General features: G+C 33.6%; 1 protein-coding gene and 2 pseudogenes across 1 annotated transcript; 1 reads left to right on the top strand and 2 right to left on the bottom strand.

The window, feature by feature from the left end:
* Nucleotides 1-23,233: 23,233 nt before the first annotated feature.
* Nucleotides 23,234-26,032, top strand: LOC126716520 (putative disease resistance protein RGA3). The gene has a single exon (XM_050417337.1). The coding sequence runs from the start codon at nucleotides 23,234-23,236 to the stop codon at nucleotides 26,030-26,032; it is 2,799 nt and encodes a 932-aa protein (XP_050273294.1).
* A 6,572-nt stretch (nucleotides 26,033-32,604) lies between these two features.
* On the bottom strand, nucleotides 32,605-40,090 carry LOC126716637 (pleiotropic drug resistance protein 3-like; annotated as a pseudogene).
* Nucleotides 40,091-40,192: 102 nt separating this feature from the next.
* On the bottom strand, nucleotides 40,193-47,526 carry LOC126716519 (pleiotropic drug resistance protein 3-like; annotated as a pseudogene).
* Nucleotides 47,527-72,089: the final 24,563 nt, after the last annotated feature.

Here is a 72,089-nt window from a genome sequence, read left to right as displayed (position 1 = left end):
CGGAAACTTAACATATGCTATAATATGAAATTGGTTAAAATCTATCTAAGCCATAACATAATAAAACCACAGCAGATAATATAAAGGCAAAGATAGGGAGGAAGGAAGATGCAAACACAAAGACAACACGCGATGTGTTATCGAAGAGGAAACCGAAGTCCTCGGCGAAAAACCTCTCCGCCGCCCTCCAAGCGGTAATCAATCCACTAGAAAATACAGTTGGGATACAAGGACAGTAATAGACCCTCCAAGCCTAATCTACCCAGTGCACCTAAGCCTTCCAAGCTTCTTGCTCCAACGAGGTTGCGCCGAACCTTTTTCTTTTCTAGCTTCCCAGATTCCGCTACTAGACCGTAGCATCAACCAATGAAGATTGGCTCCTTCCTAACTGCTTCCCAGAAATCCAAACGACTGTCTCACAGTGATGATGATGATGAGAACCAGGTTTGGTATAATGCCTCTCAAGGATTTGACAATGGAGAGGAAGAGAGTTGAGGAATTTGAAGAGACTCTAAGGTATAGATTGTGGGTGAAACAATCTGGTTTTTCTTTAGGGTTTCTCTCTCAAAATTCTCTCTGGAAGCTCTCTTTCAATCGTGGGTAAAAGGGGTATTTATACTAGAGTGGGAGAGGAATGTGAAACGTCAGGTTTTACAAAAACAGGGATGGCTCGCGGCTTGACCTCGCGGCTTGACCAAGTCGCGAGATCCAGTCGCGAGTTAACCGTATGGCCAGTTGTCCTGTAGTGCTCCAGCTAGCATGACTGTTCATCTTCCAGCATGCTTGGCACGTGTGCAGCTTCTGGCGGCTTGCAACCGCGAGTCCACCCGCGAGTCCCAACCGCGAGTCTCTGTTTTCTTGCACACTCTTGAGCAAACTTCACTCTATCTCACTCACTACCCTTACAACAAACCCACCTAAATACAGGGTTACTAAATGCTGAATTACAAGCAAATTTGGCACGGAATAAAGCCAATTAGATGGTTGAATAAATTCAACCTTACAATCTCCCCCTTTGGCTATTCCGTGACAAAACCCTAAAACAGACTCTAGATTTAACATGTGAGTTGGGAACAGTTGAACAAAACTCACTCACACCTAACTCTAGAAGCTGTGAAGCACTTGAATCATATGAACATAATACTCCTGAAACACAACAATACACCATGATCATTGTAAGCAGAAAATTATAAATGCATATGAAACAGGCAATATGTAATCAAGCAAAGATGGAGTTAATAAACAAACCATGGCTTGATCAACCAAGTGAACACCACAAGGTAGTGATCACAGTGCTCATTCACACTTGGAATGAACACAAGGACATACAAGTTAACAAGCACAAGGCAAGACACTTGTATGCTCAACACTCAACCAATGCATAACACACAAGGCATATGCATCTAGGAACAATCCTACAAGGGCACAAGAGTGACAGTACATAAACCAAAATGCAGAACATTTAAATTAAAGTACTGATTTCAACATAGCATAAAGGCTGCACTAAGCAAGGTACATACCATAAAGCCTACAAACTATGTATAAAACATTAACCCTAAAAGCTTACAAAAGCACATGGGTACAAACCAAAAACATCCTGAATAACATCATCAAAATATATTAAAGTTTAAACCAAGAGTATATGAAATGAGTTAGAAACAGCTATACACCAAAACACAGTGTATCAAAACCATAAAAATACTAAAAGTACCCAACAAACATAAACCTAAAACCATAAGTTTAGAAGATAAGACTAAAAACAAAAGTATGACAAAAGTATGTGTGTACTCCCCCTATCACTATGCACACTTCCCTTTGAACTTTTCTCCCCCTTACTGAATGCTCTCCCCCTTTTTGTCACGAATAGCTAAAGACTCTCGTCCAACTTTCGTTGAATCTCATCTAGCTGATTCTCCATAGTCTTGAGGCGCATTTGGACATGGTTGTTTGTGGAGTAGAGAAGTGCCACAAGCTCATCAACGTGTTTCTGAATATGCTCAAGTACGCTGCCGACTCTATCAGTATGAGGAGCAGTCTGTGCTTGCGGAATACTAGCCGGTGAAGCTTCAGGAACAGCACGTGATGTAGATGTGGTATGTGCAGGTGTCTCTGAGTCAGGGGCAGGAGTAACCGGAGAGATGTGAGCACTTCTTGGTGATTTAGAGGAGTGACTTCTGCTAGCTTGAAGAGTGAACAAGGAAATGGGACGTTGACGAGTCAACATTTTTCCATCTACAGGAGGAATAATGCCTGCACGAAGAATGAGCTTCATGATGAGACTACAAAATGGAATAACTCCTCGAGCTGCAGATCGACACGCGGTTTTCCTCAAGGTGTAGTAGATGTGAGCACATATATCAATGGGGGCTCCTGTAATAAGGTCGCAGAGAAATAGAGCTCTCCCAAGATTGATGAATGTAGTGTTGGACAGTGGGTAGAGATTGGTGAACATGATCAACTTCAGTGTGGTCAGCTCAAGTGCAAACTTTGCGGTGCTGATGGATGTTCCCGCACTGGATACTTCATGGTCATGTCCAAGGATTTGTAGAATTTCTCCAACTTCTGGATTTCGTTCATCATACGGAGTTATATTCACATCCTGAGGTCTGGTGATGCCAAGAAGATCTGCGATGGAGTCTGGGGTAACACTAAACTCTGTTCCTCTGACCCAAAAAATGAGTTGAGGTCCAAGATCAGTTGCATTGGAGAAGCATTCTTTGACCAGCTCATCCATTGGATCATCAAAGTTTCCGAACAAGTTTGCCCAGTCTCGTTTCTCAAAGATTCGAGGGATGAAAGTGGTCCCTAAGGTGTTGAACTCTACTACCCGTTCCACTATAGTGGTTGACTTGTCAAACACATTTGAGTAGGCGTGTGAGTTAAGCGGAAGTCTGAATCTATCCTCATTGGGATCTTGAGATGCCTGAGATGATAGACGAGTCCTTTTAGCAACTGGTGTTGCTGGTTCGTCAGCAACAATATCTTTACCCCTGGAAGATCGACGAGACATCTGCAAGAGAATAGGCCAACAGCAAAGAGCCAAACAACAATACCCCACAAGATGATTGTCAACAAGGTTCAGTGTAAACAATATTTCAATATATAAACACAAACTGAAGATAGTGCAGACCCAACCAAAACTTCCAACAATACAAAGAAGCACAAACTAACACGTGCAGCAAAATTGGTGATAGTGCACCAAGACATAAATAGACAGCACAACTGACAAAATTGTCATTGAGACAGGTTAACATGACCATGATATGCAATCAGATACAGCATTTGAACATTTAGAACAGATAACATAAATCACTCCATCAAAGACATGAACAAGGGGAAAATATTTCAACATGAAGAAACCAAACATCCACACTGGAGCACGTGGTTGAGAGACATACATTATGTTATCATAAAAACTCAGTAACCAAAACCAAACACCAACATCAATACTCAAGCAAGTGTAATGAGTAAGTCAAATAGACACCAAACCCATTTCAGAAAAGATTCTCAGATTCAATAATAGGCAAAAATCAGAACAATGAAAAACACATTGTGACTGCTCAGCATGAAAACAGGTGAGAACAATATCAAACAAGACACGCCATACCCATTACACAAAGAGATAAGTATAACGAATACAATACCAGTCCAAACAGTAACAGAAATATGCAGAAAAAGGAAAATGAGATTGAGAAAGCAAAACCCATACCTTTTCTTGATGATTTGGATAAGAAATGAAGCACCAATGAGGTTCGAAAAATGAATTCACGAAGTGTTTGGAAGGAAAACAGTTTAAAGAGAAGATGAACAGTTACAAAAGTTCGAGGGAAAACTGAAAAAGGTTTAAAAACTGCTCCTGTATCTGCCAAACACGCGATTTACGCGACTTGATTAAGTCGCCACACAGTCGCCAGCTCAAGCCGCCAAACCACTCAAGAACAAAATTTTGAAAAATTTTTCTAAGTGTTTTTCGCGACTGGAGGGTCTACCCGCGAGTGAGTCGCAAGCTGAGCCGCGAAAATCTCTGAGTGAACCTCGCGACTGGACCTTCCACTCGCGAACAAGTTGCCAAAAATGACCAGCGAAGATGTGACTGAGGCTCGCGACTTGACATACCCGCGACTGAGCCGCCAAAACAGGACAAAACTGTATTTTTGAAATTTTCAGATTTTTCAAACAAAATACTTTCCAAAAACACCTAAAACACTCAAAAATCTTTTTGTGCTTGAATTAACAAAGATTGAGCATGTGAAAACACATTTCATCAAGTACAATCACACAAATGAATATGGCATTTATTGAACATAAACTTGTGTGTTGTGTGTGGATATCAACAATGAGATAGTCCTTTGTCTAATGTGAAGCTTCAATGATCAATTCAACCAAGGTATACACAATTAGCACTAGATCATGTGACCCATCTCAATTATAGAAATATGTATATATGACCTCCCACACAACTTGATAACATATCTTGGAGCTTTTCATTTGACTCCACTTTCAATCATAACATTTGATTTTTTTGATCTTTTTGAGGCAATCACCTCTCATTGTGAGAGTGATATTTGACATTTCACCTTAATGAACAAGCCTTTGGCTTTTTGAATAAACATTCACTTTAATGAAAGGTCGCTTACTCTTTTTCCTAGTCAAATACTAGAATGTACGACAGGCTTTTGCAACTCAATATCTCTTTTCATTTGGAGATTTACATTTTGGTGAGCTCTTTTTAGCAAAACAAAAATAAAAAGTGGGAAGATATATAGACACAAGTCTATGCATGTCTCAAGATCAACATAACCATTCACTAATCATTCATGACAAGTTTGAAGATCTATTTACAACAATCACATAGATTTCAAGATTTTTCCCACAGTGATATGAGTGCATGAAAACAAGCAATGCTCGAAAATGCACAAAGCCATTAGCACAAAGGTACAAGGCAAAACAAGTTTTGAGACAAAACTCAACAAAGTCAATCAAGCTTTTTGATTTTCTAATTTTTTATGTGATTTTTGGATTTTTGACACAAGAAACAAAAAGATTGATAAAACAAAATTAAGAAATATTCACAAGAAGACAAGCAAACAACCAACAACAAAACAAAACAGCAAGCAAACCAAACAAACATCGTCGCAAAGCATAGGAAGTATTGATGCATGGACATGTTGTAATGCTTATGCATGAGTACCCTTTTTCACCCGCACGTCACTTGCGTTTGGGGTGATTTCCTTATAGGATTGGGTACGGGAGTTAGGGCTTTCAAACCTTCGTGAGAAGCTTTCCAAGCAGTTGGTGAATGCACCAATCATCTTCATCACGTTCATCATTCCTGGATCTCCATTTTGATCTCTAGATTGATCACCTGCCCAAATTCTCCTATCATTTCTGGGTCCTCCTGACCTTTGAGGAGTTGCACTGTTCTTTGCTCTCAGCTTTTGGCAATTTGGTCGAGTATGCCCTTGAAGTCCGCAATAATGGCACACATAAGTTCCTCTAGGACCTCTTTGTGGTCGTGGACGTGACTTGGCACGAGATTCAGACCTGCCTACAGACTGATTACGGGAATTCAGCATCCATTGGTTCACCACATTCTTCTTCTCCTCCACCTCGAGCTTCTCACCAGTAAGGTCAGCTACAACTGGATCTTTGGCCTTTACAAACTTCACTTCTTTAGTGACATTTCCAGATGAACTACTTCCTCCGGTATATCCCAGTCTGGATTTGTCTGAAAAGCTCTTTTGAGATGATATAACATCATCTAGCTTCTTGGTGGTGACCCTCTCTATTTTAGCATTCGCTTGCACAACCTCATTCTCAAGAAATCTCACTTTTGTGTAAGCTTCGGACAACTCACCATTCAATGTTTCTATCTCACATTTGGCCTCCCTATATCGGATTAGGAGACTTTTGTAGTCCTCCTCAGCCTTCTTCATTTTTCTCACAGCAGCCTTGGCCACCCTTGTGTACTCACCCGATTTCTCCAAGAGTGAGTTATAATTCTCTTGAAGATTTGCTGTGCTTTCTTCTTCTTTAGCTTCTGATTCTTCAACAATTCCTAGTGATTCATCATCACTATGTTCTCCAAGGTCTCGTACAAGCAGATTCAACTCATCCGAAGACTCAACATGAGCAATAGTCATAAAAGCTGAATAGTTCCCTTCTCCATCACAGCTCTCTTCAGATTCTGAGTCAGACGAATCTGAGTCACTCAAGGTCATGGCATACACCTTTCCTTTCGATTTCAAATAATTTGGACATTCCTTCTTAAAGTGTCCATGCCCGTTACATTCAAAACAAGTGACACCTTGTGTGGGTTGGGATTCTTTTCCATCTTTCTTTTTGAAATCCCTCTTCTCCCTTCCAGAACTTTGGAATTTTCTTTTATCATCAAATTTGCCATTATTTTTGAATTTCAAAAACTTTCTGAAATTTTTGACAAGGTAGGCTACATCTTTGTCAACCACATCTTCTCCCGATGAGTCTTGATCTTCCACCTTCTCATTAATGGTTTTTAGAGCAAGGGATTTACTCTTCCGTTGATTGGGCAGCGACATCTCATAAGTCTGCAGAGAACCAACCAGCTCCTGTACTTTGATGTCGTCAAGATCCTTGCTCTCTTCAATTGCTGTCACTTTAGCACGAAAACTTTCAGGCAATGATCGAAGGATCTTCCTTACAATCTTTGAGTCCTCCGTTTTCTCCCCCAAGTTGAACTTACTGACAACCACCTCATTTAGTTTTCCATAGAAAGAGTCAAAAGACTCATCCTCACTCATTTTGAGCTCCTCAAACCGAGTGGTCAGCATTTGTAACTTGGTGTCTTTCACTTTCTTCGTGCCTTCATAAGTTGTTTCCAGAATCTCCCATGCTTCTTTGGCAATGGTAATGTGAGAAATCCTGTGAAATTCATCTGGAGATACACCACAGAAAATAGCATTGAGTGCTTTACTGTTAGCATTAGATGCAGCAAGTGCTGCCTTATCCCATGTGGATTTGGCTGCCTCAGGTTTGGTCCAACCAATCTCAACAGCATCCCAAACGGATTCATCAATAGAACAGAGAAAAGCTCTCATACGAACCTTCCAAAAAGCATAATTACTACCATCAAAATATGGAGGTGCATTTAGGGATTGAGACCTATCCATCTCAAAAGGGAGTCAAGGATCACACAATGGTAATGAAACCAATAGCAGTGTACCCGCTCTGATACCAATTGAAAGTTCAAAAACGTGTATGAAAACACCTTTGAACGTTTAGACCCCCAAATTACAAATTAACCAATATAAGCAATATGTCAAACAACTAGTGTGCGGAAACTTAACATATGCTATAATATGAAATTGGTTAAAATCTATCTAAGCCATAACATAATAAAACCACAGCAGATAATATAAAGGCAAAGATAGAGAGGAAGGAAGATGCAAACACAAAGACAACACGCGATGTGTTATCGAAGAGGAAACCGAAGTCCTCAGCGAAAAACCTCTCCGCCGCCCTCCAAGCGGTAATCAATCCACTAGAAAATACAGTTGGGATACAAGGACAGCAATAGACCCTCCAAGCCTAATCTACCCAGTGCACCTAAGCCCTCCAAGCTTCTTGCTCCAACGAGGTTGCGCCGAACCTTTTTCTTTTCTAGCTTCCCGGATTCCGCTACTAGACCGTAGCATCAACCAATGAAGATTGGCTCATTCCTAACTGCTTCCCAGAAATCCAAACGACTATCTCACAGTGATGATGATGATGAGAACCAGGTTTGGTATAATGCCTCTCAAGGATTTGACAATGGAGAGGAAGAGAGTTGAGGAATTTGAAGAGACTCTAAGGTATAGATTGTGGGTGAAACAATCTGGTTTTTCTTTAGGGTTTCTCTCTCAAAATTCTCTCTGGAAGCTCTCTTTCAATCGTGGGTAAAAGGGGTATTTATACTGGAGTGGGAGAGGAATGTGAAACGCTAGGTTTTACAAAAACAGGGGTGGCTCGCGGCTTGACCTCGCGGCTTGACCAAGTCGCGAGATCCAGTCGCGAGTTAACCGTATGGCCAGTTGTCCTGTTTTGTCCTGTAGTGCTCCAGCTAGCATGACTGTTCATCTTCCAGCATGCTTGGCACGTGTGCAGCTTCTGGCGGCTTGCAGCCGCGAGTCCACCCGCGAGTCCCAGCCGCGAGTCTCTGTTTTCTTGCACACTCTTGAGCAAACTTCACTCTATCTCACTCACTACCCTTACAACAAACCCACCTAAATACAGGGTTACTAAATGCTGAATTACAAGCAAATTTGGCACGGAATAAAGCCAATTAGATGGTTGAATAAATTCAACCTTACATGAAGGTATTTAAACTAAGGGTCATGCTAACAAGTGCTCTTAGAGCAATGGTTAACAATCCATTTTAGGAAAATTTTGACACCACTATTATGGGAAATGAAAAAAATTGTTATTAAAACATTAATTTTTTTTTTTGCCATAAAAATTTTCTTTAAATGAATTATTAACCAATACCCTAAGGGTATCCGTTAGCATTTCCCTTAAACTAATAAGCAATACAATGGTGAAATCTCTCTTCCATTAATAATAGGGGAGCAAGGTTGAAATAGAGATGTATTATAGCTGCTAATATAATTATGGTGTCTTTTCCTTTTTCACTAATTGTGTTGAAATTGATATTGTATATCTTTCTCACCAAATCAAAAAAAAAAATCCTACTCATATTGTCACATAATTAACTATGCATAGATGAATATGAAGATATTTAAACTTAGGGTCATGCTAACAAGTGCCCTTAGAGCAATGATTAACAATCAATTTTAGGAAAATTTTGACACCACTATTATGGGAAAGGAAAAAAATTGTTATTAAAACATTAATTTTTTTTTTCCATAAAAACTTTCTTTAAATAGATTATTAACCAATGCCCTAAGGGCATCCGTTAGCATTTCCCTTAAACTAATAAGCAATACAATGGTGAAATCTCTCTTCCATTAATAATAGGGGAGCAAGGTTGAAATAGAGATGTATTATAGTTGCTAATATAATTATGGTGTCTTTTCCTTTTCCACTAAATACTAATTGGTGCTGATTTTGCTTTTGAGTAAGGTTCGGGATATCACTTTTTTCATATTAGTATTGGTAATTTCACACATTTTTTTAAGGTGAAGTTGAATCCAATGATTTTTTATTCAATCTACAATCCGATCCATATGACCATCTTACCAATCCTATGTAGGACTTTTGATCATAATAACCATGGTGTGAACTGATATACCACAAAAATTTTATTAATTGTAATTTGCCCATAAGCTTAAAATGTTGGATTAAAGTGGATGAACGCAGGGCTATATTTATGCTTCTTTTGCCTTTTCCACTAATTAATTGGTGTTGGTATTTCTTTTAAGTAATAATAGGAATACCAATTTTTTATCGGGTGTGGCTTGTGTCCAGTGAAAGTTATCACTAGACACGTGTCCACTGATAACTTTCACTGGACACAAGCCCTTCCCTTTTTTATCATATGATCAAAGCAACATCATGTTCATAATGTCCAGTATTGATATAACTTTTGTTATTCTCTAATTACAATAGGATACATTAATAGTTGTGAAAATATTGTAACCCTAGACTTGTTGTTTTGGTTTTAAAAGTGACATTTATGTATTGTATACAGTATACACTTTAGGTTTGGCTTGGCTTCGGGTGGTTCCGTCCATTTGGGTTGTAGTCTGACAGCTTTTAAAGGTATGTAATGACATAATTGTTTTGTATAATTAAGCATACGCTTTTGTTTTTTTCTTAGCTAGGTAGCATATATATTATGCTTCTTATTTACTAGCAAAGCATCTTCTTATTCACATAAGACCTTGCCTGGTAAACACAAATACATGGAATATAATGCCAATTGCTAAAACTCAATTAGTAGTATACTGGTTAGGTTAGGTTAGGTTAGCTGTGCTTTTCTGGATTTAGTGGCAATGCATGGACCTACCCAAAGCATCTTCTTGTTCAGATGACCTTAATTGGGGAAGACAAAAATACATGGGATATAACTTATAATGCTGAAACTTAATTAGTAGTCTACTGGTTTGGTAAGCTGAGCTTTTTTGGATTAAGCGGCAAAGCACAGTCCTGCCCAATTTATTCTAATTTTTCATAGGAACTATTCCCACATCTAAGACATAATACTTCAGTGACTCCATTAGAAACACCAAATAGTGCCAAACAATTGAGTAACAAGACTGTTGACATTCAAATCGTTTATCTTTTTTTTTTTTTTTTGATTAAAAAAGATAGAAACAACTAGCACATGTCTTCTTAGTGTTTTTATTTTATTTTGTTTTGTTTTTTTACACATCAATAGTTTTTTTTTTTTTTTTTTTTTAAAGTAATGTTAGGACACCACTTGTTATTCTATAAATTTCATAACCTTTAAGATTATAAATTATGATTAGTATAACATCATATGTTTATATGAGAGTATGATATCATAAAATGGTACAATAATCATAACCTTTCACCTAACCTAACAATTGTGAATTCTCTTGTTAAATATGTTATAATTTTAGATATATTAGTCATTTTAAAGTATATATCCATGGTTAATTAGGTGGGTTTTGCTTTTGTAATTTTGCTCAGCTACTAAAGGTTAGTGGCAAGCATCTTCCAATCAACATCAGCTACCTTCTCAAAAAAAAAAAAAAAAAAAAAAAAAAATTAACATCAGCTAACATGCATCCAATTAACTCAGCACAATTGGCAGCAAATACCCACCACAGGTTGTCCCTTAAGTAATACAACCAATCAGGAATATACCGCATGAATTTCATTGACTAGAGTAGGCCCTTAAACTTGAGGTAGTGTATTGTATTATAGTGAATAACGTGGGGCCACCTTTGAAATTTTTTATAGGTACATTGACGCTGTGAGTCGATCTGTTATTTGGTTTTGAGTTTCTCCTTTCTGAATCACACTTTCTAATCTAGCTATCTCCACTTCCTGTTTTTTGTATTGTCAATCTCAATTTTACTCTCCAAGTATGGCTGAGGAACTAGTTACGGATCTCATTAAGCGGTTGGTTTCAATCGCTGCTGAAGAGGTTAGAAACTGATTTTCTTACCTCATATTGAACGTAAGGATCCAACTAATCCCTTAATATTATAACATGCAAAAATGTAAAAATAAAAAATTGGAATCACAAGCTTCATTTGCATTAACTAATGGCTACCAGACACATCCTTTTTGGAATCAATGAACTGGATTTGGGGCAATCTTGACTCATATTTTTGGAAAACAAAGAGTTTAGAAGAAAGAATGAATGAAATTAAAATTTAAAAAAAAAAAAAAAAAAAAAAAAAAAAAACCAATAGTAATATTTCCAGCTGGCTTAGCAATCTAGCACTTAGCATAACCCATTGACTGTAGTATATGATCCTATGTTAATATCTCATAAAAAATTCATCGTATCACCAATAATCTTTCAACTGTAATGTTCTATATTTTTATTTATCTTCTTGAGCTATGACTAATTAATTAGTCCCTAAAAATGAGGGCCAAAATGGCCAAATACCACCTTTTTTGGAAATTTTTAGCAAAAAACACTGTTTCGGAAATTAATGGCAAACTACCACTTTTTCCAGAACTCGAGTTTCAGAAACTCGAGTTCCTCATCAGTTCTGCCATCGTGGCACTGCTGAGTTGGGTTTGTGCGATTAAAAAAAATTATGTGGTACTCGAGCTTGCTATACTCGAGTACCATGCAACACAATACTCGAGTATACCAAGCTCGAGTACCTTTTATAAATAAAATGCAAAAAAAAAAAAAAAAAATTCTACAGTACTCGAGTTTACCAAACTCGAGTACCATGTAAATTTTTTTTTTTTTTTTTTTTGGGATAATGAACAAATAAACATAAAGAAAAAAATAAGTAGCTTTTTTTTAATGTTTTTATTTATTTAAATAGAAGCATTGTAAAATATAGAGATTTTAATTTCGAAATATGAATTTAATTTCTACATTAATTAAAATTGTTCATTGTTTTCTCATAAAAATTGTTCATTGTTTTCTCATAAAAAGTGTTCACTGTTTTCTGTATAAACAATTTCTACGATTTTGCATAAAATTATTTTCAGTTCAGCATTATTTAAGAAATTGTTCGCTCTCTTTTTTGCATAAATTTTTTTCTAGTTCACTATTTAAAAAATTGTTTACTATTTTCTCATAAAACACCTAGTGAAATCGTGTTTTCTTTTCATGTTTGAATTTCACAATAATCGAATATATTTTTCTGCATTGATAAAATCTGTTTCTACATTAATTAAATTTTCTCTCTGCAGATCATATTTACTGTATATTCAAATCTGCTTACTGCATTCATAAAATATGTTTTTTGCATTAATTAAAACTGTTCACTGTTTTCTCATAAAAATTGTTCACTGTTTTCTGCATAAACTATTTTTAGCATTCTGCATAAAATTATTTTCTGTTCAGCATTATTTAAAAAATTGTTCACTCTCTTTTATGCGTATTTTATTTTCTGTTCACTATTTAAAAAATTGTTCGCTGTTTTCTCATAAAACACCTAGTGAAATCGTGTTTTGTAAATTTAAAAGTCAAATCTGAATGCTTTTTCATGTTTAAATTTCACAATAATCGAATTTGTTTTTCTGCATTGATAAAATCTGTTTCTACGTTAATAAAATTTGCTCTCTACACATCATGTTTACTGTATTTTCGAAGCTGCTTACCGCATTCATAAAATCTGTTTTTTGCGTTAATTAAAACTGTTCACTGTTTTCTCATAAAAATTGTTCACTCTTTTCTACATAAATTGTTTTTAGCATTGGCGTAGTTATTGCACTTACATGGTTTTTGTGTGTTTTTTTTTTTTTAAATATGTAACCATATGAATAATGGACAAACTCCATGAAAGAAAAATGAATGATTCGTATAAATCACCTAATGGTAAATGCCTCGAAAAATTTGAATTTGTAAAAAAGTTCGAATTAGTTGAGAATGTAGAACTGTTCACTAAGTAAAACTATTTTCTGCATTAAGTAAAACTGTTCACTGTTTTCTGCATAAACTATTTCTAGCATTCTGTATAAAATTATTTTATGTTCAGCATTATTTAAAAATTTGTTCACTCTCTTTTCTACGTAAATTATTCTCTGTTCACTGTTTAAAAAATTGTTCGTCGTTTTCTCATAAAACACCTAGTGAAATCGTGTTTTCTAAATTTAAAAGCCAAATCTGAATACTTTTTTATGTTTAAATTTCACAATAATCGAATTTGTTTTTCTGCATTGATAAAATATGTTTCTACGTTAATAAAATTTGCTCTCTACACATCAGGTTTACTGTATTTTCGAAGATGCTTACCGCATTCATAAAATCTGTTTTTTGCATTAATTAAAACTGTTCACTGTTTTCTCATAAAAATTGTTCACTCTTTTCTGCATAAATTGTTTTTAGCATTGGCACAATTATTGCACTTATATGGTTTTTGTGTTTTTTTTTTTTTTTTAAATATGCAACCATATGAATAATGGACAAACTCCATGAAAGAAAAATGAATGATTCGTATAAATCACCTAATGGTAAATGCCTCGAAAAATTCGAATTTGTAAAAAAGTTCGAATTAGTTGAATGTAGAACTGTTCACTAAGTAAAACTATTTTCTGCATTAAGTAAAACTGTTCACTGTTTTCTCATAAAAATTGTTCACTATTTTCTGTATAAACTATTTCTAACATTCTGCATAAAATTATTTTATGTTTAGCATTATTTAAAAAACTGTTCACTCTCTTTTCTGTGTAAATTATTCTCTGTTCACTGTTTAAAAAATTGTTCGCTGTTTTCTCATAACACACCTAGTGAAATCGTGTTTTCTAAATTTGAAAGCCAAATTTGAATGCTTTTTCATGTTTAAATTTCACAATAATCGAATTTGTTTTTCTGCATTGATAAAATTTGTTTCTACGTTAATAAAATTTGCTATCTACACATCATGTTTATTGTATTTTTGAAGCTGCTTACCACATTCATAAAATCTTTTTTTTGCATTAATTAAAACTGTTCACTGTTTTCTCATAAAAATTATTCACTCTTTTCTGCATAAATTGTTTTTAGCATTGGCGCAGTTATTGCACTTATATGGTTTTTGTGTTTTTTTTAAATATGTAACCATATGAATAATGGACAAACTCCATGAAAGAAAAATGAATGATTCGTATAAATCACCTAATGGTAAATGCCTTGAAAAAATCGAATTTATAAAAAAGTTCGAATTAGTTGAATGTATAACTGTTCACTAAGTAAAACTATTTTCTGCATTAAGTAAAATTGTTCACTGTTTTCTCATAAAAATTGTTCACTGTTTTCTGCATAAACTATTTCTAGCATTCTGCATAAAATTATTTTCTGTTCAGCATTATTTAAAAAATTGTTCACTCTCTTTTCTGTTTAAATTATTCTCTATTCACTGTTTAAAAAATTGTTTACTGTTTTCTCATAAAACACCTAGTGAATGCTTTTCATGTTTAAATTTCATAATAATTTGTAAGCAGATTTACTTAATGCAAAAAACCAATTTTATGAATGCAGTAAGCAGATTCGAATATATAGTAAACATGATGTGTAGAGAGCAAATTTTATTAATGTAGAAACAGATTTTATCAATGCAAAAAAATAGATTCGATCATTGTGAAATTCAAACATGAAAAAGCATTTAGATTTGGCGTTTAAATTTAGAAAACATGATTTCACTAAGTGTTTTATGAGAAAACAGCAAACAATTTTTTAAACAATGAGCAAAGAATAATTTATGCAGAAAAGAGAGTGAACAATTTTTTAAATAATGCTAAACAAAAAATAATTTTATACAGAATACTAGAAATAGTTTATGCAGAAACTAGTGAACAATTTTCATGAGAAAACAGTGAACAATTTTACTTAATGCAGAAAATAGTTTTACTTAGTGAACAGTTTCTACATTCAATTAATTCGAACTTTTTACAAATTTTAATTTTTCTAGGCATTTACCATTAGATGATTTATATGAATCATTCATTTTTCTTTCATGGAGTTTGTCCATTATTCATATGGTTACATATTTTAAAAAACACAAAAACCATTTAAGTGCAATAATTGCGCCAATGCTAAAAACAGTTTATGCAAAAAATAGTGAACAGTTTTACTTAATGCAAAAAACAGATTTCATGAATGCAGTAAGCAAATTCGAATATACAGTAAATATGATGTGTAGAGAGCAATTTTTATTAACCTAGAAATAGATTTTATCAATGCAGAAAAACAAATTCGATTATTGTGAAATTTAAACATGAAAAAACATTCAGATTTGGCTTTTAAATTTAGAAAACACGATTTCACTAGGTGTTTTATTTGAAAACAGTGAACAATTTTTTAAATAGTGAACATAAAATAATATACGCATAAAAGAGAGTGAACAATTTTTTAAATAATGCTGAACAGAAAATAATTTTATGCAGAATGCTAGAAATAATTTATGCAAAAAACAGTGAACAATTTTTATAAGAAAACAGTGAACAGTTTTAATTAATGCAAAAAACAGATTTTAAGAATGCAGTAAGCAGATTTGAATATACAGTAAATATGATGTGCAGAGGGAAAATTTTATTAATGCAGAAAAATATATTCGATTATTGTGAAATTCAAACATGAAAAAACATTCAAATTTAGAAAACACGATTTCACTAGGTGTTTTATGAGAAAACAGTGAACAATTTTTAAATGGTGAACATAAAATAATTTATGCAAAAAAGAGAGAGAACAATTTCTTAAATAATGCTGAACAAAAAATAATTTTATGCAAAATCGTAGAAATTATTTATACAGAAAACAGTGAACAATTTTTATGAGAAAACAATGAACAATTTTAATTAATGCAGAAATTAAATTCATATTTCGAAATTAAAATCTCTATATTTTACAATGCTTCTATTTAAATAAATAGAAGCATAAAAAAAAGCTACTTATTTTTATCTTTATGTTTATTTGTTGTTTATCCCCAAAAAAAAAAAAAAAAAAAATTACACGGTACTCGAGTTTGGTAAACTTGAGTACTGTAGAATTTTTTTTTTTTTTTTTTTGCATTTTATTTATAAAAGGTACTCGAGCTTGGTATACTCGAGTATTGTGTTGCATGGTACTCAAGTTTACCAAGCTCGAGTACCACATAATTTTTTTTAATGCCACAAACCCAACTCAGCAGTGCCACGGTGGCAGAACTGATGAGGAACTCGAGTTTCTGAAACTCAAGTTCTGAAAAAGTGGTAGTTTGCCATTTATTTCCGAAATAGTGTTTTGTTTGCTAAAAATTTCCAAAAAAGGTGGTATTTGGCCGTTTTGGCCTAAAAATGAGCAAACAAGAAAGATGCATGTGCTGTCTCAAAAAAAAAAAAAAAAAAAAAAGATGCATGTGCTGTTACCATCAAATGTCGTGCCTTCTTATCTCTTGAGCTGCATGTGACACTGCTTGGGGAAGACTAATATATATTGTTTTTACCATCAAATGTGCCATGTATTGTTCCCATGTAATTAAGCCTACATCAGACTTAAGATCAGTAATATATAAAATGCTAGTCTTAGTAGATAAGGTTGAGTTTTTTTTTTTTTTTTTTTGATTAAATTATGTTTATTTTGTAATGTTCTCACTTCTAACAAATTTCACAATATTTTTCACAATTGTTGTTTAATCAACATTTTGTGATTGCTATATTTTTCACAATTGTTGTTGAATCAACATTTTTCATAGGAACTATTTTTCACAATTGTTATTTGTCCTCTATTCTATTTTGGGATGTCCCAAAATATTGTCCTGTTTCTAGAAGTAAAAATTATTAATTTACTAATGTTTCTATTATACCTCTACTTTATTTTCAAAACTATTTGAAAAGAAAACTAACAAATATTTTAAAAAATCAACCTAATTAGAGCACCTTTTTAGTTGCCTCATTAATAATAACTCTTTAAAAAAAAAAAGTTAATAAATTTATTTAAGGGTAGTTTTGTAAACTTATACATTTTTATAAGGTAAACAGGATAATAAATGATGTTCCCTTAAAAAGTTTGAATTTTCAAACAGGACAAACAAATTGGGACAGGGGGAGTATATTCTAGGTTGTGGAGTCCTTGTATTTTATTTTGTAATTATGTGGAAAATACTGAGTTGTAATTATGTTTAAATTGATAAATATAACTTTCTCACAAAGTCCAAAAAAAAAGAAAAAAGAAAAAGAAAAAAGAGTTCTGTTATATATAACTTCAATTTAATGATACATTATCTAAAAACTAATATTATCACATAATTAACTTTGCATAGATCAATATGAACATATTTAAACTATTAAGCAATACAAATTTTAAGAGTACTACTCTTCAAATAATAATTGGAGAGTAAGGTTGGAGTAGTAGAAAAATGATGCTGTACAACATCTAATTTTTTTAAAGTATATTATTTTGAGAAAATTCGCAATGTAGCCAACAAGTGAGAAGCATCTATCCCAATTTAATTATCAGAGTATATGCTTTTAAAATTTTTTTATTTGTCTCATCTTAACTTTGTCTAAGAAAAAAGTCTAACTAAACTAATATGTAAAATTGTAAAATTAGAAGGAAAAAAAATCTAAATTCAAAGAGGCTTAATCAATCAAAAAAAATTGATATAAGTCATCACCAATTATTGTCACCATGGGCATCGAGGTGTGAGGAAGAGAGACGCACGAAAACCATTAAAAACAAATAAATCAAGACAAACCCAAAAAAAAAAAAAAAAAAAAAAAAGTCAAAATCAAAATTGACAAATGGGAGGCAAATGACCATGTACTAAATCAGTAAAATGCATTCCAATTCTTTAGACATAAACAATTTTAATAGGTAAAATGCAATTATGAAAAGAAATATTGTAAATATGAATACAAACCATAAAATTGCAGCAGAAAAGCATGGTATCTACAAAATGCAGCCCCACAAAAGAAAATCTGGCACAAAAAATAAAATTGCAGCAGAAAAACAAAAGAAATTCAGGGGAAGAAAAGAAAAAATTGAGCAATTCAAAAGGGACTTTTCAATTATTCTAGTCGTAATTTGGTGATTTCTGAGGTGGAAAGAGAGCAATTCAAAATCTATATAAAAATGATTTAATTAGTGGGTTTTAAATCCAAATGGATACAATTGAATGTTTTGATGGAGAGAAAGAGTCGAAAGAAGGAGTGTAAGAGGAGAGTTGAATTTGATTTAATGGGAAAGTCAAAAAGAGAGGGAAAATGTTCTAAATTTGCATGCACTAATTACCCTTTTTTTTATTCATCATCATTGGTATAAACATGATCAAAGCTTTTGATTTTCTCAAATCTCTTGAAAAATTGTTGCTCATGGTTTTCTCAAATCTCTTCACACTTTGAGTACGTTTGGATTGGGCTGAAAACCCAGCGCATCTGCGTCTGGGTCTAGCGTTTTTCTTTCTTACTTTTTTTTTTTTTTTTTTTTTTTTTTTTTTTTGCACACGTTTGTAAGACTTACGGCTACTGTTCATGAACGGTAGCCGCAAAGTTGGACTTTTCTCCCTTTTTTTCAGCCAATCAGTGCACACTGTGCATTGTTTATGAACCCACAAATTTCACTTTTTAGCAACTTTTTCATTAAAAATGGGTCCCATGGTACTATTTACACATTTTAAAATTATTTTGTTACAGTATTTTTCAGTTTTCAGTTTCAGTTTTCAGTTTTCAACTGTATCCAAACGGACCCTTTGTTGTGTACTATGCAAGAAAAGATTAATAAGGAAGAGTTTCTCTAATTGTTTCCTTTGTACAAAGATATTTAAATTCATCTGAATATGTAGATATTCTTACAATGGACTTTAGAATACTAGACTTTACACTACGAGAAATGCTATGTCCACAACATTTTCACAACAAATTCTAAGTAGTAGGTTGTTATTGGTTGTTATGAGTAGGCAAAAAAGTAATTTAATGTAGATATTCTTACAATGGACTTTAGAATACTAGACTTTACACTATGAGAAATGCTATGTCCACAACATTTTCACAAAAAATTCTAAGTAGTAGGTTGTTATTGGTTGTTATGAGTAGGCAAAAAAGTAATTTAAGTTATAGATATAAATTAGAACCAATAACTACTTATCACTTATGATTTGTACAAGTGTGGGATAGAAGATTTTCATATTTGAATTTCTAGTACCTTCTAATTGCCTCTAGTACTATCAAAGGCCTTGTAGCTAAATTGGCACCTCCCCATGTACAAAGTGTTTGGGGGTCTAGGGGGAAAAAGGTTCGAGCTGCGGGGTTAGCAGCATGTTGTAATTATTTCTCAAAAAAAAAAAAAATTGCCTCTAGTACTAGTACTCCCCTCAAGGTGGACTGTTTATATGAGTAACGCCGAACTTGTTGCTAAGGCGATGAAATATTGGATCCTTACTCAAAGGTATAGTATAAATCTTAGGAATTTGTTAAGAGGATCAATTGATCGTCTTGTTGAAAGGTTTCCCATATAGTTGTTTTTATCTTGGATAGTTTTCTTTGAGTTTTCTACTTTGTCACTATATATAGCTTGGGACTTATAATTTTTTTTTTTTTTTAATAATTGATTTATGGTATGGTATTTCTAATTTGTAGTGATTAATACTGAAATTGTTGATCACATAAATTGGTTAATTGGAACATAATTGTTATATTTGCTAATTGGCGATGGAGTCTTCAAACCAGAGGCGATGGCGGCGGCTTGATCTATGAGGGATCAGTGAGGGTGAGGGAATTTGATCTAAAGAAGAAAGAGAGAGAGAGCATGGGTTGAATCTATGAGAAGAGAGAGAAAGAGTTGAATAAAATATAGAGAGGAGAGAGAAAAAGTTGAATAAAAAAATATTTTTTTTACCACATCTGTCAGTACCGTGCCAAACTTATCATGATACTGTAGCATGTCTCAAATTTTTGACATATTTAACACACCTCTTGAAGGTGTGTTTTTGGTGTTTGGTGTGCCAAATGTCAAATATTTGGCATTTGACACACCTAATGGTAATGCTCTTACTACATCTAATATATATATATTATATAACTATTAATATAATTATGGACCGAATTGATCAAAATGTTACGCTAGCTGATATAACTCAACATATTATATAAATTAATTTTCTCCATCCATAAAAACCTCATGTTGGATATCTTATTCTCTTTTGGTCTCGTTTTAATCAAAATAGAAGATGTTTAAGTTAGTTGTATATCTCCAAAAAAAGGGGGGAAAAAAAAGAACAAACCCAATTAGTAACTAATATGTCCATCATTTTTGTTTGTATAATTCATCATGTAAAAAATGTAGTTTACTACTAATATAATATAAGTAAATGAAAGTTTAAAAGGTTTCCCATATAGTTGTTTTTATCTTGTATAGTTTTCTTTGAGTTTTCTACTTTGTCACCATATAGCTTGTGTCTTATACTTTTTTTTAATATATAGTTGTTTTATGATATGGTATTTCTAATTTGTAGTGATTAATACTTGTTGATTACATAAATTGGTTAATTGGAACATAATTGTTATATTTGCTGCATAATATATGACCAGAGTTTAGACTACTATCTCATCATAATTTAGAGATTTGAAAGTCACTAGTTACCTATGTTTTATTTCATTGGTAGTTAAATTATAGAGCTCTTAGCAATACTTATCATTTATGGAACCTTTACTAAACATTTTATTGGATCCCATTGAAAAATGTAGTATGAACAGAATATGATTCATTGTTGTGGAAATAAACCGCTCTTCTTCTTCTTTTTTTTTTTTTTTTTTTTTTAAACGGAATTAAACAAGTGAGGATTAGCTGTATACCTCCAAAAAAAAAAAAAAAAAAAAAGGACAAACCCAATTAGTAACTAATATGTTCGATAATTTTTGTTTGTATAATGCATCATGTAAAAAATGTAGTTTACTAATAATATAATATAAGTAAATGATTTGTTTGGTCATGGACACTGAAAGGCAATTACATGGCATAAAATGGCAGAAGGACTAGTCGGCAATAATTAATTAATTAAACCTTTTGTCTATTGACAAAGCTTCTTCTCCTTCCCATGTCACGTTACCTGGGAAAGACCAATTACATGGTCGAATACTCGAATATAAATTCTAAAATGGTTAGGTACTTAATTAGGTCGGTTGTTTATATATATATATATATATATATTATGCTTCTTGTTTACTAGCAAAGCATCTTCTTGCTAATATAATGCCAATCGCTAAAGCTCAATTAGTAGTCTACTGTTTAGGTTAGCTGTGCTTGTCTGGATTTAGTGGCAAAGCACGGTCCTACCCAAAGCATCTTCTTAGCTGTGTATATATTCAAGGCCCTCACTATGATACAGACAATATGGAAAATGTAAGCTTTGACTACACCTCTTAATCCCCCAGTAGCTTCCATTTTGTTACTATGATTTAAAACTTAGTCGGCAATAATTAATTAATTAAACCTTTTGTCTATTGACAAAGCTTCTTCTCCTTCCCATGTCACGTTACCTGGGAAAGACCAATTACATGGTCGAATACTCGAATATAAATTCTAAAATGGTTAGGTACTTAATTAGGTCGGTTGTTTATATATATATATATATATATATATATATATTATGCTTCTTGTTTACTAGCAAAGCATCTTCTTGCTAATATAATGCCAATCGCTAAAGCTCAATTAGTAGTCTACTGTTTAGGTTAGCTGTGCTTGTCTGGATTTAGTGGCAAAGCACGGTCCTACCCAAAGCATCTTCTTAGCTGTGTATATATTCAAGGCCCTCACTATGATACAGACAATATGGAAAATGTAAGCTTTGACTAGACCTCTTAATCCCCCAGTAGCTTCCATTTTGTTACTATGATTTAAAACTTAGATAACCACATGGTGGAATGATGTTGAGTAATTTTATTGGAATCATATAGAACTACATAATGATGATTAAACACACAATTATACCTCCTAGATAACTTTAAAAAGCTGACAGAAAAGCACCTTAATTATGAGAAGTTAAAAAAACAAAGGAAAGAAAAATGCAAACCTTCAACATAATAACCCTGATGTTGAGGAGAAAATAGATGACATTAGGGCCTCAATATATGAAATCTGTAAGGTTGAATTTATTTAATCATCTTGTTGGCTTTATTTCGTGCCAAATTTGCTTGTATTTCACAATAATCACAATATACTAACAAATAAATTAATCACAATATTTACACTAACAAATAACAAAAACAAAACTTTTCCTAATATGTTCTAAATTTTTCTTAAAAAAAAAACTAGCAAATAATCACAATATTGTAAAAACATTACCTGAGAGTGTTGTGTGAGATGAGTGGCGTGAGATGAGTGTTCTGTGTGAGTGCAAGTGAGAGTTTAGAAAAGTTGTTTCGAAGAGTATAGAACTGAGTTTCTGAAGAGAATATAGAGCTGAAGCTGTGAGACCCCACGGTAAGGAGGAAAACAGGTCCCAGCTAGGACCCACGGCAACACGTGGAGGGCTGGGGACCATTCATGAAAATTGAGTCCTCTGGACTCGATTTGGGGTAAGCCCACGTGACTGTTGATGCTGTGGGATGAGACTGATGAGACTAGGAAATTGAGTTCATTGGACTCGTTTTTTATACATAGAAAGCGAGTTCAGAGGGCTCGATTTATATGTATAAAAATTGAGTCCAATGAACTTGGTTTCTTGGCTTACAAACCGAGTCCAATGAACTCGATTTCTGGCCTACGTGGACACTCTGGCCACCTCAGCTGCTGGCAAAATAATAAAATAACAACCCAAAAATCGAGTTCTTTGGACTCGAATTGTTAGAAATCAAATTACTTTAAACGTTTCCTAACTAATGATATTGTTTGGGTTTTATAGTTATTTTCTAAAAAATCCCGTGTGTGTGTTTGTGAGAAAAAGAAACAAAACAAATGAGGTAGAGAGGTGACCGGCCAAGAGGGTGAGATATGAGTTGGTAATGGGGAGATTGTGTGGTTGAGGAGAGTGGCGTAGGTGGGTCACACGTGTGGCTTCTTAAAAAAAAAATATTTTTTTTTCTTTATTTAGGCCGGGGCGTTACATTCTTCTTTGTCTATCGTTTCTCCATTACCCCTTTCCATTTGAATCTCCGGGAAACTTCCTGTTTCTTATATTGTCAATCGGAATTTCACTTTCCAAGTATGGCTGAGGGACTTGTTACTGATCTCATTAAGCAGCTGCTTTCAGTTGCTGCTAGGGAGGCAGAACAAGAAATAAGGTTGGTCATCGGTGTTAACGAGGAAATCGAAAAGCTTAAAGGCAATCTACGAACTGTGAAGGCAGTGCTCAATGATGCTGAGAAAAGACAAGTTACTGAAGAAGCTGTGAAGGTCTGGTTAGAAAAGCTCAACAACGCATGCTATAAGATGGAAGACGTGGTGGATGAGTGGAACACTTCAATGATCAAATCAGCAATTCAGAAGAAAGAAGAAAATGTTGATGATGCTCCTGTTCTGAAGAAGAAGGTATGCTCCTTTATCCCCTCCCCTTCATATTGTTTCTGTCAAGTTGATAAACTTGTTTTGCGTCATGACATTGCTCACAAGATAAAAGAACTGAATGGAATATTAGATGAGATTACCAAAGAGAAAGATAGGTACCAGTTTCAGTTAACCAATGACCCTACCACTAAAGTACTTGAGCGACCACAAACTACCTCATTTGTTGATATGTCTGAAATATGTGGTCGTGATAACATTAAGGATGATCTATTGAGCATGCTATTGGGCACGGGTAGTGAAGAAGAAACAAGCCCCCATGTTGTCTCTTTAGTGGGCATGGGAGGTATCGGAAAAACGGCTCTTGCTCAACTAGCCTACAATGATCCTAAGGTGCAAGCCCATTTTGAAAAAAAAATGTGGGTCTGTGTTTCCGATCCTTTTGATCAGTGCAAGGTTGCCAAAGAAATTATTGAATCTGTTACAAATAAATCCCCTAAAATTAATGCATTACAAAGTCTATTGAAAAAGATTTGTGCATTAATTAGGGGGAAGAAGTTCTTCCTTATCTTAGATGATGTGTGGACGGAAGACTACAAAATGTGGGAGCCATTCAAACTTGCACTTAAATGTGATGTTCAAGGTAGTAGAATTTTAGTTACCACGCGTAAAAGCAGAGTTGCGGAGATGATGGGAAGTGCAAGCACAATTAATTTGGAGGTATTGTCTAAAGAAGATTGTTGGTTGGTGTTTAGTAAAATAGCATTTTTTGATTGGGATCCTAACCAAAGTGAGCAACTAGAAGATCTTGGTAGGCAAATAGTAGACAAATGCAAAGGCTTGCCACTTGCTGCAAAGACTCTAGGGAGTCTCATGCACTTCAAGAGAAGTAGAGAAGAATGGAAGTGTATTTTGGATAGCAATTTGTGGGAATTAGAAGATGTGGAACAAAGTCTTTTTGCTCCATTGTTATTGAGTTATTATGATTTGTCCTCACCATTGAAACGATGTTTCACATTTTGTGCTATATTTCCGAAAGGTTATTTCTTTTCAATCAATGAGTTGGTATTTATGTGGATGGCACAGGGATATATAATTCCAAAGGCCAATATGGAGATAGAAATCATGGCCAGAGACTACTTTGAAAATTTAGTCATACGCTCTTTCTTTCAAGATTTTGAGAAAGATAAGGATGATGGCAAGATAAGAATGTACAAAATGCATGACATAGTGCACGACTTTGCGCAATTAATGTCAAAAAATGAATGCTTCACAATCAATAATGACATAGAGTTGGGATCAAATTATAAAAATTATCGCCATTTGCAGTTAAAAATTCCCACAAAAGCCCAATTTCCTAAGTCCATTTATAGTGCAAAAAGTTTACGCACCCTAATTTTTGCATATAGTGGTGATTGTAACTTATCTACTTTATTCTGGCATTTTAGATGTTTACGGATATTAATTTTGAATTGTAAACCTGGTTTTATCTTAAAGGAACTTCCGGTTGAAGTTGAAAATTTCCTACATTTGAGGTATCTTGAGATAGTCAATTATTGTGGAGATAGATTGCCTGAAACCATTTGTAATCTATGCAATTTGCAAATTTTAAAAATTGCAAGTACTAACTATGTCCCGAAATTGCCGCAAGGGATGGGTAAACTTATTAACCTAAGACATTTTATTTTAAAGTTCAGCTACTTTGTGTCGAACGTAGAGTTTCCAAGAGGTTTTGGGAGATTGACTTCTCTTAGAACATTAAATTATTTCAGCGTAAGTGGTAAGGATCATAGCGAAAGATGTAGATTGGGAGAATTAAGAAATTTGAATCACCTTCAAGGGACTCTTGAGATATATGGGTTGGGGAGCGAGGTAAATGCATGTGAGGCTGAAAATGCACAACTGAAGAAGAAGATAGGCCTTTGTACTTTGTTACTATGGTTTGACGAAAGAGTTCGTGGGGAAATAATAAGGGAGATGGATGTATTAGTTCTGAATGCCTTAGAGCCACCTCCAAACTTGGAAGATTTAACTATCGGAAGGTACCAGGGACTGACAATGTTTCCTAATTGGATGTTGTCTTTAACCAAATTGAAAAAACTTGATATTTACGCTTTAAATTTAGAGTGTTTGCCTCCTTTGGGGAAGCTTCCGTTACTGAACTCATTACGAATAAAGTCGAATTATTTGAAAAATGTGGGTGATGAATTTTTGGGAATCAAACCCAAAACGAAGAAGGAAGACAATATGATAACAGTATTCCCAAATTTGAAATCTCTCACATTTGATTTTTTGGGTGAGTGGGAAGAATGGATTGGCATTGGAGGAGAAGAAGAGAAAGAAGAAGACTGTATCATTACCATAATGCCAAGTCTTCAAAAGTTGGAAATTTTCGACTGCCCAAAGTTAAAGTCGCTACCGAACTTCCTTCATACAATTCCATTACAGAAATTGGAGATCAGATATAATTCGATTCTCAGCGAACGTTGCCGAAGAGGGTGAGGAAAGGACTGGTCCAAAGTTTCCCACATCCCTAACATCATATGTAATTTTCAGACTCTGCAAAAAGACGGTCAGGAATTTAACCCGCAGGTAACTTCTTCTTCTCTTTGGATTTCTTCTTTTTATTTTTTCAAAACTAAAAAAGAAAAAAAATAAATTAAACATTCTAATTACCTGCCAAAATTTCCCACAGAAAATAAAAAGTTGGTTGATGAATTTATCTAATTCTCATTGATTTTGAATAACTAGCACGCATAGAATGTGGTTGCTTAAAAAATATGTAGTGAAAACAACTCCAATTACTACCTACCTCTTTCTATTTCTTTTAAGGTTTAATATTAATATATGGGTCTTGCCTTATTTTCTCGATTTGTTCTATGTATAAAGATTGATCTCAAAAAACTCATATGGCTTTCTTTTGTTGAAGGAGGCTTGCGAGTCAATCGAGACATGTTTCCCTAAATAGTTTAGCTACAAGTGGAGATTTTTGGATGATGATGGTGAAAGAGGACTTTTGTCTGTGTGTTGGCAAATTCCATTCTTGACTTGATTCAGTCTGTTCTAGTCATGGGTAACTTCTTCTTCTTGTTCTTTTATTATAACAAAATATCAATTAACAAAGCCAAGGTATATCTTGATATTTTCTTCATGATCATCTGTCTGGTTTTCCTTATCATTTTCTCCATCCATAATACCTCATTTTAAATAATTGATTCTCTTTTGGCCTCATTTGAACCAAACATCTGATTTTAATATCTAGGAAGTATGTCTTGTGATGAATCAATTTTTCAAATGTGGATGCACATTTGAGAAATGGCCACAGAAGCATGTCCTCTATCATTTCATAATGGAAGCAAGGAAATGCATCATGGAACATACCATGTGTAATCCATATTATACAGTGGCTGATGAATGGTGAGCTAGGTAATTGACCATTTTTCAGCTCATGTAATTTCCAGCCTCATGTTTTAGGGTTTGAAATTAGTTTACTAATTTTCATGGTTTAGCGTTATACATTTAGGCAATGATGAATACAAAGGCAAACGGATTACTCGTCTTAATGATTTCGTATCATGGAAGAGGGGGAAGTGTGGGATGTTACCACCAGGAGTGGAGGGAAAGAGATGAGAAATGCTTGCTTTTCTTTTCACCATTGGTAGTTGCCCAATTTGGAAGTGACATTCAAAAATGGATATGCCTGAATTACTCACCAATATGTGCAAGGAAAAAGGAAGAAGCCAGGCAAGCCATATTACTATTGTTCACCCTGGGCAGTTCAATTCTGATTCACCTATAGGTAACTTTAAATTCTTCTCTATATTCTTCTTTAGATGCTTTTGCATTTGCTTTTTATATCCAACCCTTAAGGGCCAGGGAATTTTTTGGTCTCATTCAATCAGAACGTCATGCAAAATCTTCTGTTCTCATTTGGTCTCATTCAATCTTAACATCATACAAAAGCCCCACTACTTATGAAAAATATGGTGCAAAAGCCCCGTTATCACATCTGAAAATCTATAATTTTGAATGCTTGAATCCTTTTTTTCATTCAACTGGTTAAAGAGAAAAGAGGGATGCCCCCATAGCTCAATCCTTCTTTCATTTATCTAGTCTTGAGGTTAATGGGTCATTTGCTATTTATCAAGTTCTTATGCCAATATTTTGTGCTTTTTCTTTGTCTCAGAGGTAGAGGTGTTTCATAGCATGGAAGAGTGCAAAGTGGGGGAAGGAACCACCAGTAGATATGACGATATTAGTTTATTACAAATACTTAGGATAAAGTACCAATCACAGGACAACATTCTTGGTAGTGAATCAATTTTTTTATTGGTTTGTTGTGACTTCTGTTCCTTTTTATTTCCATCTGTCTCACTCAAGGAGTTTCTTCTGCCATTTTGTTTATTTCCTTGAAGATATTGAAAATCACAAAACACTAGATAAATATATGTACTCAATTCCATCTGTTTTTATTTCTTAATTAGTAGTCGAGTTTCCAATCAAAATGCACTACCACATTGTATCCATGATTTCCTTTACTTTTCCACCTATCGTTAGAACTATAATTCAAAATACGCATGCAATTTGAATATTTAAGTATTAGACACATGGAATCGAGTAAATATATTAGACACAAGTCTGATTTATTTGGGCCTATGGCTAAAAACTAAAATGAAGACATTGCATTAACAAAATATTTTCTTAGTTTCATCAATGCAAAGTTTCTGATTTGAATATTGTTAGTTGCTTAGCATTTGTCTATTTAGACTTCAGAAGCACTTCATCTTCCCTTGATATATTTTGTAACTATCGAAAAGAAAGTTCCTCAAAGCTGGGCTGTAATCTCATATTGATTCCTTTCTAAGCAATTAATTTGAGTTGGAGCAAATAAAGAATAAAATTGAGTGCAAATAGAATTTGGCTTTCAATTTTTGCTATTACAAATCGATAGCAAACATTGTTGTTCATTGTGATTAAAAGTATTATAGTTCTAATCATTTAAAAAAGTATGCTTTCTTTGCAAAGTTCTTGCTTCTAATGATGTTTGTTACCCTGAAAAAGCCCTAAATCCCTGCCACTAGGAAAAAGTTAGTCACTTTACAAGAGACCTAGGAGGGCGGAGAATATATGTTCAGCAAGCACTCAGGGATGCAAGCATGGATTTTGAACTGCCAAAGGAAGTAAGTTTTCCTAAGTTTTCCCTTTTTACATAGTACTATTGCCAATGACCAATTCTCAATTTCTTCCTTCAATTATTGCTCTTTCTGGCTTGCAACTCTTACTTTCTTATATCATTCTCTACATTAATTTGTGGATTTGGTTGTCATTCATGGATCAGATCAAAGATGAAGCTTGCTAAGCTAGTAGCCAGCCAGTGTTTTAAAGTTCTAAGCATGGAGAATGTTGGTCTGCTGCAGCCAATATTGTCCATTGTGGCCTCATGTACTTTATTTTTTCCTTATCATCAGGCTTACGTGGAAGGTTTGCATCAGTAGTGTCTTGTGGCCTAGTGAATACCGATTTATGTTTTCCACTGGTACAATTCAAGTTCTATTTTTGGTCCACTGTCCATGGATTTGATTCTAAAACAGTTCAAAAGATTCATTATAATTTGCATAGAATTGATAATCAAAATAGTGGCATGATCATTTTTCTGTTGTTAGTTAATTTCCTGCTGGTGAAATGCTTGTTTTGAAGCTGCTGATGTGGTACCATTTGTTTAACATTATTTTCTGATCCTGTGCAGTGCATATTCAGGTTGCTGTTTTCTAGTTCCAACATGAATGTTGCTGGTTGAAAGATGTTGGCCTCTTCACAATCATTGCTGGTGTGAGTTTACTCAGTACAAGTAATCAATTTCAAGAAAAGCCAAGAAATCCGCCCGGATCCCCCTTTTAGGGTATATATTTTGTTATTGTTCTTCTTATTCTTGTGGAAATTAGGCTTTTCAATGTTCATTAGTGGGTAATCTGCACAACTTGTTGGTATTTGTACTAAAATACTTGGATTTTCCATTTCCGACATACCTAGCAGCTCTGGGATATTTGGATATGGAATGCATTTTTAAAGCTTTTTTCCATTTCCGACATGCATTGCAGCCCTAGGACATTTTCCATATCGATTTTGCTCGAAGACTATCCTCTGTTTTTGAGAGGGGTCATACTTCAACTTCTGCTTCACAGTTAGGCAGAGTAGGAGACTTTAGTACTTGATTGCATCTCACCTTTAGCATCTTAGTAGTTTTTGTAATTGGGAATTTACATAGGGAGTTGTAAATTTGACATGCACCAATATATTATACCTTTCTGAACAAATTCTTTCTACACAAACTTTCATAAATATCATATCTATCTTCAAAATCCTTTATGACTGAAGAATAAGCAAATGTCTATTCCCCTAGATCTTGGTCTGTATACCTCTTCCAGGGATTGATAGCCTCCTTGTCAACATTGGCTTCAAGGTACTCTCATGGGACCTTGAGCAACAGAATAACTTGAAACTATCATGGCTAACTCTTAAGACAGATATCAACATGCATCTGATGCTGCATATTCAACCCTTCGAAATTCAGATTCTTCCTTCCTGCTCAACTCAACTATCTCCCCTTATCTCTTTGGTGAATCTTGCACATTTTATTCATGTTATGATAACTCTCATACCTAGTGAATAGAAATTTAGTTATAAATTTCTCAAAAAATCATTATCAAGTGATCCTATTTGACGAGATAATTGGCCAATTTATTTGTATTTTTTTGTGCTCTTTTAGTGTAAGCTAAATCATCATATTTTTATTAACCTTCTATCATAACATGCTTTTCCATACTGTTTTTTGTGCATGTCAAACCCTCATGTTAAAATTTTCTTTTGGTCAGATTTAAACTAGAACTCAAATTCTAGTATGTGGCGAATCATATTTTGTACTTGAGCAAATTTTAACTCATGGATGCACTTTTGAGAAATACCTACGAAAGAAACTCCTTCACCATTTCATAGTGGCATTAGAGCTTGCATATCACATCACATGGTGAAACATGAAAGGCGAGGTAGGTGCTTGTCCAAGTTCTCAGGTTTTGTGGTGAGATTATATTTTTTTCCTAGAGAATTAATATTCTTGTATTTTCCAAATTTGTTGTGTATTCAAAGTTGTAAGCATAAACTTAAGTACTGTAATCTCTATTTTCCTTATAGTGGATTGATCGGGTTTGTCCCGTGGTTTTTCCCTCTACATTAGAGGGTTTTCCACGTAAAATTTGGTGTGTATTTTGAGATTGATTGCTTGCATGATAACTTGATCAATTACAACCAATCTTACAAAACGCAACAAATTTTCCTATCATCATTGATTAGTACATCAATCAACAAATTACTTGCAAAAGGTCATGCACGAAATTGCGGTTACCATGAAGTTTGGTATCAATGAACCAAGTGGCATTGCCAGATAATTGAAGTAGAGAAAATGTTGCATAGAAATACTAGAAAACCATATAAGCTAACCCTTAATTTCCAATAAGCTACATAAAATCAGCATATTCATGTTATAGCTCTCAATGATCTATGAAGAACCCAAAGCACATAAAATGGACCTGAAAACTCAGAACATCAGCGACAACAGATCTTGCAACAATAGCTTTAGGTTTTTCAAATGCCAAATGTTAGTGAATACAATTAAAAGAAAAATTACACTTAGACTTGATAAATCTCCACACTAGGGATTCAAAATTTGACTAAAACACTAACTCCTCATTTACTGCATAAAACTTCCATGTCTTTTCATTAAATTTACTAGTTTATTGTTTAAAATACTCCAATACCACAATGTCCTTATTTATGGCTCCATATTGCGATGTAAACAAATCATTCAACATCCAATATGTAAGGGTCAAACTATACAATTATATCCACCATTTTGGAATTTGTTGCAAGAGTGGTACAATATATAATCAAGTTCAACTATATATTCATAAGTTTTCACATTCACAAATACACTATGGCTAGGGGTGACCACAGGTCGATCTAGGTCGGGTTTGTGCCCAACCTGCGACCGACCCGATCAAGCCAGGTTAAAAATTTTCAGACCCGACGTTGACCGGTCGAAGACTCAGGTCGGATCGGATAGTTCTTCGCCGGAAGGTGGTCAGTCTCAGTCAGGGTTGGATTTGGTCGAATCTAGCCGAAAATGGGGCAGATCTAGCCAAAATCTGATGAATTTGACTCAAAACTAGCCTTTTATGGTAAGATCTTGCCGAATCTAGGCAGATCTCAAAGAGATCTCACAGGATCTCGATGAGATCACGCCAGATCTCATCGAGATCTTGTCGGATCTGGCAAGAATCAACTAAGAAAATGTCTAGGAGGTGGAGATTGGTGGCGTTTTTGGTGGTAGAATCGGTCGGGTTGATTGAAATCGGGTTTAAATGCAAGGACTCGCCAACTGACCTGCTGGAATCGAGTTGGGTACCTCAGAAACAGTCGCCGACCCGTCATTGGAGTCGGATCGGGCGGTTTCTAGATCGAGTCAGTTGGAATTTCGAGTGGGTCAGGTTACCGGGTGGTCTTGGACAGGCCTAACTATGGCCTCACTAGAGACAGTTTTGCAACCTTAGCTTATCAGTTCTGAAATCAAAAACTAAAAACTAGTAAAACAGTTGAATATCGTGTAGTAGGCTGAGGACAAAATTGCAACTACCATAAAGTTTGGTGTGAATGAAACAAGTAGCATTCCCAAATAATGTAGTACAGCTAGGAACAAAGTCTAGCATAGAAGTATCAGCAAATCTAATAAGCTGACCCATGATATCAAATAATTGGATATATGACAGTCACAAATATAACAGTTTCGATGATGAGATGGGAACTTCACCTACAATTTACAACATGTCCATTATAAAACTAGATCTGTCATGCAACAAATCCCAAATATATAGTGTGTTTGTGAATATGCCTTTCGAAGTTAGAATGTATAGAGTTACATACAACACAATATCTTAGCAAGGTAGTTTATAGACAATGAATGTTGTAATTTGAATTTCTAATGTTAACAATTTGTGTTATCTAAAATGTAAATATTGTACACATAATTTTTTTACTTGATAAGTTTAGAGTAGTTCTTATTACACTGAAGCAATACGTTACTTGATAAATATGCGACAGTTCTTACTACATTGAATCAACAATTACTTGCAAACTAAAGGGCTTGCAAGCAACGGACAACATCTTCATCCTCTACCTACGTTGGAATTTTAACTGTCCGATAAAGTATGAAAACAAGGATGCAAAAGCAATGGGGAAGGCAATGAGAACAACCGCCACAATAGCTAACTGGACATGGTGAAACCCAAAATAATCTTCTAAGAATGCAACAACTGTTTTGGTTTCTCCAAATACCACAATCTTTTTATTTATATCTCCATATTGTGATGTAAGCATACCATTGAGTGACCAAGATGTAGGGGTCAGATAATACATCCAGATCCACCACTTTGGAATTTGCTGCAAGAGTAGAACAATATGATCAGTTCTACTATATTTGCTTTTTAAATCTTAGCGCCCATACCTACTCTGTGGCCACAATAGAGAGGAGTTTTGTAGCATTAACTTACCGGTTTAGGAATCAAAAAACCAGCAAAGAGGTTGAATGTTGTGTAGAAGGCTGAGGACAAAATTGCAGCTACCATGAAGTTTGGCGTCAATGACACAAGTAGCATCCCCAAATAGTTGAAGTAGAGCAAGGAACAAAAAATTGTATAGAAGTACCAAAAAACCTTATAAGCAGACCCATAATATCCAATCATTGGATAGCTGATCGTCACAAAAATAGCAGTTTCGATGAAGAGATAAGGAACCTCCACTATCACCTACAAAATTAGTATCCACAACTAATAAGCATTGAATATAACTAAAATTAAAAATAAATAAGAGAAGAAGAAGAAAGAAAGAGGTTCATATCAAGATATTAACTCCGCCTCTCTTTCACTCTCTTCCCTTTTTGGATCAAGCTAGCACAAGTAAACATGTAAAAGCAGTTGGAAAAGATGAGATAAATTTCTCATGCTATCTTTCTCGAAGATCTAGCAAGAATCCAAAGTACATCAAATTTACAACGTTTGAGATTACTCATAATGCCCTAAAAGCAGCCAACGATAAATTCAATTAGTTCCAAAGAAAATTATACCTGTGCAAGTGAATAAGCCCATGAAGAGTACATCCCTGCAAATATTTCTCGATACATAATAGTTCGCTCTGTTGCAACATATGGTAGAACTGTTGAGCAGTTATTTATGCCCAAGAAGAGCACGGCAACATACATGGAACCAAATATATTGAGCAAATTCTGCTGGTTATTCCTAATGGATAAAATAAGAATCAAAATTAGATATTTGCATAACTACAACATCACACAGAAAATTGTATATCTTACAGATGCACAATCTTAAGCAAAGAAAAATCTATAACTGTAAGAATCACGCTTTTTAGACAAACACTTCATAAAAGAAATTCTGGTTCTACTGTCACTTACAATGCGCAAGCTCAATTTTGCCAAGGTATCCAGTAGGTAGGACTAGAAACTTTTAAAATGTAATAAACATTCTGTAAAGGTAGTAGAAATCTTAGACATTAAAACTTACAATTTTTTTCCATCGATCCAATAAAGCACCCCAAAAATTAAAGTTGTTATGAGCGTATGCATGATACGCATAAGGTTGTATGCAGGACTCCTCCAATAAGCCAAATGCTGTTTCCATAGGCAAGATTTTAATTGTCCCCAACCATTTTGTGAAAAGCGTGCAGGAAAATACAAATCTGTTGACCCAGAAGGTGGACTACTCAACTGCCTTACAAGCTCCATGTTTTTCCTGCAAATGGGATAATATTAGAAATCACATCAAATTTTAAAATGCCAATGCAGGTCATATGAAGATCATTCATCTTGAGGACAATATTTTGTTCCACAAAATAGATGTTCTTAAGAGAGACTAGCACAACCTTGATACCTTATAACACTATAAGGAAGGACAAACAAAACACAAGGCCATTCCCCCAGCATTTCAAAAAGGAAGAAAAGCAAATGGTTTTTGATTTAATTATCTTTACGTCAGGAAGAAGCCATGGCAGAAATTCCATGGTATCAAAGTTACCTAGTAGAGACATTATTTCACATTATACAGCAACAAAACCAATGGCAATTGTAGCTGAACTCAGCAACTCACCTGTATAAAGCAGAATCCCTGTACTTCTGGGCAAAATCTGCACCAAGTTCTGCTTCTGTGGATATAGAAGTGACTTCTAACATCCATGGATACTCTGTCAAAGTAAAAGTTCAGTAACAAGAAGATCAATAAAATTAATTACTCAAAGTAAACAGTATTACTAAAAGAAAATGAAAGTAGGGGGAAAAAAGCAATAGATAAAATGCGTTGCTACATCAAACTGACCTCAAAATATTCTATAACACAAGCTGAATGTTGTCCTAATGATCCCGAGAATATTACATGTCCTCCACTTTTTAGAAGAATTAGTTGCATTGGCAAGAAAGGCATGAGATAAGTAACTATTCTAAATAACAAGAAAATTGTTGCTTATTATCCAACACTAGGGTCTCATATACTCTTTTTGGGTAGTAGGCTGGAATGCATCTCACAAATTTATAATCTGGTTGCTTCTCCTCAAGAGTACAATATTTTCTTCATTTCAGTCAAATCTAAAAAACCTCTAGGCCTTTATTTATTTCCTCAGTACAAATGCATGTATTTCTGAGATTAATAAAACTCCAAGGAAAATGTAACGGCTTCTTGGTTTTACAATTTTACTTACCCTTACAATTTTAAATTCTTAAAAAAAAAATTACCTCATCAAATGCTTCAAATATGTCAATACTTGGTTGGTGGATGGTACAAACAATTGTTCTTCCTGTATCAGCTACATTCTTCACAGCAAGCATAACAATTGCAGCTGCTCTTGCATCCAAACCCGTTGTTGGTTCATCCATGAAGATAATAGACGGGTTAGAAACAAGCTCCACAGCTATTGTAAGCCTCTTGCACTGCTCATTTGATAGACCATTAATGCCAGGTACGCCTACTAAGGCATCCTTTATTCCATCAAGCTCAATGGTCTCCAAGACTTCATTCACAAATTCCTGCATGACATGTCACAGTAGCTTTCACAAAATATTATCTCAATGATGAATATAAAACCAAACCTTTGATTCATGTCAGTACATAGAGAACTTACAGCTTTAGTTTTTGAGTCTATCTGAGGAGACAGTCGTAGCCAAGCAGAAAATATCACCGATTCTACAACTGTGATTTAAGGAGAATGTATGTCTGTTTGTTCACAATAACCCGACACCCTAGCAAACGACTCTTGAACCATGGGATACCCTCCAATTTTTATGTGCCCTTCAATATAGCCACTGGTCTTTCTTCCGGCTAAGACATCCAGAAGAGTTGTTTTCCCAGCTCCACTGACACCCATCAATGCTGTAAGAACACCAGGCTTCAATGCACCCATAATATCAGAAAGAATTTGGAGTTTTTTATTGGTGAATCCCTTTTCTCTCATTTCCTAGAAGCCAAAAAGGAAAAACAATGACAGGAATTAATATGATGTAATGTAAACAGCTATCAATTCAGCAGCAACCATAACCTTATATGAATTAAATGTAATTACCAAGGGGATGTCAACATAGTATTGCACATCTTGAAACACTACCGTTAAGGGTGTAAATGGTAATACCATTCTACCCGTTAATTGAGACAAGACACTCGTTCAAATGTTGGAGAAATATATGTTTACAGTAATGATCTGAAGAATAAGCAGAAAAACAATAAAATTGATAAAACCTTTATTTGGTTCTATACTATTCTGTGCAGGAGAATTTCCAGACTTTTTTTCTAGACAGGAACCATCACGTGAATCTTCACTTCCCTGTATTTGGGAGAGCTTTTCATGCGAGATAACAGCACGAGACGATCCAGGAGCTGTTTATTAAACGATGATGAATCAAAATCTAGCTATTGCTGCATTGCTGTTTAAGTTAAAATATAATAACAATCAAGAACACAAACTTACACTTCAAGAAAGTTAAGGCCAGGACATATCCAATGTTAAAAACAATTATAAATCCAAATAGGGCACTGAGTGATATCCAATAAAGATATCCATCAAAGTTCAGTCCACGGCTTTCAAGTATTTCTTGCCCTATGGTGGTGTTTGTGGATAACATCTACAGACAAGAAAGGAAAACAAACTTAGCCAATAAGACCATATATATACTCTTGATGCTAATGAAAAATTTAATTACAGAAACGGCAAGCTATTGACAGGTTTATACGAGGAGTATTAATGCACATGTCCTACAGCCAAATTAGTTGTTTAGCAGCATGTATAAGCAGACAATTTATTGTATACAATGTTTAATTGTAATTAGATTGTGCATTACTTAGTGCTTAGTGTTTGAAGCCAGCTAAGACATTAGAACATCAGCTAAGATTCACTATTAAGTAAGAATATTGGTATTCAAGAAATAACATATTGATCAGAGATGACTGTCTTTCAACGCCGATCTCTTTGGAGGAGCCATACAACTAGTAGGTCTGCCCCTTGCTCATAAGTTGCGGTATTAGCTAAAAATAGAAAAAGGATTATTTGTTATGTAATGAGAGACTCACCTTTTGCCATCGTGGGGCAAGAAATTCATTTAAAGAAAGGCCCATTTCTCCATATGTGATAAGTGAAACCCAGAAACCCCACTTCAACCAAACAGGCATAGAAGCTGCAACCAGATGCGCAGCTCAGCTCATCCTTTTAATTGATTATATTAGAATGAGATTGGAGAAGAGGTAAGATAACCTTACATTGAGTTATAATGAAGCCAGAGAATACTAACAATATTAATATTGCAAAACTACCAGCTGTCATGGAAGCATTATTGGTCTGGAAGACTGATGCCAGGAAACGGAACATGGATAATGAAGATAAATGCACTGCAAAAAGAAGAATGAACTGACGGAAGAACCTGAGCACACAGAAAACGATCAGAGATTCATAACTACAAAAAATGAGACTTCTTGAGCAAAAGAAAGTACTAGTATAAATGCTTTTTTGAGGTTATAGCACTTGAGAAGCTTTGGATATGCAATTTCTAGTTGATGAACCAAAATAGGGGGAAATGCAATAATAAATCTACATATTTTCATGTCAACCTCACCTTTCGGCTTCAGGGCTATATCCAGTAACATAATAAGTAAGACATGTCCAAACTAGAGATTCCACAAATGAAATAGGAACCTTTAAAATACTTGATGGAATTGCATATGCCCAAGCTGGGTAAAAACAAAATGTTTTTTGTTTGTAGAAGACTTCAAGCCTTTGAATAGTCATGGACAACTCTGGAATTCCATCAACAAGAAGGATGATAAGAGCATAAAACAGGGAACCCATATAGTAATTTGCATGAAGAATATCAATATCCATCCGGGTCTGTAAAAATACAGTCATCATGATACATGCAGTGATGACAAGCTGCAGATAGAAAAGAAAAGGAAAACATATTTTCAGATTAATAGGTTTTCCTCCACCCGGGTGGCTGTCCAAAAGAAAAAAGGGAATGAGAAACAAACGCAAAAGTATGAATCTTCACCTGAGTTGTTTTGAATATATAGATGAAAGAATTCCTTTTCATGAGAAGATACTCCCTTGAAGCACATATTCTAAATAGTTCCCATTTAGAAAGAGAATACACACTAAAGGAAAGAGCATCTTTATGGCTTTGGGATTTATCATATGTCTCTGAAAGCTCTTCATCTAGCTTCTTTCCATAAGGAGATTCCTTGAACTTCCTAGAGAACATATCAACTGAAACATAACTGTAGGGTACTTCCATTTGATACCAGTACTGTGCTTGATCTTTCCTAGAGATAACCTGCATAAAGATAGGATGAAGTAGTTCTTTCAAACAAACAATTTTTTTAAGAAAAAGACGAGTATAGGCTTCCATTCACTTGCCTCTTGGACAAACTTAGCAACCCCTTTCCTCTCAGGACACCTAAAACCACAATCCTCAAAAAAATTTAGAACATGATCACGTGGACCATGATACACAATCTTCCCTTCCGACATTAAAATAAGGGCATCAAAAATATCAAAGGTTTCTGGTGCTGGTTGAAGAAGTGAAACTAGTACAGTAGCATCTGTGATATGCACCAGCTGCTGAAGACATGTAACAATTTGAAATGCAGTGGAACTGTCTAATCCATTTGTTATTTCATCCATAAACAAGGCTTTTGTAGGTCCTACAATCATCTCCCCTGCCAAAATTTAATTTGATTCCTGAGGTCAAAATTCCTATCGGAAACTGGGTTTAGTTCTCTCTATAACTAAAACTACTAGATAGCAGAACAGCTATCAGTCTTCTAAAATTACCTGTTGTCAATCTCTTTTTCTGACCACCGGAGATACCTCTTCTCATGGCATCTCCAACTAGAGTGTCGGCACAGATATCAAGTCCAAGGATCTGAGAAGCCACGGCAGCAACATATATAAACTGGTAAGGCAAGTATCAATTACAGGGTACATGTTTACTTTCAGCTCTGATAAAAAAGAATGACCTTTAGTATGTAGTCTGTTTGAAGGTTTCCTTTTAGTCCTTTGGCTGAAATTGCCTGTCAGAACAAGTAGCATAATCAATATTACAACATCTAATCTCATGAATACCATTAAGAGGCAGGAACAAAATAATATCAACATGACTGTGTTGTGAAGTATTAAATAGACTGGCATAAGAATTATAGTATACAAGTATGCTTTTTGATATCAATCAATAAATATACTAAATATACTCTTCTGTACATTAATTTATATCAACTTGCATGATAATGCACACATGTAACCCATGCTGCTATAGAACATATTCTAATGAAAACATTTAAATACATTGAGTGAAAATTTTAAATTAGCAACAACAAAAAAATAGGCCTGTTGATTCTTATTTATAGTTTGATTTAAAATCCAAAATGAAAATCATAATAGAATCACATTGATCAGATGCGAAATACTCATAACATTATGAAGTAAGAATCTAAATTTAAAAGGAAACTAAATTGACATTATATTTTTGTCATTCCACAAGCAATATAACATTAGCACCATCAGAATCCTACAAATTTCAATGTCTTTTGCTAATAATATGATTGTTTCCATGTCTAGCAGAGAACGTTCAAGATTTGATCAATCATTTTTCGCATTATCTGAAGTTTTCCATCAATTTAGCAAAAACGGTTTCTCACGTAGTTTTATGGGATTTGTTTCCAAGTTTGTTGTTAAAAACTAGGATAAGCAAGTTAACCTTTGATGTTGATTTTTCATGTAGCAAAATCAGTTGGCTTCCCCTTGTAATACATATAGAGAACAAAAACTCAGCCATGCTAAGTACATATGACTACACAAACATGAAGGAAAAGAAGACTGGAGATGCAATAGGTACCTTCATGTAAGTGTCTATGTCTGGATCAGGAATAATTCCAGCTCCCTTCTCCCTTTTACTGACCTCCACCATAATATCTTCATTAGGCCAACAACAAATGGTGCTGTTATTATTGTCACTGTTGTGCAGTGAAGGGACATCATAACTAAATCATCTATAATGTGAACACTAAGGAATGCTTGCCTGCTCAGCTTCCAACACCCTGACAATGCGCTGAAAAATCCAGTATTTCCCTGACAGTCATATCTGAAATGTGCTTGTCATTTTGACTAATATAAGCTGAAGTCTTTTGAGGGACAAACTCTTCTAGCTTGTATCCATTATAAGTAATCTCCCCAGTAATCTATTGGAAAAAATTAAATAGATAAATAATACAGCACTTGCGAACAGACTAAAGTACATCCCATTGAAAAAGTTAATAACTCAAAAACTCTATTCATTTTTATGCGCATATTTAATTTTAAGGCAAGGGGATAAGCATATTTCAATTTTAAAATTTTAAGTTTCCAGAATGTAGATAGGTTTAGTTTTGAGATTCTCTTGATTTTTATATCTTCATTCTGATGGTTTATATAGTCATTTTCAGTATTGTGAAAGTGTGAAACCTTGAGAGATTGGTTTAGAGTTCCTGACAGAGCCTTCAAAAGGGAGGTCTTCCCACAACCCGGGGGACCAAGCAGTAGAGTTATCCTACAAGAAAGGTAAAACCATTAAATACACTTCTTTCAACTTCTTTATTTCTATGAAAAAAAAAATCCCCATATGGCTTTTTATGAACGAGAACGTGTCAATTGAGGAGGCAATAGAGTATGATTTTAGATAAGATAGAATGACAGAAAAGATTACAAATTCCCCGCCCAGATTAGTGTCTGGAAGATTCATAGCCGACCACAAAGTTTTGGGACTCTATTGTAGTTGTTATTGTTCTTGTTGTTTTATACAACAAAGTGCAAATTGAAGGGATAATATTCCCAGTCCAAAGCATCATAAATTATGAGGGTAGTATATCAAAGAAGATTACAAATATCAAAGTATTATAACCTTCCCAAGTGAAAGTTTTGCAATGAAAATATCCAATTTTATCATTAAAATAAATACCATTTCGAAGATGTATGGACAAGCCAACAAAGTGATGAACCTAAATTTAAGTATATCTATAATTCTATTCATCCATGTGCTGATATGCACCACAGAAACAGTAAATACATATTTAACTTTTTTTTATCCAGTAAAAGAGATCCTTTGAACTTTAACTGTTGCAATTTCCTTAACCAAAAATCTTTCAGTATTTTTTCCTTTTCAATTGATGATTATGTTTATTATGTATGTTAAAGAGTATTCAAGAAAAAATCAACTTGAAGTGCAGCTAAGATGAACAGGGTGACATGTACAAGAAATGATAGTACAAAACATGACTGCATCCATGATAAGTTTGAGATAGCAATTAGCAGCAAGATGAAAGCTCAAAGACAATTGGTTCAGAGGGGAAAAAAAGGGAATGAATACTAACGAGAAATGATATATCCAAGTTCAAGGGACTACAATGACAACTGAAAAGGCTGAAATATAATTTTGTTCTAAAAATTTTGGTTTAATTTTGATTTTTTTTCCCCGAAAAAGTTTCAATTTGCAAGTCCCTCGAAAATATATTTTAGCAGATTAAAAAAGGGTTTAGCTTGAATAAACCAAACATTGTCAAGTATTAAGTGTTCAAACTCAGCTCATCAACAAAAGTAAAATGTTCAAACTTGGTTCAAGGTCAAACCAAGCCTACAAACAATGTTTGAACTCGAGCTTGGCAAAATGTCTAAAAGCTTAATCTCAGCTTGTTCAACTTAATTCATTATTCAAGCCAATCTCGAGCTCAATATAAAGCTCATGAGCTTAAGATCCTACACAAATACATTATCACACCCGTTTTAAGCATATTCTCAGGCCTATTTGATTTGGAAGAGTGTTCTCTCGACTCCCAATGAATGAAAAAACTTACTATGATATGAGTCTATTTTTCAAGCCCATATAAAACTTATTAATAAGCCCATAAACGAGCCTAGGCATGACTTGTTTTTTATTAAGCCCTATTGGTCACGAGCCTATTCATTAACCTTTTTTTTTTTTTTTTTTGCTTGGGCTCTGCTCATTTATAGCCCTACTTTCTAGTTTAAAGTTTACAAGGAAGACAAAAATGTATGTAAGGTAACAGAAGATAGCCATATCATATGCTTTATAAATTCCTTTTTCAATATGGCTATTAATTTATTAGGTATAAGGTCTGGGTTTTTTTTTTTTTTTTTAGATAAAAAAAAAATAAAAAAAAAACCTTACTAGTTAAGTTTCAAGAAAGTTAAAATTCTAATCCAACTATAGTTTATTTCAGCTAAACTTTATTAGCTAAATTTCAATAAAATTTAAAATTTTTTTCAATTATTTTGATAATTTATCATAATATTTTATTTTAATATAATACAATTTACATTAAATATCATCCTTATATCAAGTAGCTTAATATATGTTTGTATTTCGATAATTTAATCTAGATGAAACTCTATTTTAAAATGTCAAGTGACTCACTAAAATTTTGGAACTATTTTAAAATAAATTTATCTTTTACATAGAATTTTTAATTAATCCGTACATCGCATGTATATACTACCAGTATATTGAATAAAAGACTATAAAACCTAAATCATAAAATTGACTAAGAAAAAGGCATATAGCTACCTTCCAGGCTTTATGATACCACTAACTTCGTTAATTATGCTTATCTTAGCTAGTCGTGACTTCGAACCTGGTAGCTTAGTGAATACCTATTAAGAAAGAAGGAGAGAAAAAATACTTGTTATAAAATATATAACTGGAAAAAATAAAGTTAAAAATTAAAAAAATAATATTTTTATATATAGTAGATAATATAAACATTTTATATCTGTAATAAATTATAGTTTATTCAATTCAAAAAGATTCTGAAAATCCAGGTTTCTCCATTAGATTAATTGTCAACTGTCTTACCCAAAAAAAATAAATAAATAAAAAATTGTCAAATGTCAGATAGCCACATCAGAGTATAGACAATTTGCATAATTGTATGCATTTTCACTTGCATCTGCACTATTTTTTTTTTTGGCTAATTGGTCCTAACTCCTAATCCATTTTTCTTTGCTAATTGGCCAAATTCATACTCCAGGTAGTCCAGAATCCATTGAAAAAATAGTATATGATCAAGCTCTAAATAGTAAATACTCTTTAAAAGAAAGTACTTACAGAAAGCATGTTTTTAAAAGAATTCCATAGAGTTGTTAATGGCTTGCCATGAACCACCTCACACTCTGCCTCCACACGCAGATTTTTGTATCTCAACTCCACAGTGGGCAATTCTACACCAACTCTGCAAATACAGTTCAGTTTCAACAAAATGAATCCTTCATATATACAAGAACAGAAGTATAAATGAAGACATTAAAAGAAGTGCAATATACACATTAATTAGCTCGTTGAGCAATGAAAAATAATCCTAAGAGCAATTAATTGCAGCAATAATGAATAGTAGTATACTAGTATGAATGTTCATATATTGGAATGCAAGTTTTTTATTTCTCTAATCTCTTTGTATGACTTACTATGGCATCAATTCCATTCAAATTTGGTTCTACATCCATGTTTCTTGTATATACTTGCACATGATTTTTACTTGGAAAAATAGCAGCTTGATATACTAATTAATGTTCAAATACTGCATAGTATGAATGTTCATATTGCAATGCAAGTTTTTGTTTCTCTATATATGTATGACTTACTATGGCATCAATTCCATTCATAACGATTCTACATTCATATCTTGCATGTATGATTTTTTACTAGAAGAAAGTAAACAAGAAAGTAGAAAGCTCAATTACTTGTCTATCCGGTTTCTAATTTTTCTCAATAAGCGAAGGTTGTCATGCTCGATGTGCTTGATGAGCTTCTCTATGAAGACATGCCGTTCTTGAGCTCCAAGCTTGGTAACATCAATAACCCTTTTTTCCATCTATATTACCATGGTTTATTACAAAACTCAATTAATTATCCAATAAGGTGTGGAAACGGGGGCGCTACTCTATATTCAGGGGGTTCAAAGGAACCCCCTGACTTTAAAAAAAAAATAAATAAATAAATAAAATTATATATTTAAATTTTTTTTATTAGTTTAATACTTTAATTTATTTTTAAAAATATTTTTGCACACCTTGACCTAAATTTTGAATATTCTTATTACAAGTATTTCTAACTCTAAGAGTAAAAAGTAAGTGTTTGTGAATTGTAAATGTCACTCTTTTTTATAAATTTATATTATGTGTGAGTGTGTCTAATATTGATTGTATGCATTACTTTATGTTATAATACTATTCGTGTGAATTATGATGTGTATGGATGCTTGTGTGTAAAATATAAATTTATATAATTTAATAATTAAGAAATAAAGATGGTTTGTTACATGTGTGTGTATTATTATAATGTTATAATAACTTTTTGTTATAAAGTTAATAAAACTTAAGAAAAAAAATTGTAAAGTTAGTGCTTGTCCAAGCATTTGATTGATTAAGTAAACACATAGTGTATAATTTTATGCATGAATGAGTGTGGTTGTATGCGTCAATAATTAATGCAAAGCTAAGGTGTTTAATTTAGTCATTTAGCTTAAAATATTTTTATAAAAACAATAACAAATAGATAATAACAACTACATAAAAATAAAAATGTTAGATAAACTTAACAAAATAAAATAGTTAGAGGCTCATAGCTACCCACATTAGCAATAGATACTCATAATGAACTATCATATAACAATTCAAAATTTGAAAATTTGTAAAAAAAAATTGTAAAACTTCATGTATTAATTTTTTTTTGTCAATAACTCGATATATTCAAGTTCTTTTTTATTAAATTTTTTTAATAACTCCCCTAAACAAAATTCCTGGAGCCGCCACTGGAAAAAGAACCATTGTACGTATGTTTGTCCAAGTTTGATCCCAACATGATCTATTACTAAAATTTCATATATTTATGCTATACCAAATTGTGTTGGGTATATCGCTATGAGTGGCATTCTCAAATAGAGTGTTAGTACATAGTTTGTGCTCTCTAACATAAGCTCTCAAAGATGGTGTATGATTGATGTGCAAAGTAAAAAAGTCCATACGAAATTAAATGGTAGTTAGTAAAGACTTGTTCTTGCCACAAAAAGAGAATGGTGGTGAAACCCACAATAACTCACATTCAAAAGGAAGATTGTTGTGTGTGTGTGTGTGTGTATATCTGTGTGTGTGTGCGTGCGCACGTGAGAGAGAGAGAGAGAGAGAGAGAGAGAGAGAGAGAGAGAGAGAGAGAGAGAGAGAAGAAGAAGAAGAAGAAGAAGAAGTCACACTAAAGGAAAAGTAAAGAAATTGAAATTTTGATATAACTTAGTCGGACTAGAAATTAACGGAGCATCTCCAATAATCTAGCTAAACCCAAAATACTCTCTACAATATAAAGTAAAACCATAAAACATTGCTCCAACAATCTCTCAAAGCATGAAGGGTTACTGTAGATTAGCAATGGAGTTTTTTTTTTTTTTTTTTCTCATTAAAAAATTCCACTAGCTAAATATTTTATCAATACTTTCTCTTTCTTCTTTGATTTCATATAAAGAAAGAATAAAGAATGAATGGAATAAAAATAATATTTAAATGAGATAGAAAAAGAATAGAGAGTCTGTTAGAAAGTGTATTTGAAAGAATTAGTAAGTAAAAGATAAATGTAATTGTTCATTTTTCAAATAATACAAAAATTTAAAGAATTTGCTAAAGATGCTTAAGGGCACATAGTTGATAAAATCATAATTATCCAAATTGTACCAAACCAACAATTAAACTCTCAAATTGATAAACCATACAAAATTCAAGGTTGGTATGAAAAGAATATCGAATTTGCAAGGAAACCAATTAAACCATGAAAAATCGACAATTTTGTAGAAAAATATCATTTCAATATATAAAATATTAAAATCTACCTTTAAATAAGTTTTTGAATAATAATATTCTATTAGTTTCAATATTTAGTATGTTGAGTCTCAAATAATATTATCAACAATATTAACAATCCAAAATAGCAATCACACACTGTTGGGGCATTTTAATATTAAATAATTAAAATGAATAAATGTTACAATATAAATGTAAAGTGTGGGAATGAATATGGAAGATGACGAGTTGTGAAAATGTTTAATCCCACATTGAAAAGAAGTGAGACTATTTTATTCTTTTTAATTGTGGTGATTAATGGGCTAACATGAATTGTCTCAAATATTGGGCTAGATACATGCGCAAGGGGGAGGTGAAGAGTGGAGGTATCAAAAATGGAAATGAATCAGAATAATGGACCTAAAAGTGTTATGTATTTCCTTTCTTTACATCAATAATATTCAAAAGTATTATTCAGTTTCTCTTTGTGTGTTGTTTCCATTATTATTCAGTTTCTCTTTGTGGAAAACTCTTTCTCTTGAAGGGAAAAACCACGGAACAAATTTTGAATAATTACACTATTATCAAATCAATTACAATAATTCTTATGTATGCCTCACAGCTAAAGAAAAACAAAAATCTCTCTTATTTTTTGTTGCTCTTACACACACAAATTATGTTTCTTCTTTTCTTTTTTCACTATGTGGCACCCACCTTTTTTTTCTCACTATGCGACACCTCCATCTACCACATATACACAATATATTGCTTTATATAATGCACCTACCACTGCCTGACACTCCTAATTACGAGTAGGAGTTATTCTCATGCAAACCTACTTCACTTATGTCCACTTGCAATAGAAGTCTAAGTGGGCTGGACTACCATTAGGTGTCGTGCACCTAACAATATCCCCCTCCAGCCCACCGATGGGAGGAGATTTTCAATCTATTTCTTCAATTCAATTCTGTGTCGGTCAAGCCAACTCCAAGCTTGACCTTCTTCATTATCTTCATCAACACTGAGAACACTTCATCAACGTCAATCCCTTTCATTCTCAAATAATTAATCTCATCTTGGATTTCTTTAATCCAATCCCTTGGCTCCCCCTCATTAGAAGCCCAATTATTCTTGAAGCTAACAGTATGATGTTTTCCAGTAGTCCTCTTCTCATAAGGTTCAACAATCTCTAGTGGAGGATAATGCTCCCCCTGCTCAAGACCTCTAGGATCTTTCACTTCATCATCATCCCATGTAGCCTTAGCATCTTCATATTCTTCATCACCTGTCACTTCCTCTTCTGAAGCACTATTAAGCAATGAGAATTTCACCCTCTTGGTTTCAAAACCATTAATCTCAAAACTCATCTTTGGAGTCTTCTCAAAATTTTTAATCTCATTGAACTTCTTCTTACAAGTCTTCACATGAGTCCTGTACAAACCGCAACATGCATGTCCTCTTGCAACAACCAATGGCCCCTTAGTAAGTTTCCATCTTCCATTACCAAGGTAGTTACAATAACCTACTCGATCCATAGCCAGTGTAGAAAACACATTGATCCTTAAATCTAGAACATGTCACACATCCTTCAACATCATAGTGCTACCAACATTGGTTTCAATGCACAAATCACCAATTTCCACAATTTTTGAGTAACTGGAATTAACCATCTTCACTGTACCAAAGTCTCCTGCTTTGTACGTGGTAAACAACCCTTTTGTAGGGATAATATGGTGTGGGGCTGCAGAATCAACAACCCACTCAACATCATTATTAGCAACATGTTCACACTTTTGTTCTTCAATAGAGAGCACCACAACATCCTCATCAATTACAGCAACTGTAATATTTTTCTTACTATCATTCTTTTCATATTTTTCTTTATTTTGTTCTTTATTCCAATGCCAACAATCTCTTCTTAAGTGACCCTTTTTTCCACAATGGAAGCATTCTCTAGTTTCCTTGAATTGAGATCTATCTCGTGATTGTGACCTACCATTGAATTTTCGATCATTAGGTCCTCTACTTCTACCTCTGATCCTGTTCTCTGTGATAGAAACTTGATCTTGTGCATTGTCTATATTCGCATCTCTCCTGCGAACCTCTTCACTTAAAATCAAATCTCAAATATCACCATATTTGAGTTTACTTTTCCCTGCAGAATTACTCACTGCCATTCTCATGGCTTCCCAACTGTTTGGTAAAGAAGCCAAAAGTATCAATGCATGAACCTCATCATCAAATTCAATTCCCATCGTGGGTAATTGATTTGTGATTGTATTGAACTCATTCAGATGCTGCATTACAGGAGTGCCTTCTGCCTTCTTCAGATTCAATAAATTTTTCATCAGATACACCTTGTTGTTAGCCGACGGCTTTTCATACATGCTAGTCAAAGCCTTCATCAAATCCACTGTGGTCTTTTCTTTCACAACATTGTGCGCAACTGATCTTGACAAAGTTAATTGAATAACTCCCAATACCTGTCTATCAAGAAGTTTCCAATGTTCATCCTTCATAGTTTCAGGTTTCATCCCCAAAAGAGGCAGATGCAATTTCTTCCCATAGAGATAATTTTCAATCTACATCCTCCAATACGCGAAGTCTGTTCCATCAAATTTCTCAATTTCTGAACCCTTGCCTTCTTCTCTGGCCATTGCTTCCACTCTAACCTTATCTTTAAAACCACTTATTGGGTCTCAAATAATATTATCAACAATATTAGTAATCTAAAATAACAATCACACACAAGAACACAAATATTTACGTAGAAAACTCTTTTTCTTGAAGGGAAAAACCACAGGACAAACTTCGAATAATTTCACTATTATCAAATCAATTACAATAATTCTTGTGTATGCCCCACGGCTAAAGAAAAAAAAAATCTCTCTTGTTTTTCTTTGCTCTCACACACACAAATTATCTTTCTTCTTTTCTTTTTTCACTATGCGGCACGCACCTTTTTTTCTCATTGTGCCGCACCTCCATCTACCACATATACACAATATATTGCTTTATATAATGCACCTGTAAGGTTGAATTTATTCAACCATCTAATTGGCTTTATTCCGTGCCAAATTTGCTTGTAATTCAGCATTTAGTAACCCTGTATTTAGGTGGGTTTGTTGTAAGGGTAGTGAGTGAGATAGAGTGAAGATTGCTCAAGAGTGTGCAAAAAAACAGAGACTCGCGGCTGGGACTCGCGGGTGACTCGCGGCTGCAAGCCGCCAGAAGCTGCACACGTGCCAAGCATGCTGGAAGATGAACAGTCATGCTAGCTGGAGCACTACAGGACAAAACAGGACAACTGGCCATACGGTTAACTCGCGACTGGATCTTGCGACTTAGTCAAGCCGCGAGGTCAAGCCGCGAGCCACCCCTGTTTTGTAAAACCTGACGTTTCACATTCCTCTCCCACTCCAGTATAAATACCCCTTTTACCCACGATTGAAAGAGAGCTTCCATAGAGAATTTTGAGAGAGAAACCCTAAAGAAAAACCAGATTGTTTCACCCACAATCTATACCTTAGAGTCTCTTCAAATTCCCCTACTCTCTTCCTCTCCATTGTCAAATCCTTGAGAGGCATTATACCAAACCTGGTTCTCACCATCATCATCACTGTGAGACAGTTGTTTGGGTTTCTGGGAAGCAGTTAGGAAGGAGCCAATCTTCATTGGTTGATGCTACGGTCTAGTAGCGGAATCCGGGAAGCTAGAAAAGAAAAAGGTTCGGCGCAACCTCGTTGGAGCAAGAAGCTTGGAGGGCTTAGGTGCACTGGGTAGATTAGGCTTGGAGGGTCTGTTGCTGTCCTTGTATCCCAACTGTATTTTCTAGTGGATTGATTATCGCTTGGAGGGCGGCGGAGAGGTTTTTCGCCGAGGACTTCGGTTTCCTCTTCGATAACACATCGCGTGTTGTCTTTGTGTTTGCATCTTCCTTCCTCTCTATCTTTGCCTTTATATTATCTGCTGTGGTTTTATTTTATTATGGCTTAGATAGTTTTTAACCAATTTCGTATTATAGCATGTGTTAAGTTTCCGCACACTAGTTGTTTGACATATTTCTTGTATTGGTTAAGTTGTATTTTGGGGGTCTAAACGTTCAAAGGTGTTTTGTACACGTTTTTGAACTTTCAGCACCTACCACCGCTTGACACTCAGTATAATTAGGAGTAGGAGTTTTTCTCATGCAAGCCTACTTCACCTATTTCCACTTGCAATAGAAGCCTAAGTGGGCTGGACTACCATTAGGTGCCGTGCACCTAACATAGTATCCTTGCAAATTTATATTTTTTAAATTGGACATCATCTCATATTTTATATTTTACTGTCTTTTTTAATGTATTTTAAACTTATTTATGAATAAATTTTAAAAATATATTAATTATTAATCTCATGATTGAACCAATGACCTAAAACCAGTAAATCATCATACTATTGTTTTGATGGTTCAATGCTCGGTTTGATTCAATAACTATGGATAAAAGCACATATGCCTTAGGATGCAACATTTCCAATGTTGATCATTTGACTCTGTCTATATATATATGAGAAATAAGCAATATATATATATATATATATATAGAATACGTCGAGGCAATTTTCTCTCCTAGGCTAAATATCTATTTGTTAACATAAAAATAATAATATTATCGTACGTACTACATAGCGTGACATTTAATTAAATAATTAAATAATAATATTGTTAGTCTCAATTTTGGAGTCTTTTGGGTTAATATTGCAAAATCTAAACTTAATTTGCATTATAGGTACTGTTTGAACTTAATTGGAGAATTGAGGAAAGAGAAAGAATTTCGGCAACAGTGTTGCCGAAATTCAACAAATGTAGGAGAGAGAAAGAGAAAAAGTTGGAGAGAGAAAGAAGACTGAGATTCTATAATATTTTCACAACAAATCACAGGTGATTAGTTATTATTAGTTCAAATTTGATTTTAACACTGAGATTACTTTTTTAATCTAATAATAACAACCTGTCACTTAAAATTTGTTGTAAAAATTGTGTGTACTTATCATTTCTTAAAAAAAATTAAATAAATAACAGAATTGTGGCAATGGGATTGCCGAAATAGGTGTAGAAAATTTTCACCTATTTCGGCACTGCCATTGCCGAAAAAAAAGAAAGAGGAGAAGAATTGTGGCAATGGGAATTTCGGCAATCCCATTGCCACAATTCTTCTCTTTTTTTTTTTTTTTTTTTTTTTTTAGAATTGTGGCAATGGGAATTTCGGCAATCCCATTGCCACAATTCTTCTCCTTTTTTTTTTTTTTTTTTTTTTTTTTTAGAATTGTGGCAATGGGAATTTCGGCAATCCCATTGCCACAATTCTTCTCTCTTTTTTTTTTTTTTTTTTCTCTTTTTTTAGAATTGTGGCAATGGGAATTTCGGCAATCCCATTGCCACAATTCTATTATTTATTTATTTATTTTTTAAAGTATTGATAGGTACACATAATTTTTACAATATTTTTACAACAAATTTTAAGTGGCAGGTTGTTATTATTAGATTAAAAAAGTAATCTCAGTGTTAAAAATCAAATTTGAACTAATAATAACTAATCACCTGTGATTTGTTGTGAAAGTATTATAAAAATATTGTGAACGTAACACTTTTTTTAAAATTTCTTCCCAGATTTCGGCAACAACATTTTTTTTTTTCCTCTCATTTTCGACAATGACATTGCCATAATTCCATTCAATTTTTTTCCCCATTTTCAACAATGCCATTGCCACAATTACCAAAAAAAAAATTTCTTTTTTTTCCCTATTTCGGCAATGGCATTGCCGCAATTGCTTTTTACATAGGACCAGGCAGGAATTTGGGCAGAGGAATTTCGGTAACAGCGTTACCGAAATTCCTCTTCTTTCTCTCTCCAACTTTTTCTCTTTCTCTCTCCTACTTTTGTTGAATTTCGGCAACACTGTTGCCAAAATTCTTTCTCTTTCCTCAATTCCCCAATTAAGTTCAAACAGTACCTATAACGCAAATTAAGTTCAGATTTTGCAATATTAACCCAAAAGACTCTCAATTTTGACTATAAAAAACTAAAAACAAATTATGCATGTCATGAGTAAACAAATATTACTTGCTTGACAAGATCCTTTTTATTCATTTTGCAACACTAGGAATGGATAATGCTCCCATCGGGAAAAATAATAATAATAATAATAATAATAATAATGCACCGTCGCTCCAAAAGTAGTCGTTTTCACTTGGTAGGTAAGGAAAATAGTATAATCCTAGTCCAACTTCTCTCTTGTCTCCATAAATAAAATGACTTATTAACAATTTTGCAATTCCTTGGGGAAAATATATAACATGACTAGTGATTGCCATACAACTAAAATTGTGATTTCAAGTCATGTTTTCAAGTTTGAAATATAGACTTCAAGTCACAATTTTAGTGTGTCATATATATATATAACCAAAATATTTGACTTTTTATTAACCTCTTCAGAACTTACCACATTATTATTTTTTTTTTAAATAAAATTATTTTTGTTTAATTCAAACTTAACAATGAGTAAAACTCTCTCTTTCTAACAAGTCTAACTTAAACTCAAACTCATCAATATTATTCTTTTAAAACAAAATTGTTTTTGTTTAGTCCAAACTTAATAATGAGTGAAACTCTATCTCTCTAACAAGTTTAACTTAAACTCAAACTCAAACTCAAACGTTGATAATTTATCTCCAAATTTGAAAGGTTAATCATGAACACTATAAAAGCAGTACAAACTCTAATATATATATATATATATATATATTTTTTTTTTTTTTTTTTTTCTAAAAGCTAAGTAGAAGTATGAGCTCTTCTTCAGTTATTTTCTTCTCCCCTACTTTGTTTTTAAAAAAAAAATTATTTTATTGTTTTTCATGTATTTTTTAAAAAGTAATTTTCGTACATGAACCACCAAACTCTCCTTAGCCATTTTTTACAAGATAAAAAAAGCCTGCAATAATTGAAATTGAAGGTTGCTACCATTGCATATGTCTTTGCTTTATCTCACAATATGAAGATATGTTAATTTCTTGGGTAGAAAGCTTATATACGATATATTAAGAGGAGGTATGGCTTTCATTTTTTCAACGTAGGCTCTTGCTCAACATTTTTTAGCGTGGGCCACATGCTAATAAGGTTCATCTAAAGTTTAGACCCATTAAAATTTAAACTTATTGTTTTATGGGTTCATGTATTTTTTTTTCTTTTTCTTATATTATTCTTTTGAATATTCATAATATTTTTTTGAATTATTTCAATAACTTATTCTTTAATTATATTTTTTTTTTTGGCATTTCGAAAGTTTTAACATCTGAATTGGGCTTTACTGACTAACGAGTTATGTGACGGCACCTAAGCCTAGCTCCTAGAAAGAAAACAAGAAGTATGTAGTCACACACACACACACACACACACACACACACACACACACACACACACACACACACACATATATATATATATATTATCTATAATTTGTAGTCTCTAAATCTTTTGATTCCTTTCAATAGTTATAGCCATGGATTATTCTTTTGAATGTAACCCATCTTTTTCTTATATTTCTTTATTGTTTAATCATATATATTTTGTTTTGTTTCAATAATTGTAATACAAATTGAAGTCATACAAGAACAAATCATGTAATACATGAACGTAAAATTTTAGTTGTTACATGTAACTAGTCACAGACCCCATGTGTTGCGCATGATAATATTATTAGGGTGGACTCATTAATTTTTTTTTTCTATTTAGACTAATTTAATAAATATTAATATAATTCATAATCATATTTTCATTTATTATAAAGATAATCACAAATGTAATATATATGATTTCTATCGTACCAAAATAAAAATATATATAATATTTTAGAGGTAGCAATTCATGTTCACGTGTTGGGATCATATTATGTTAACTCATGAGTATCTAACTATATGGGTCAATACTAACCCAACATGTTTATTAAATAAATCAAGATTCCTCAACCCTAACACGACCCATTTATTAAACGAGTCAGTTGTGTTGACCTATTTATCAATTTTTATCAAAATGAAAAAAAATATTTATGAAAAAAAAAATTTAATATAAAATTCAAAACTAACAAATAATTGCATCACAAATAATCATTCAAAATTAAAGCATATCTCAATATCACAAATAATCAATCACAATATGGAAAAAAAATAAAATAAACCACAACAACTAATAAATTTATATACCTAGAATTTGAAGGATATATTGGTAAAATGTCATTTAATTAAACAGGTCAAACGGGTTCCGATTCATATGTTGAATACTAACCCAACTTGTATATTAAATGGGTCAATTGTGTCAATCAAAATATGATATGAACCTATTAAGCGTCAATCCATAACTTACTAATTTCATGTCGTGAAATGTTGAGTTCGCGGGTTGTGTCCAATTTTACCACCCTTACAATTTTTCTCAAGAATTCCGAAGGTAAGTTAGTGAAAATATTAATTTTTTTACTAAAATTTATTTATAATATTTTGTGTATCATTAAAAAGGTATATAAAGTTTAGAAATTATTCTTTTAGTTTTAAATTAACAAACTTGCTCAAACCCTATTTTTTCTACCATACTATTAAGAACATCGAGAAATGTATCTAAAAATTAATAAAACTACAATTCAAAATAATAGTAAATAAAAAAAAGAAAGGGAAAAATAATAGATTGTAACTCTTTTTCCTTAAAAAAAAAAAAAAAAAAAAAACCAAGAGTACAATTCCAAAGGGGGAAAAGTAGAGAATTTTTATTTTTTTTAAAAGGAAGTATTGTGTTAATGATGTTATAATCTAATGTAATATCCAATCCAACATGTGAAAACTCAATAGATAAATAAATAATTTTAAACACAAAATTGAATTTGTTTTCTTTAAAATCTCAAAGAATGCACTAGTATTATAAGAAAGATGAAAAACAATATAAAATATTTGTAAATGCTTAAAAAATTACTCAAGCATCTAATAATATCATATAATAAAGACATGACAATTTGCTACTTATTTGTTAAACAAGATATTTACAAACAATAAAAGGAAACTGCACAAAGACCATTATCTTCAACTGCACTAACTGTTCTACATCAGCTTGTCTAGACTATCTTGTTATTTCCCAAATAAAGTAAAACCAAAAAACAACACAAAATATGACATATTATAATATAATTTTTCCCCAAATCAGATCAACAACGAACATCATTCGTTAACAGTATTTAGTGTTGCAAATAAAATGATAAAAAAATAAAAAATAAAAAATAAAAAACTTGCATCAAGGAACACATATGAATTAGTCAATAATATGACAATAAGAGTTACAAAGTACAAACCTCTAGTAGAAGATCTCCTATGGTTAGTTATCAAGTTCTAACTTTTCTACCATCATTGATCAAGCAAGACATGTGAATGCCTTTTGTAAGGACCTGGTTTAGACTTCTAGCCCAACGGGTATATGGACTTAAGCCCAAAAAAGCCCAAAACAATAAATTTGTAGAGAATAAGTTGGAAAACTGGGTTTTAGTGAATCAGATAACAGAAAAATAGATTTTGATGGCAAAGAGAGAAAGATACATAAGTTTATTAAGGAACAACATCCTCGAATTGGTCCAAGGATACTGATTCTTAAATATTTGCTCTTAAAGCTTTGTTACAGGTCTGGTTCCCAGCTTGCGATGGTGTTTTTTCTCTTTTTTTCTCCCTCCCTTCCTCATGGAGGGTCTCTCACATTATATAGCCCTTTTTGGGCTATATTGATCCTACACTTGTTGATCATCTGAGCCCTAACTTGAGTACCTGTCCCATCAGACACCCTCTTTGGTTTTCTGTGAGTTGCATTCGCCAAGGCAACACTGTTTAGAGGTCTTCTCCACATAAAAAAGTAGCTGTAGTGCATTTAATGCGGTGGTAGCAGCTTTCCCTTAGATATTTTTGAGTTTCCTTCCTTCTCGCACGTTCATGAGACACGTTCCTATCACTAGAGCTTCTTGGAGGGTTACCCTAGTTGCTAGAATACATACTTGAGCTACATTCATCATATTCGAGAAGGAGCTCCTCCTCGAACCACCTTCCATTCATTCCTCACTTATGAGATTTTAACTGGGAACCCCTAACAACTATTTGCCCCTCCTCGGACAATTCAGCATCCTCGAACAAAAGTCCAAGGCCCAACATATTATTCTGGGCCTTTATCCCTACACCTTTCTATAGAAAATTGTTAAAACAATATTTTTTATTACTCATTGACTTCATTTTTCAATTATAAACAGCCAAAAGTAGAGTTTTTTTAAAAACACAAATATTCATTAATCTAAGGTAGAGATGCAAGAAAAATAAAATAAAAACCTACAAAAAATGAAAAAAAAAAAATTGAGAGAGAGAGAGAGAGAGAAAGATAACATTTTTTCTATGGGAAAAATATGCATAGAAGGAGAGAGTAAGAAATTTATAGTAAAAGGATGAGAATAAGATAAACCAAAATAAAGAAAAATAAATGAGCAAAATAATATTTAAAGTTAAAACCACCCAAGAGGAATATATATAGACAACACTTTTGTATTGATTTTCAATTGATTTATTATTTAGTTATAATGTCAAAATTAAAGTAGATGAATATGTAAAGTTAAAACCGCCTAAAATGAATTTGTAAAGCCAATATATTTATATATTTAATATTGTAAATATATATATATATATATATATGAAAAAGATTAATGATGTTACCAATTACATGACAGATGAGATAGTTCAACGAGAGCGTAATAACAGTAAATACTACACTTCAACTTTTAGATATTTTAGTTATAACATCAAAATTAAAGTAGATGAATAAATAAAGTAAAAACATTCTAAAAAATAAATTTGTAAAGAAAATATATTTATATATTTAATATTGTAAAAAAATAAATATGAAAAGGATGAATGATGTGGCCGATAACATAGCTAATGAGGTGGCTCAATAGAAGCACAGTCAGTGGCGGCGCCACGTTAAAGTCAGGGTGTTCCCAGGAACACCCTAACCTGAAAAAAAAAAATTTATATATAATAATTTAAATTTTTTTTATTTGTTTACCCTTAAAAAATAAAATAGGAACACCCTCAAACAAATTCAGGAACACTCTCAACAATTTTTATGCCAAACAAATTTTGAACTAAAATCTAAAAAAAAAAAAAGAAAATCTTATGCTGGCCAAATCCAAACACATAGCTTTCAGCCCCAAAAAAAAAAAAAAAAAAATGTATAACCTTATAATTTTACCGAACAAATTTGTTTGGATTTTACGGAGCAAGCCCAAAAAAAAAAGCCCAACATTAATCCTAAAGAAATACCCAAAGGCCCAACCCAAACGTATTCTCAAAAAACAAAAAAAAACCAACCAAAACCCAATATGATTACGTGTCTGCCTCAATCATCAAATGGTGAAGCTAAAACCTAAAATCAAAAACCCTAAAGAAAAAAACCTCATCAAGGAAAACCCCTTACGCCTCCGCCTGAAACCTCATCATCAAGCACATAGGCACGACGCGGCAATGGCTCCTCCGCCTAAAACTCGAGCAACAGAGCTTGGATCGGGCATTAGAGATCGGTGATCGGAGATCTGTTCGATTGGATCAGAGCTTGCGACGCTGACTAAGAAAGAGAGCTCAGTGTATGCGACACCGATCGGATCAGAGCTTGCGACACCTCAAGGTATTTTATTACACTTTACATATCTCTCTTTTTCTCTCTTAATCTTTGGGTAACTGGGTTTTGCTGTGGACTCTGGTCTGAGACTGAGAGAACGAGAGCTCTCTTTCTTTTTGAAGTGATTCTCTCTCTCTTTTAAGTCTTTATAAATTATAATTATTCAATTTATTTGCTTGCCCCTGTTTTTTTTTTTTTTTTTTACTTTACCCATTGGTGTAAATTATAATTATTCAATTTATTTGCTTGCCCTTGTTTTTTTTTTTTTTTTTTTACTTTACCCGTTGGTGTGTCACTGTGTTGATCAGTTGGTGTTGGTGAGTTTGTCTTTTAGTATATTGTGATTTGTGAATTTATCTGATTGGCTCCTCTTGTGTGAATTTTTTCTGTTGAGTGGGGTTGATGGGGCCAGGGGCTGTGTGGTGTGGGATTGGGTGGGATATTTGAATTGGGAAAGTAAAGACATGCAAAGACAGGGGTGTGTGCACACATAAGGTTTGCGCTAGTGTGTGCTTATGCACAGTAAATTGTGTGTTAGACTACTAGTAGTTAGTAAAAAAAAAATTAATGAAGCAACTAAACACCAATAATTAATAATTTAATTAATTAATACATTATAAAAGAAAAATAAATTAAATTATGTTAAGCTAAATAACAATTAATAATTTAATAATTAATGAAACAACAATACAACAAATTATAATTTATAAAAGACAAACAAATTAATGAAACAATTAAACAACAATAATTAATAATTTTATTAATATTTCAAATAAACTTATAGTTTATTTTACAGGTACCTTTGTTCATTTCTTTTCTTTTCATTTTTTTTCCTTTTGAGGTTTTTTGGTGTACAAAATACAAATTTGTTTTGGTTTTAAGAATTTTTTTTTTTAAACACAAACTTCATGCCGGCCAAATCTTGAATTTCGGCTGGTATTTACCAAAATGTCCTGAAACACCCGAAATAGACCGAAATGACCCGAAATTTTTTCAAAATGGAATAGGAACACCCTGGACAAAATTCCTGGAGTCGCCACTGAGCACAGTAACAGTAAATATTATGCTTCATCTTTTAGGTATATACTAGTATTATTCCCGTGCAATGTATGACTTAATTAGAATTATATATAAATGAATTGAAACTATACTAATAATTTGAATCATTTTAAAATATATATAAATAAAATTTTACTTAAAGTAAATTAGCCGTCTTAAGGAGTCAAATGACAAAACAAAATTAAAAGAAGATATTTTAGTACCTTTCTTCAGTAACTTCACTATCATCTCCACATATTTTAATTGGTAAAAATAAATATTTCGAAATTTTAGTAAAAATGATTAAGTCCACATATTAACAACAACAACAATAATAGTTTCACCAAAATTATTTATATCACCTTGTTCTTGTTTAATATTTTCCTTTTTTTTTTCTAAATGACATGTGTTACCATTTTGTGCATCCATTAGTTTATGTATCTAACTTTTATAATTATAATTATATAATTATATATATATATATATAGAGAGAGAGAGAGAGAGAGAGAGAGAGAGATGGATGGTCTTCTTTCTTTTAATTAGTATATATAATTAGATATTTCCACACAAAAAAAATACATAATTAGATAATTATAAAATGGTTTTTCAAAAATAAAAAATAAAAAACATTTTTGAAATATTTATGTGTTTCAAATGTAAGTGATTTTTTTTTTTAAAAAAAACAATAATTATTTCAATTTTATAATTAAATTTTTAGTATCAAATTTTAGGACATATTTGATTCAATGTTAGAAACATATGTTAATATTTATGTAATTGGCTAATCCTTTGACAAAACGAAATTTACTTGTAATTTGGTAGATCTAGGATGTGTTTAATACTTCAAAGAACAAAAATTCAAGTCTAGTATTGAAACCATGCAAATTTGTCCAAAAAACAAGTGAAGAAGTGCTGATTCATTAAAACTCAACAGCTGCTCAATAGATAGCTATCTATCAAGGCTCGACAGATACTATCTATTGAGGTATCTATCGAGAATTACGAAATTCAAATTTCCAGATTTGATTTTCGGTCCATGCCTATGTATTTATGTAGGGTTTTTTTTTCTCACAACCCTAGATATATATAAGGCTTATCTTAAAGGCCGTCACATAAGAGAATACAAGGAGAACATATGCAAAAAGTGACCGAGTGCCTTATTCTCTCGGAAGGAAGCCACTGCGTCTTTGCGCCTTAGGGTTTTGTAACCAAGTGCTTCTTGATCTTTATTGTTGATGAAGTAAAGAACTTTGCAACCAACATCTTCTTCAAGTTGGTGTGTTAGTCACATATTGCGAGCCGTGCATCTTTGAATAGTCACGTACTAGGATCCGTGCAAAAGGGTGGCGTTCATATATTGAAGAGTTCAGAGGTTCTGAAGCGGTAGAAGATTTCTGTTGTAAGTTCATCTACGGGGATTGCAGAGTCTAGGGACAAAGGTTTTGTACTAGATCTGAAACTTCTCTTTACTATAGTGGATTGCTTTTCAGGAAAGTTTCCCCCCAGATTTTTTACTGTGAAACTAGTTTGTTTCATTGGTTTTCTTGGGTCATCATATCTTATCTTATTTAATTTTCCGCTGTGCATGATGCTAACATGATATTGATGTTTGTTTGTTTTAACAAGGTTTATTCATATTAAATCTAATTAACAACTTGGGTTTAAGACTTATTAATTCTATCAACCGAGGTCTAAATTTCCCAACATCAAATGATAAAATGTGAAAAGTAAATAGTAATATATATATATATATATATATATTATTAAATAACATATACATGCGTCATCACTTTTAAAAGTATTAAATAAAAAATATTGTAACATACCTTTAATTTAGGATTAAATATATTACCGCATATTAGATGTGATGTGTTATGAACAAATTACTACTTGCCATGTGGCACCATGTTCCACATCATTCTAAATAGATAGAAGATTATGCCACTTATCATCATTGTGTGTATCCACCAGTTATGAGATCCGACTTTTATATTATACTAGCAATGGGCTGGTGTGATGCAAATAATATTGTAAGTTGCTATGTGAGAAGATTATATAGAATATTCAAAATATTTTTAAGTAATAACACGGCGTAGTGTTGCGATAATATGAAGAGGTTTTTGTTTAACTAATGATATAATACAAAATTAAGGTGATGAAGAATTTAGAATATAGAGTAAATGTCATATAAATTAGATATTAGTTGTTATGTGGTGTAACTAATAGGTTGATTATTTGTTTAATCATATTTTTTTGTTTTTGCAATGCGTTGGAGTTACTATAAATTTTTTGTAATATCATGTTAATGTTTAGTTGGCTTATGAAAATATCATAGAAAATTTATGATATGTCACATTTATGTTATTGAAGTATGATTAGTGGTGTCTAGCAACAAACTACAGTTTTGGATTGAATCCATCCCTGAAGATATAGCTCCCCTTGTTACGCAAGATTATGTGTAATCTTTTCTAGTTTCTTATCAATAAAACATGGCCTCTGGGTGTGGATTCTCAAAAAGAAAAAGAAAAAGAAAATAGAGGTATGATAGTGGTAGATTATCCTAATAGTAATATCCTAATAATAGAATCTTATTATAGTCCAAAACATGTAAAGAAGTGAAGTGGAAAGTTAAACCAAAAATTACTCTAACAAATCACTACATAATAGAACTGCATAATCTCCCACATGAGATTTTTGCTTTCTTTTATAAATTCTTTTTCACAAAAAAACATATAAAATATTTATATACATACATATAAATATATATATATATATATATTTATATAATTAGTGCATACTTATAGATAATTAATGTGTATTTATTTCATTAACACATTCGATGAACTAAAAATTTGACTTAGATGCAAATTTTGATGAGATGGAAACCTAAATGAGAGAGGCTCAAGGAATGTGCTAATTGGCAAAACTTCATTCTCTCTCACATGAAATCACTGGTTTTATATATATATATATATATATATATATGTGTGTGTGTATATATATATATATTGATTATAGATAGATATGTTCACTTAGTTGTGCGCAATAGAAATTGCCTATATGATATAGTTATCGCTTCTTGGTAACCACCACCCCTGGTTTGCACAAAATCAATTATGATGGTGCCAATTTCGATATCGAAATCGATTTCGATAATGTATCGGGCATTGGGGTTGTAATTCGTTAATCCTTGGGCTATCATATAGCTGCAATTTCCCAGCAGCTCCCACGCGGATTCTTGGCAACAGAAATAGAGTCCATGGCAGCAACAAGAGCACTCGAATTTGCTTTGGAAATTGGCATAACAGATGCAGTGATGGAAAGGGACTATTTGCTCGTTACTCAAGCCTTGGTAGATCATACAAACTCTCTGGCTCCTCTTGGTTATTCGATAACTGATGCAAAGTTTTTATCTAATAATTTTAACGAATTACACTACTCTCATGTTAAGGGAGAAGGTAATAAAATTGCACATAGTCTTGCTAGGCGTGCAAAACATATTGTGAACTTTGTTGTGTGGATGGAGACTGTTCCTCCACTCTCTTTTTTTGTTTTCCGAGCTGATTTAGCCTTAATACATTAATGCTATAGCCTCTAAGGCTTCTTTCTCAAAAAAAAAAAAAAAAAAAAAAGGCTGCCAATTATTTATTTTTGCATCCATCATCAATAATATGACATTTGCGTCACTAGCAAATCATCACTCCTTGGGCTTTACGGATCTCATTTAGTTAAAAATTAGAACCATAATAATAAAGTTCGTTAAAAGATTTTGTTGCAAGTAAAATCTCATATTGAATAAAAATAACAAAAGAGAGCAGTTAATATAACATAGTTAGATGTTTGGGCCCAAACTCATATGTCTAAGGTTTTTGGGTTAAGTGGTATACTTATATGTTATATTAACAACTCAATCGGAGGCTCTTTAAGGTATTATCTCCCCAAATTCATATCATAACACCCTTAATTAAGGTTTATGTTATATAACCATCACTCAACCTCCAAGAGCAACTACTCAATTTGAAGGGAAATTATCTCCCCAAATTCATATCAGAACACCCTTAACTAAGGCAGATCTAATATAATCATCACTTAACCTTCAATTTGGGCTCTCTGGGTGAGTACAATTTTATAATAACTTTCAAAAAATATGGTGCACACCTTAGTAAGTAAAGTAAAGAAAAATATTTTGTGTTTCGTGACATAAATTTCCTACCCAGCTAAATCTTCCCCCACATCAAACTATTAAACAAAACTGTCTCAAGCCATGCATCTACATGTGCAAGAAACCAAGAATTACCAAAAACCATTTTAGTGAAATTATTAAAAAAAAAATTAATCTGTTTCAATAAAATAAGAACACATAATAACTGAAAACCTTGTTAAAAATTCCTTTTTGCAATGATGAGACTTTCTTTCTCTCTTTTTTCCCTATTCTTTGAAGAAAGTTGTTTGCTAGTCATATATTGCGTTAATATGTGACTAACAAATACATGTCAATTTATTGTGTTAATATTTTAAATTTACCCTAATATGTAATTTATGTATCTCTAATAACAATTTAGGGGTTCAAATCTCACCTCCTAGGTTGTAACTAGGGAAATTTCAGGATTTTTTTTTTTTCAACAAATTCAAAATATTAGCCTGCAAAAGCTTTTCTAAAATATTAAATTATTCTCAAGATTTATTGTTTTTTTTTTTTTCAATCCTCCTATACTACTAGGCTCGACTGGTGTAGGTATTTTTCACATGAATTAAAGGAATGTAAAAAGATTATATAAACTTTAAGATTTGCACTGGTTTGGTGCATGGGAATAGCCTCCTAAAAGCCTTTTTAGTCATACTTATAATGTCTTTTATATGTTTGCATGTAGTGCACGAAAACTTAAACAACATGAGTTTTAATGGCACACACCAAATTTTGAATTCCCAATTACTGATCAATCAAACATTAGTCAAAGAGCTTGTTAAAAAGTCTTCTATCGATCGAGCGAGTAGTTGTCAAATAGCTGTTGAAAACACATGATCGATCGGTCAAACATCATAGGCATTTTTAAACTTGGATTATGATTTTTGACACTCATGCAAAGTCATGGAATTTGTCAGCTCTAAAACCTATCAAAATTATTTATCTTTATTATTTTCTTTAGAAAAAAAAGGGCACAGACTTCATATGGTGTAGCCTTCTCAATGACACTACTTATAAATCATTTCCATGACTAAAAAAATCAATCAATTGATAATTTGTTTTGGTATACATGCAATGAAAACATTTAAGGGGTTTTTATTTTGATAGGCGAATTATAGAGAGGGTCAAGTTAGACCCAACCCACTTTTCAGGTTACAACACTACCTTTTTTCTTCTTCTTTTTTTTCTAAAAGTCTGACTTCTTTGGAATCATTAAGGAAATTTTTAAATAATTCAATTTAGGTCTGTCTTAGGGAGTTAATACTTTCAAATGTAATATTAATATATATTTGATACTGATTGATCTGTAATATAACTTAGTGTGTGTATATATATATATATATATATATTATAAAATAGACTATAATAAGAGTATGTGCTCTGCACATGGAAACTTTTTAGTGATCGTATATCTTAGTGGAAACCATGGGTTGGCAGGCATGCAAGGGTTCCTTTCATTTTTTTATTTTTTATTTTTTATTTTTTTTAATTTTTCTTGTTCTTGTGTGCCATCTACAGGTTTACAACAGAACTAAACAGGGCCTACCTTACCCTGTTACCCACTATACATACAAGTCCTCAACCATGTTATGAGTTGGACAAAATCATTAATAAGTTAAATTTATGTAGCATCAGTGTCATAGTACTCATGAATGGGTAAAGGTCCTGTCATCAAATTTGTTAGAGATATATTAGACATATAACCCAATGTAATAGGCCCAAACCTAGTCCTGCTTGTACTAGTAGTCTAGGGTTTGGTCGCGGGAGGTCATGGAGTACGTCTGTATTACAATGAACCTTAACATGAGTATATATAGACGACTAAATCCTAGACTACTATTACAAACAGGACTGGGCTTAGGCTTATTACATTGGGCCAATATATCTAATATATCTCTAACAAAATTCATGACAGAGTTTGGGCCACAAGGATGAGGTAATTTTATATTTTTGGGAGCTTCTTCTGGCAGCAACAAAAACCCTTGAACTTTTATCCAAAAATTAAATAAATAAATAAATAAACCCTTGAAATAATCATAAAAGCAGTGCTTTTTGTTTTTGGTGGTAAAGCAGTGTGTATTTTCTTTTGAAACAGAAGGAATAGCATATTCCTCAAACAACTTTAAGATCTACCCAATTCTGTACACAACCCCATTGTTGTGGATTCTTCACACCACTTTCATACACAAACAATAATCTCTCCATCTACAAGAAACCAGAGTAAAAATGAAAAAATAAAAATTGAAGAACCACCTTTTTACTACCCCCACCAACCCTCTCTCTCTCTCTCTCCAATGCCCAGGTAGGCAAACCCAAGAATTCAATGAGTTGGAAAAATTTTAAGAATTACCCTCACTTCATATAATCCCTTTAGATCCTTAAAAACTTAAAATGATCACTTGTTTGATTATGTGCGCTGGTACCCTCTGCTGTTCGATCTTGAATCTGGGTTATCACTCTGATCAGTGTCAAAAAATTCCTTCAAGGACTTGATCTCCATGCTACCCACCTGATTTCTTCAGTGCCTTCAATCCTGAAAAGTGGAGGGACAAAACTTCTAATTTAAAACTTGGTCAGGGACCATTTGTTAGAATCAGATGTCTAGCATTTGATATGCATTGAAAGGGGCCATGATAAACCATCAAGGAAAATCAGCATTGATCATATGAGCAGAGGAAAGTAAAATTATTTAAAGCAGCAGGGAACAAAATGTGAGATGAATAGAAAAGTGGTTGGTGTAGGAAGCTTGGCCACTTGAAATGTCAAAAAGAAAAGCGGCTGTCAAACCATAGATTTCATTGTAGTCATTCTTTAATGACCGTTCATGTTTAATCAAGTTATGCTTCATAGTTTATATATTGTTTATTACCTTAATCTCATTTTACTTGCTCATATACGTACCTTGTATTCAACTTGTCATAAGCTTAATGAAAGTTTTGTTTGTGTGCGAGTATTTCAGGATACAGGTGTATACGTGCAAGTGCTTCACAGCTTCTAGATTAGGTGTGAGTAAGTTTTACCACTGTTCCCAAACTCACATTTAAGTTTAGAGTCTATTTTAGGGGTTTTGTCACGGAATAGCCAAAGGGGGAGACTGTAAAGTTGTGATTTACAACTATTTTGTGTTGGCTTTAATTCCGTATCAAATTTGATTGAAATTTTGTTCAATCTTATGTACCCTGTATGTTATGTGCGATTTCATTGTATGGGTTGTGTGTGAGAGAAAGTGTGAAGACTCAAGACAACATTGAAGTTCAAAGGAGTTTTTGCGGGTAGCTCGCAAGAAGACTTCCTGCAAAATGAGCCATGTGCACAGCACATGACTAGAATGCAAAGAGTCATGACAGCTGGTTTTCACGAATATTTCGCGGGTAAGACCTTCCTGCAAGATACTCGAGAAACATTCTGTTTTACTATTTTGGCATATCTGATCTACTATGTTTCACCCACACTATATATACCATCATTACCCACATATTGAAAGGAGTGCCTTTTAGAGAGAAAACCCTAGACAAAAACCCTTGAGAGTTAGAGATTATTATACCCACAATTCTTTACAAAATCCTTTTGTAGTTTTCCTCAACTCCTACTGAAAGTTCAAAAACGTGTACAAAACACCTTTGAACGTTTAGACCCCCAAAAAACAACTTAACCAAAACAAGCAATATGTCAAACAACTAGTGTGCGGAAACTTAACACATGCTATAATACGAAATTGGTTAAAGACTATCTAAGCCATAACAAAATAAAACCACAGCAGATAATAAAAAGGCAAAGATAGAGAGGAAGGAAGATGCAAACACAAAGACAACACACGATGTGTTATCGAAGAGGAAACCGAAGTCCTCGGCGAAAAACCTCTCCGCCGCCCTCCAAGCCTAATCTACCCAGTGCACCTAAGCCCTCCAAGCTTCTTGCTCCAACGAGGTTGCGCCGAACCTTTTTCTTTTCTAGCTTCCCTGATTCCGCTACTAGACCGTAGCATCAACCAATGAAGATTGGTTCCTTCCTAACTGCTTCCCAGAAATCCAAACAACTGTCTCACAGTGATGATGATGGTGAGAACCAGGTTTGGTATAATGCCTCTCAAGGATTTGACAATGGAGAGAAAGAGAGTAGAGGAATTTGAAGAGACTCTAAGGTATAGATTGTGGGTGAAACAATCTTGTTTTTCTTTAGGGTTTCTCTCTCAAAATTCTCTCTGGAAGCTCTCTTTCAATCGTGGGTAAAAGGGGTATTTATACTGGAGTGGGAGAGGAATGTGAAACGTCAGGTTTTACAAAACAGGGGTGGCTCGCGGCTTGACCTCGCAGCTTGACTAAGTCGCGAGATTCAGTCGCGAGTTAACCGTATGGCCAGTTGTCCTGTTTTGTCCTGTAGTGCTCTAGCTAGCATGACTGTTCATCTTCCAGCATGCTTGGCACGTGTGCTGCTTCTGGCGGCTTGCAGCCGCGAGTCACCCGCGAGTCCCAGCCGCGAGTCTCTGTTTTCTTGCACACTCTTGAGCAATCTTCACTTTATCTCACTCACTACCCTTACAACAAACCCACCTAAATACAGGGTTACTAAATGCTGAATTACAAGCAAATTTGGCACGGAATAAAGCCAATTAGATGGTTGAATAAATTCAACCTTACAATCTCCCCCTTTGGCTATTCCGTGACAAAACCCTAAAACAGACTCTAGACTTAACATGTGAGTTGGGAACAGTTGAACAAAACTCACTCACACCTAACTCTAGAAGCTGTGAAGCACTTGAATCATATGAACATAATACTCCTGAAACACAACAATATACCATGATCATTGTAAGCAGAAAATTATAAATGCATATAAAACAGGCAATATGTGATCAAGCAAAGATGGAGTTAATAAACAAACCATGGCTTGATCAACCAAGTGAACACCACAAGGTAGTGATCACAGTGCTCATTCACACTTGGAATGAACACAAGAACATACAAGTTAACAAGCACAAGGCAAGACACTTGTATGCTCAACACTCAACCAATGCATAACACACAAGGCATATGCATCTAGGAACAATCCTACAAGGGCACAAGAGTGACAGTACATAAACCAAAATGCAGAACATTTAGATTAAAGTACTGATTTCAACATAGCATAAAGGCTGCATTAAGCAAGGTACATACCATAAAGCCTACAAACTTATGCATAAAACATTAACCCTAAAAGCTTACAAAAGCACATGGGTACAAACACAAAAACATCCTAAATAACATCATCAAAATATATTAAAGTTTAAACCAAGAGTATAAGTAATGAGTTAGAAACAACTATACACCAAAACACAGTATATCAAAACCATAAAAACACTAAAAGTACCCAAAACATAAACATATATAAACAAAGTCTCTGATTTTGACAACTCCCCCTCAACTCATTACTCCCCCTTAAGAGCTGCTTTTCTGCTTCTCAATCATCAATGACATTATCAACAGAAAGAAACTTCTCCCCCTTTTTGATAGGAATGGCCAAAGGGTCACTGTTCAGGCTGATTGGTGAAGCTGTCAAGTTTTGCAGACAAGACATCAATCTGGTCCTGCATGGCTCTCATCCTGTCAGAGTGCTCAGTCTGGACTTCTCTGATCCCATCAAGTCGTTCCAGAATGATTTGGAAAGCATCTGGAGGTGTATCTGAAGAAGTTGATGCTCTAGACCTTTTGCCACTCCTCCTGGGTGTTGAGGTGGATGCATGCCCTGCTGCCTCTGCTTCAGTCTCCATTGGGACACCCTCTCCTTCATCACCTTCATCTTCTTCTCCTGGAAGCCTAACACTGATCATTTTGCAGGTAAGCTTGTTAATTGCAGAGGGTGTGGACATGGGACTGATGTCTTGAGAGATTGGAACATCCTTCCTTCTAAAACTCCTCATTAGCAAACTGGGAAAGATCAATTTTGGCCTAGAGGTTGTTCTTGTCTCATCCACAATGGTGTCATATATGTGGGAACTTATATCTATGAAATTCTTTTCTTTGAGATCCATCAGAAAAACTGCTCTAGCACAATTGATTGTAGTCAATTTCTTAATGGGATAGAGGTTAAACATCATGATTATTGTTAGACACCTCATGTCCACTGGAAAGGCAGTGGTATTCAAACATTTCCCTTCTCTCTGCCCACCTATCCTTTGTTGAACTGTTTCAATAGAAACACTCCTATCCTTGTAATTGATAAATTCCTCATCATCTAATCCTTCAAGCCCTAGTACATCATCTATGACATGTGCATCCAAAATGAATTCTTTACCTCTAACCCAGCAACTTAACTCATTCTCCTTTATCACAGCATTTGAGTAAAATTCCCTAATCAGGGGTTCACACACAACAGGGAAATCACTCAGAAGCTTTTCCCATCCTCTTCCTTCAAAACAGCTGGGGATAAAGGTTTGTCTTAAGTCCTCCAAATCTACAAATCTTTCTTGAATAATTCCTGCATTCAAGAAGTTATCCTTGTATCTCTCAAAGTGATGAACTGACCTAAACAGTTTAGAATCCATTTTCAATCTTTTGTCAGCCTTCTTTGCAGTAGATTTCTTCTTCGGAGGTGAGGGAGCCATCTGTGAACAATCAGAAAAGGCCACAACAGCATAGAACAATATATGTGCAGAACCAGTCAGTACCATGTAATTAACAAAGAGATATCATCCATACAAATGAACTTTGAACACTTAAACAATAAGCTACTTAGATCAATTACATGGATAAACCAAGCCTAAGATAGGAAACACATGAACAACATGGAGAAACTATCCTAAAGGTAGATATATGTCATTGAGACATATAATGGAAAAAATGATATGACACACAATCAGTATTTTGAGACTAACAGAAGCTCCCAACAAACTAACACAATAGAATATGCATATTTAGCACAGTAAAACTCACAGCCTCAAAAGGAACAATTTGAAACAACTCAACAGTCACAAAAGTTCGAGGGAAAAACTGAAAAGAGGTTTAAAAACTGCTCCTGTTTCTGCCAAACACGCGATTTTCGCGACTTGATTAAGTCGCCACACAGTCGCTAGCTCAAGCCGCCAAAGCACTCAACAACAAAAATTTGAAAATTTTTCTAAGTGTTTTTCGCGACTGGAAGGTCTACCCGCGAGTGAGTCGCGAGCTGAGCCGCGAAAATCTATGAGTGAACCTTGCGACCGGACCTTCCACTCGCGAACAAGTCGCCAAAAATGACCAGCGAAGATGCGACTGAGGCTCGCGACTTGACATACCTGCGACTGAGCCGCCAAAACAAGGCAAAACAGGATTTTTGAAATTTTTAGATTTTTCAAACAAAATACTTTCCAAAAACACCTAAAACACTCAAAAATCTTTTTGTGCTTGAAATAACAAAGATTGAGCATGTGAAAACACATTTCATCAAGTACAATCACACAAATGAATATGGCATTTATTGAACATAAACTTGTGTGTTGTGTGTGGATATCAACAATGAGATAGTCCTTCGTCTAATGTGAAGCTTCAATGATCAATTCAACCAAGGCATACACAATTAGCACTGGATCATGTGACCCATTTCAATTATAGAAATATGTATATATGACCTTCCACACAACTTGATAACATAACTTGGAGCTTATCATTTGACTCCACTTTCAATCATAACATTTGATCTTTTTTTTTTTGATCTTTTGAGGCAATCACCTCTCATTGTGAGAGTGATATTTGACATTTCACTTTAATGAACAAGCCTTTGGCTTTTTGAATAAACATTCACTTTAATATAAGGTCGCTTACCCTTTTTCCTAGTCGAATACTAGAATGTGCGACAGGCTTTTGCAGCTCAATATCTCTTTTCATTTGGAGATTTACATTTGGTGAGCTCTTTTTAGCAAAACAAAAATAAAGAGTGGGAAGATATATAGACACAAGTCTATGCATGTCTCAAGATCAACATAACCATTCACTAATCATTCATGACAAGTTTGAAGATCTATTTACAACAATCACATAGATTTCAAGATTTTTCCCACAGTGATATAAGTGCATGAAAACAAGCAATGCTCGAAAATGCACAAAGCCATTAGCACAAAGGTACAAGACAAAACAAGTATTGAGACAAAACTCACAAAGTCAATCAAGCTTTTTGATATTCTAATTTTTTATGTGATTTTTGGATTTTTGACACAAGAAACAAAAAGATTGATAAAACAAAATTAAAAAAATTCACAAGTAGACAAGCAAACAACCAACATCAAAAACAGCAAGCAAACCAAACAAACATTGTCACAAAGCATAGGAAGTATTAATGCATGGACATGTTGTAATGCTTATGCATGAGTACCCATTTTCACCCACACGTCACTTGCGTTTGGAGTGATTTCCTTATAGGATTGGGTACGGGAGTTAGGGCTTTCAAACCTTCGTGAGAAGCTTTCCAAGCAGTTGGTGAATGCACCAATCATCTTCATCACGTTCATCATTCCGGAATCTCCATTTTGATCTCTAGATTGATCACCTGCCCAAATTCTCCTATCATTTCTGGGTCCTCCTAACCTTTGAGGAGTTGCACTGTTCTTTGCTCTCAGCTTTTGGCAATTTGGTCGAGTATGCCCTTGAAATCCGCAATAATGGCACACATAAGTTCCTCTAGGACCTCTTTGTGGTCGTGGACGTGACTTGGCACGAAATTCAGACCTGCCCACAGACTAATTACGGGGATTCAGCATCTGTTGGTTCACCACATTCTTCTTCTCCTCCACCTCGAGCTTCTCACCAGTAAGGTCAGCTACAACTGGATCTTTGGCCTTTACAAACTTCACTTCTTTAGTGACATTTCCAGATGAACTACTTCCTCCGGTATATCCCAATCCGGATTTGTCTGAAAAGCTCTTTTGAGATGATATAACATCATCTAGCTTCTTGGTGGTGACCCTCTCTATTTTAGCATTCGCTTGCACAACCTCATTCTCAAGAAATCTTACTTTTGTGTAAGCTTCGGACAACTCACCATTCAGTGTTTCTATCTCACATTTGGCCTCCCTATATCGAATTAGGAGACTTTTGTAGTCCTCCTCAGCCTTCTTCATTTTTCTCACAGCAGCCTTGGCCACCCTTGTGTACTCACCCGACTTCTCCAAGAGTGAGTTATAATTCTCTTGAAGATTTGCTGTGCT

Source organism: Quercus robur, chromosome 3 (genome assembly GCF_932294415.1).
Source record: "Quercus robur chromosome 3, dhQueRobu3.1, whole genome shotgun sequence".
NCBI classification, from domain to species: Eukaryota; Viridiplantae; Streptophyta; class Magnoliopsida; order Fagales; family Fagaceae; genus Quercus; species Quercus robur.
This window is presented reverse-complemented; position numbering and strand designations above follow the sequence as displayed.

Coding starts and splice junctions, on each gene's coding strand:
- LOC126716520 (XM_050417337.1), top strand. CDS start 23,234: ATGGCTGAGGGACTTGTTACTGATCTCATTAAGCAGCTGCTTTCAGTT.